Source organism: Muntiacus reevesi, chromosome 21 (assembly GCF_963930625.1).
Source record: "Muntiacus reevesi chromosome 21, mMunRee1.1, whole genome shotgun sequence".
NCBI classification, from domain to species: domain Eukaryota; kingdom Metazoa; phylum Chordata; class Mammalia; order Artiodactyla; family Cervidae; genus Muntiacus; species Muntiacus reevesi.
Window position 1 is genome coordinate 41,431,032 of NC_089269.1, and position 72,089 is coordinate 41,503,120.

Here is a 72,089-nt window from a genome sequence, read left to right on the forward strand (position 1 = left end):
GTTTTATACTAACGAAGCAACTTAGCATGCATGCTAAGCCCCAGGTCAGCAAGACTTAATACCTAAATCATTCCTTCCCAGGAACATGACTTTTAAGTCAGTCTGGAATTTCCTGGCCAGCACTAATGAGTCAATCCACCACATAGAGTCCTGTCTTCTCCCAAAGGAAGGTGACCTTGCCTAAAATAATTCTCTTTTATTTCAGGCTTCCTTGTCCCATCTGCTTTATGCTGTTGAAAATCTCCCATTTTCTATGTCAGTTTCTATTTTTCAGATGGGATGCTACCAAATTCATGAATTAGTGAATAAAGACAATGATATTTACACTTACTCAGTTGAATTTTGTTTTCTCACAGTGTAATAGCTTTAAATTGCTCATTTAAAATAATAAACAAGAACCAGAGTGTTTCTGAGTTGAATTTTAATAATACATTAAAATATATTAGGTCTGCATAGTTCAGTTTAAAAACTGCCTAAGTGAAAATACTTACTATGAAATGTCAACAACAAACATTAACAATTTTCAACACTGCTATTATATCCTCAGTTTTAATTTCACATGATCTCTCTTTAGAAAGAATTTCCTATTTAAATGGTTAGGTGAAATGATAGATTTGTGGAGCTTTTTCAAAGTATTTACAATTACGGCTGTGTTAGCACTTCATGGAGTTTGTAAATCTTTAATGGCATGCTAACTCACATGCAAAAAATCACTAAAATATGTGCATTTTAGTTGACGATTTTTAAAAATGCATTTTAATGCTATTTTAATATAAACTGACTTAGCACATTCTATAAACCCTGTTCCATCAGCCAAAAGTTATTTTTAATACTTGTTCCTTAAGTATATTGATTCCCAGGTATTTGCTTAGTGACATGATTCCATAATGATTTGGTCTGAAAACCACACAAGTTTCAAAAATTCTCTGAGATTTGTTAATCTCTTATTCCTGGACTGATGCACCATTGGCATATGAACATGGCTTAAGGCAATTTATATGCAGGCTAAGTAATGCAGAGAGTGAGGCAATTATCCCAGTTAGTTATCTACATTGATTAGATTCACCTTCAAGCTGCTCTTGTCTTGAATCATTTGATGAACCATGTACACAGGTAAAGGATTCAGTTAAAATTGCAATTCCTTCAATTCCCAAGGTAATACCTTTCTTCTTTCTTAGAAAGATAACTCATCTGAAAGATCATGATTGGAAATGAGTAAAAGCCTTAGGTCAGTGATTCCCAAGTTTTATAAATATCAGAATCATCTAGAGAGCTTCTTAAAAAGGAGATTACTGAACTCTATTCCTACAATTCCTCTTTCTAGGGTTGGGCCTGAGAACTTGTGTTCCCAAGTGATGATAAGTTCCCAAGTGATCATAATGTCCCCAGGTGTCCTAGTGAGAGGGAAATCAGAGTTCTTGTCAGAGGAGCAGAGGAATGGAATCAATGAACACACAAACACTCACAGTCACAAGTAAATAGGATTAAAGAGGGGGAAAGTACAAAGCTCTCAGCATAGACACTGAGAGGGGATAAAGAATCCTCTCAAGGTGGGACTTACAGCAGTTTTTATATCCTTCCTTAAATCACATCATTTCTAACCAATCAATTTAAAGGTCAAGATACTTAACATCTTTATGGCTTCTCTTGATCCTTGGATTAAGTCACCATCCATTGTCATGCCCTCTGGCCATTTTACCGTGGACCAGGTGTATAGGCCTAAGATTAATGATCCGCAGTTGTTTTTCCCTCAAGCATGTGGAATAGAATTTAATTACTGCCCTTCCCTGGACATGAGTGTTGATAATTTATCAGACTAAAGACACATTCCAGGAATTCAGAACAATTTACTGAAAACAAGACCACAGTCTCAGAGCTCCATACTGCCTGCCTAGTAATTTCTACCTCACTAGTCACCACAGTTTAGGAACCATTGACCTATGCTGCTATTACAAACTGATCGTGTATCTGTTAGGTTAGTGATCTACATTCCTATTGTATTTCTCCAGCTGTGTATGATAGAGTATTGACTGAAATAATCACTTGATTAGAGTTCATGATCTACAATTTTTTTAATATTGAATCATTTCTATTCAGAATATTGCCTATTTTTAAAAATGCAACTTAAACCAAAGCTGTTTAAGAAAATCTGTGGGGTAGCTTTTCTGAATCAGTTAGTTATATGGATCAAGATAGTGATGGATTATGGTGTACAGTGTCAATTCATGATCTCCAAAGAAGATTTAACTTCAGGATCAGGGACCAGGCTTGCTCACTCAGAGCTTTTGTGTGGCAGAAGTTTTATTACAGGGAAAAAGGTCAGAGAAATCTTCTGGCATAGACACCAGAAGGGAGCAAAAATTGCCCCCCTCACTGGTCTTATCAAGGCCTTATATACTTCACCAGACTTACTCACACAACATACATCTTAGATTAACAAAATTAGAACTAACAAAAGGTTTTACCAGACCCACTTCCAGGATATAAGATAACAAGATTCGTCAGAAGATTCTTATTAAGAAGAAAAAACATGTCTTCCAACAAGATACATTGTTGTTATATAATCATTAGTACAGAACTTAAGGAAAAACATCCCCTTGAGGAAGGTGAGTTGCTTTGTCCTATAATCATTAGCTCTGGGCTTAAATAAAGTTATTCTTAAAGATTGTTGTCATAACAACTCAAAGTTTAAGAAAAAAATGTCTTATATGACTAAGACAAAGTAATGTAGAAAAAAGCATTTGTCCCTTTCCCCTCCTCGAGAGTCCCAGACCCCTTTATCCTCCTTGAGAGCCCTGGACTCCTTTTCAACCTACCTAAGAACTAGCTTTCTCAATAGTAGCACTCTCATGTGTCCTCTTGACAGAAGTAACTGACCACTGTGGCCTGCCTAAGAAGAGGAAAGCTGATTCTTCTAAACAGGTAATGACACATTTACAAATGTGAAAAGAGGCTGAGAGTGAAGTAAAGGGCCCATCTACCCATGATGAAGAATTCTATGTTGCATCAGAGAATGTTCTAGGTTTCATTTATTCTGGGACTGCTCAGGTTTTTTTTTTTTTTTTTTTTTTTTTTTTTCAATTTCAAGTTGCTACATAAAATACAGAATCCTCAGCTAAGTCAAATTTTTTTTCCATTTATTTTTATTAGTTGCAGGCTAATTACTTTACAATATTGTAGTGATTTTTATCATACATTGACACTTCTAGGCATACACACCAAGGAAACCAGATCTGAAAGATAAGTCAAATTTTAAATAAATGAGCCTTTTTATATAAATATATACCAAATATTATATGAGGCATAATTTCCTAGAAAGCATTAGTTATTTATCTGAACACTAAATTTACTTAGATGTAAATTTACTTTTATTTACTAAATCTGACAATCATATTCTAATTGAACTTCCTAGTATGAAAAGATGGCAGAATCAGTGTGGGTATATATATCTAGTTATGAAAGAAATATTTCCCTTCTACCAAATATGTTATTGCATGATGCAGTGTTTACCAGAGAAATGAAACTCTTTTGAGCATTAACACCTTACACATTTGCTAGAGAAGCTGAGGAAGAAAAGCTCCCAAAGAGTAAAAGTTATTAAACAACCTCATGAGACACTTGTGTGGTTGGAAAAGTCAAAACTAGCAAGAAAATCTGGTAATCCAGGCATGTACACCTGCCAGAGCAGAACTGTGCGAGAACCTTGGTGGAGACGCTTATAGAAAACTCTTGTCTCTACCACTGGAGGTGAACTTTTGGGAAACAATGATGTCATGGTCAATTTGTGGTTAGAAATACAGGATAAGGATCAAGAGGTAAAAGATACATTATAGAATAAGAGATTGAGATAGAAGAAGGGTGCTCCTATCACTGCTCTTATCACTGTTGTAAGTTCTCAAATCGCTAAACTCCAAATAGTAAGGAGACCACCTTGAGTCTTCACATTGTATCTTAGATTATTAATTCAAAACACTGAAGCTTTTTTTTTTTTTTAACACTGAAGCTTTTAACCTTTTTTGTTCAATCAAAAAGTCTCGTCCAACTCTTTGCGATCCCATGGACTGCAGCAAACCAGGTTTCTCTGTCCTCCAGTAGCTCCCAGAGTTTGCTCAATTTCATGTCCATCGAGTCAGTGATGCTATCAATTCATCCCATCCTCTGCCACCCACTTCACCTTTTGCCTTCAAGCTTTCCCAGCATCAGGGTCTTTCCCAATGAGTCAGCTCTTCGCATCAGGTGGCCAAAGTAGTGAAGTTTCAGCTTCAGCAACAATCCTTCCAATGAATTTTCATAATTGATTTCCTTTAGGATAGACTGGTTTGATCTCCTTGCCATCCAAGGGACTCTCAAGAGTCTTCCCCAGCACCACAATTAGAATGCATCGGTCCTTTGGTAGTCAGCATTCATTAAGCTTTGCTCTATAGTAAATTGGTTTGAATCAAAGTCAATAGGAAAAGTAGAAAACAAATATAGGGCCAACTGTTTTTGTTTTGTTTTGCTTTTTGAAGACAGGGGAATACTTAATTTTTTTGTACTATCATAACCTGTAACTTCTTATGGAGACAAGATTCAAACAAAGTGAGGTAAAGACATTTAACCTCTTTATTGGAAGATGTTTGTGCATGAGTGCTAATTCCACTCAGTCATATTCGACTCTTTGCAACCTTATGGACTGTAGCCCGCAAGGCTCCTCTGTCCATGGAATTCTCCAGGTGAGAACACTGGATGGGTTGCCATGCCTTCCTCCAGGGGATCTTCCTGACCCAAGGAATGAACCCTTGTCTCTCATGACTCCTGCACTGACAGGCATATTCTATTGATGAAAGAAAGAGTCTCTGTGCATTTTCCACTTTTAAAAACCTTTCCATTTTAGCATAATGCCAAATGAGTAGTCTACATACATATACATAATTTAAGGCTATAATCTATTGAAAAGTTTCATTAAATTGACTAATCAACCCAAACAACCATTAAATCAGGCAACCAGTCTGTATTTCCCTGCTGTTTGAACAGCCAAAGTGTTTTGTCATAGAAGACTAGCCAAACACAACAATGTTCATGGTCATTTGGAGCTTGCAAATTTAGTCCATTCAATTTACTCTCTCAAGTAGAAAATTCAGTCAAATAATAAATTACTTCATAGTTAAATTGCAATCAAAAAACATCTGCAAACTTAATCCTCTGCATTTTTAAGCTTTTTAATATGTGTATGTGTTTAATTGCCCAGCCATGTTTGACTCTTAGACAGTCAGTGGACTGTAGCCCACCAGGCTCCTCTTTCTGGGGGGATCCTCCAGGCAAGAATACTGGAGTGAGTTGCCATGCCCCGCTCCAGGGGATCATCCCAACCCAGGGATCAAAACCAGGTCTCCCCGATTGCAGGTGGATTCTTTACCAGTTGACTCACCAGGGAAGCCCAAGAACACGGGAATGGGTAGCCTAACCTTTCTCCAAGGGATCTTCTCGATCCAGGAATTTAACCGGGTCTCCTGCATTGCAGGTGGGTTCTTTTATCAACTGAGTTACCAGAGAAGCCCTTTTAATATACAAAATATTTACATTCCCTAACTAAAATGCACAGATTTCACAAAGTTATTAAAACATCTAGTAGTTTTATCTTGTACAAGGGCCCAGGAATAGATATCATTTAAAGAAATATTAAAACTGTTAAGATGATAAGAATAGCAAGTACTTATGTTTATTGAGTTTCACACTCTACTCTTCTAAATAATTATACATTTTTTTAAACAAAAACCAGTTTCTCAGAATAAGGAATGACATTTTAAGGGTAGAGTGATTAGTGGTGCATAATGTGAACCACCTGATACTTCAGTGATCGAGAGCATATCTTCAATTATATTACATCACTTAGAGTAAAAAGAGCATGCTTACAAAATATTCCATTTATTAGTACTGATTCATGACTTTCTATATAATATGAAAAATTCTGTGGAATGAAACATCGGTTCTAAATTGTCTGCATCACTGCTTTCTACCATAATGTGATCAAAGAAATGTCACAGAAAAATTAATTTAAAAGATAATATCAAATTATTAAGTTTTTACATACAACATTTCTGAAATATATTGTCTCTATGTTTGCTCATACAAATAAGTACACTATTGCCCTATGTACTCAGTTCAGTTCAGTTGCTCAGTCGTGTCCGACTCTCTGTGACCCCCTGGACGGCAGCACGCCAAGCCTCCCTGTCCATCACCAACTCCGAGAGTTTACTCAAACTCAAGTCCATTGAGTCAGTGATGCCATCCAACCATCTCATCCTCTGTCATCCCCTTCTCTTCCTACCTTCAATCATTTTGAGCATCGGGGCCTTTTCAAATGAAAGGTGGCTCTTCACATGTCAGCTCTTCACATCAGGTGGCCAAAGTTTCGGAGTTTCAGCTTCAACATCAGTCTTTTGAATGAACATCCAGGACTAATTTCCTTTAGGATGGACTGGTTAGATCTCCTTGCAGTCCAAGGAACTTTTAAGAGTCTTCTCCAACACCACAGTTCAAAAGCATCAATTCTTCTGCGCTCAGCTTTCTTTATAGTCCAACTGTCACATCCATACATGACTACAGGAAAAACCATAGCTTTGACTAGAAGGACCTCTTTTGGCAAAATAATTCCTCTGCTTTGTAATATGCTGACTAGGTTGGTCATAACTTTTCTTCCAAGGAGTAAGCGTCTTTTAATTTCATGGCTGCAGTCACCATCTGCAGTGATCTTGGAGCCCAAGAAAATAGTCTCTCACTGTTTCCACTGTTTCTCCATCTATTTGCATTAAGTGATAGGGCCAGAAGCCATGATCCTCGTTTTCTGAATGTTGAGCTTTAAGCCAACTTTTTCACTCTCCTCTTTCACTTTCATCAAGAGGCTTTTTAATTCTTCTTCACTTTCTGCCATAAAGGTGGTGTCATCTGCATTTCTGAGTTGCTGACATTTCTTCTGGCAGTCTTGACTCCAACTTGTGCTTCATCCAGCCCAGCATTTCTCTTGAAGTACTCTGTATCTAAATTAAATAAGCAGGGTGACAATATACAACCTTGATGTACTCCTTTTCCTATTTGGAACCAGTCTATTTTTCCATGTCCAGTCCTAACTGTTGCTTCCTGACCTGCATACAGATTTCTCAAAAGGCAGGTCAGGTATTCCCATCTCTTGATGAATTTTCCAGTTTATTGTCATCCACACAGTCGAAGGCTTCGGCTTAGTCAATAAAACAGAAGTAGATATTTTTTGGAACTCTCTTCCTTTTTTGATGGTCCAGTGGATGTTGGCAATTTGATCTCTGGTTCCTCTGCCTTTTCTAAATCCAGCTTGAACATCTGGAAATTCATGGTTCACATGCTGTTGAAGCCTGTTTTGGAGAATTTGGAGCATTATTTTACTAGTGTGTGAGATGAGTACAACTGTACGGTAGTTTGAGCATTCTTTGGCATTGCCTTTCTTTGGGATTGGAATGAATACTGACCTTTTTCAGTCCTGTGGCCACTGCTGAGTTTTCCAAATTTGCTGGTGTGTGGAGTGTAGCACTTTCACAGCACCATCTTTCAGGATTTGAAATAACTCAACTGTAATTCCATCACCTCCACTAGCTTTGTTTGTAGTTATGCTTCCTAAGGCCCACTTAACTTCACATTCCATGATTTCTGGCTCTAGGTGAGTGATCACACCATCGTGATTATCTGGGTCATGAAGATCATTTTTTGTATAGCTCTTCTGTGTATTCTTGCCACATCTTCTTAATATCTTCTGCTTCTGTTAGGTCCATACCATGTCTGTCCTTTATTGAGCACATTTTTGCATGTATTGTTCCCTTGGTATCTCCAATTTTCTTGAAGAGCTCTCTAGTCTCTCCCATTCTGTTGTTTTCCTCTATTTCTTTGCACTGATCACTGCAGAAAGCTTTTTTACCTCTCCTTGTTACTCTTTGGAACTCTCCTTTCAAATGGGAATATCTTTCCTTTTCTCCTTTGCTTTTTGCTTCTCTTCTTTTCACAGCTATTGAGAAGGCCTCCTCAGACAGCCATCTTGGTTTTTTTTTCATTTCTTTTTCTTGGGGATGGTCTTGCTCCCTGTCTCCTGTACAATGTCATGAAACTCCATCCAATGTTCTTCAGGCACTCTATCAGATATAATTCCTTGAATCTATTTCTCACTTCCATTTTATAATCATAGGGATTTGATTTAGTTCATACCTGAATGTTCTCATGATTTTCCCTTCTTTCTTCAATTTAAGACTGAAATTGACAATAAGGAATTCATGATCTGAACCACAGGCAGATCCCAGTCTTTTTTTTGCTCACTGTAGAGAGCTTCTCCATTTTTGGCTGCAAAGAATATAATCAATCTGATTTTGGTATTGACCATCTGGTGATGTCCATGTGCAGAGTCTTCTCGTGTTGTTGGAAGAAGGTGTTTGCTATGACCAATGTGTTCCTGGGCAAAACTCTATCAGCCTTTGCCCTGCTTCATTCTGTACTCCAAGGCCAAATTTGCCTGTTACTCCAGGTGTTTCTTGACTTCCTACTTTTGCATTACAGTCCCCTATAATGACAAGTACATCTTTCAGGGGTGTTATTTCTAGAAGGTTTTGCAGATCTTCATAGAACCATTCAACTTCAGCTTCTTCAGCATTACTGGTAGGGCATAGACTTGGATTACTGTGAAATCAAATGATTTGCCTTGGAAAAGAACAGAGATCATTCTGTCATTCTTGAGATTGCATCCAAGTACTGCATTTCAGACTCTTTTGTTGATTATGATGGCTACTCCATTTCTTCTAAGGGATTCTTGCCCACAGTAGTAGATATAATGGCCATCTGAGTTAAATTCACCCATTCCAGTCTATTTTAGTTCACTGATTCCTAAGATGTCAGGGTTTACTCTTAACATCTCCTGTGATGTTTATAAGAATATTCTCAGAGCATTTTTTTCTATAAGATTTATTAAACAATCTATTAGTCTTTAAATCAATATAGAATACAAGGAAAAGGATATATGTACCCTGAAGGCTCAGTTGGTAAAGAGTCTGCCTGCAGTGCAGGAGACCTGTGCTAAATCCCTTTATTGAAACAATCCCTTGGAGAAGGTAATGGCAACCCACTTCAGTAATCTTGCCTGGGAAATTCCATGGACAGAGGAGCCTGCAGGGCCACAGTCCATGGGGTCTCAAGAACTGGACATGACTGAGAAACTAAACCACCATCCTTTGCGTCATACACCATTCCTATAACTATTTCCAGTCTGTTATCTGAGACCGAATAATAACATGTTAAAGTAGCAGCAGTTCATTGAACAAACTACTCTAATCTGTACACATTTGCTATTGATTACCAGGAAAAGAACAACTCATTTTGGAGATAGAAAACTTTGGTTACTTAATAACAAAAGATTAAATTCAAAGATTTGAAATAATGGACAAAAACACAGGTGTATATAACTAAGTTCCATAAAATGCTTGTTTGAAATAGAAAACTGTGAACTGTAGTGAAATCTACTAAGTGTCCTGAAGCTTTTTGTTGGGAGTCACAATTCATCCCCTGCCTTCTCATTACCCCTAATTCATGGATCCCCAGAAGCCCTTCTCTAGGCTGTTAGGTGAGCAAGTGAAGATTTGCCTTCCTATATATGTTTCTTTCTGAAGACCTATGCCTCCCTGAAGTGAGAAAAAGTCAAATGGGTTTCCCTGGTGGCTCAGTGGTAAAGAATTCACCTGTCAATGCAGGAGTCACAAGTTTGACCCCCGGGTCAGGGAGATCCCATGGAGAGCAAGAGAACTCTTACTGCATTTGCTGATTCTCAATTGGCTTCAACTCAAAATATTTCTTATACCAAAGTGGCATATTTTTTCACGACATGTTCTAGACCCCTTAAACAATTTTCTGACACTTACTTTAAATTATGAAGGCTCCTTATTAGGAGAACACAGGATACTGTTCTAAAGTCTAGCATCAAAGTAACTTTCGCTATTTTTGTTATTCCTGGCATATACCTTAATTTCTCTCTTCTTAAATAATCTTTGCCTATTTTCAAGTTTAGCTATATTCTTTTTAATTTTCTTTATTATATGCCTTAGTTCACTGTATGGCAGTATAGTTTTACTACTGCCATATTTTAAAATGTTTTAAATATGCTCTTTCCACTTAGAGATCATCTTAGCCCAGGTACCCTAGAAAACAGATTCTGAGGTGGGGGAAGGAAAATACAGTATGTGTTATACGCTAACATTTTAATGGGACTGCAATCACAGGGAAGCAGGAGAGTGAAAAGGGGAAATGAGGCAGAAGTGAGAAAAGGTTAATTGAAAAAAGAGTTTCACCTATCTGCTCATGACTTTGTAATAAGAATGCATTCCAATTATATCAACTGGCTTTCACAGTGTCCACCATGAAAAATGTTAAGGCAGTGCACTGATTCCCACAGTGCAATGAAATGAGTTGTATATCTAAAGCAAATGAATAAAAACACAGAGGAATTACTGAAGTACAATGTTAATTTTTTTCCTAAACAGAATAATTATCATTACTTCGGCAATTAAAAATATCTCAGAATAAAGATTAGTGAGGAAAACCTTCAAAGTATCTGTACTCTACCATCCTGAAGGAGATAAGTCCTGGGTGTTCATTGGAAGGACTGATGCTAAAGCTGAAACTCTAATACTTTGGCCACCTCATGTGAAGAGTTGACTCATTGGAAAAGACCCTGATGCTGGGAGGGATTGGGGGCAGAAGGAGAAGGGGACAACAGAGGATGAGATGGCTGGATGGCATCACCGACTCAATGGGCATGAGTTTGAGTAAAATCCGTGAGTTGGTGATGGACAGGGAGGCCTGGCGTGCTGCAATTCATGGGGTCGCAAAGAGTTGGTCATGACTTAGCAACTGAACTAAACTAAACCATTTCTAGAAGGTAATATCACAGTGTCTTGAAGCTGAGAGCTACATGTAGAGCTAGAGCTAGAAGTGTGCTTTTTGTGAACAATGCAAGTATACAAAAAGTCAAAAAGAAAACGAAGTCCAATTGACCCTCAGCTTCAAATGAGTGTTCAGATACCTGTGCATATTAAATTGTATTGGCTAATTTCAATCATTTTGGGGGGATGTTTTTTTAACTAATACATTCATAATTTCCTTTTAATTCAGGAACTTTTAAAATAAATCACCAGAACCTTAAGCTGTTGAGAAGTTAAAAAATGTTACACAGGGGATATACTTTCTTAGCAAAGTAACTATAATTCCATAAACATTAGTAGAGATACCAATTTTATCAAACACCAAAATCCAAGAATGCTGCCTTTCAATCAATGTTTTGTTTTGTTTTAATTTATAGTTCATGGAGCACCGTAATTACTATTTTTATGATAGTAGAAATATAAATGAATAAATAATTATCTAAATAAGTAAACATTAGTCATTCAGTCATGTCTGACTCTTTGCAATCCCATGGACTGTAGCTCACCAGACTCCTCTATCCGTGGAATTCTCCAGGCAAGAATACTGGAGTGGGTAGCCATTTCCTTCTCCAGGGGATCTTCCGGACCCAGTGATTGAACCCAAGTTAAGCACTAAAATATAAAGTTATTAACTATAAGCAAGGTAAAAAGACAGCCTTCAGAATGGGAGAAAATAATAGCAAATTAAGCAACAGACAAAGGATTAATCTCAAAAATATGCAAGCAAATCCTGAAGCTCAATTCCAGAAAAATAAATGACCCAAAAAATGGGCCAAAGATCTAAACAGACATTTCTCCAAAGAAGACATACAGATGGCTAACAAACACATCAAAAGATGCTCAAGATCACTCATTATCAGAGAAATGCAAATCAAAAACTCAATGAGGTACCATTACATGCCAGTCAGGATGACTGCTATCCAAACGTCTACAAGCAATAAATGCTGGAGAGGGTGTGGAGAAAAGGGAACCCTCTTACACTGTAGGTGGCAATGCAAACTAGTACAGCTGCTATGGAGAACAATGTGGAGATTTCTTAAAAAACTGGAAATAGAACTGCCATATGACCCAGCAATACCACTTCTGGGCATACACACCGAGGAAACCAGATCTGAAAGAGACATGTGCACCCCAATGTTCATCGCAGCACTGTTTATAATAGCCAGGACATGGAAGCAGCCTAGATGCCCATCAGCAGATGAATGGATAAGGAAGCTGTGGTACATATACACCATGGAATATTACTCAGCCGTTAAAAAGAATTCATTTGAATCAGTTCTAATGAGATGGATGAAACTGGAGCCCATTATACAGAGTGAAGTAAGCCAGAAAGATAAAGACCAAAACAGTATACTAACGCATATACATGGAATTTAAAAATATGTTAACGATAACCCCATATGCAAAACAGAAAAAGAGACACAAATATACAGAATAGACTTTTGGACTCTGTGGGAGAGGGCAAAGGTGGGATGTTCAGAGAGAACAGCACTGAAACAAGTATACTATCAAGGGTGAAACAGATCACCAGCCCAGGTTGGATGCATGAGACAAGTGCTCAGGGCTGGTGCACTGGGAAGACCCAGAGGATGGGATGGAGAGGGAGGTGGGAGGGGGGATTGGGATGGGGAATACATGTAAATCCATGGCTGATTCATGTCAATGTATGGCAAAAGCCATTACAATACTGTAAAGTAATTAGCCTCCAACTAATAAAAAAAAATGTAAACTTAACAATGTATAATTAGGGGAAGAAAACTGACTTCATAAATTATTAATATGATGTGTAATTACAATAGTTATTGTTTCCTAAGTTGTTTACTATTTTAAGGGTATTGAACATCCAGCATAAAATTCTCATATATTATTTATATAATTCTGATTTAGTTTCTTTAATGATAGTGCAAAATTCTAGTCTTATGTCTTTGACTTTTTAATTTTTAAATATATATATTTGAATAAATAAATACATTTTTAAAATATTGTTGATGCCACAATAAGATGTGCAACTCTCAACTCAAAGCAGAAAAGTATAACAGTCAATTGTATCTGGGATTAAAATGTGGAAATTTTTAACTTGAAGGATGAGTTTTCCCACAACCCAAACCTGGCTATAATTGGAAAGTTATTGATAAACTGGGCTTTCCTTGTGGCTCAGATGGTAAAGACTCTGTCTGCAATGATTGCTTTACAGAAATGCTCTGAATATGTGTTCTGATATTAATATATGCTGCCTTGTAGTCTATAACCATGCAGAGGCAAATATACTTGAGATAGCTAACAGATTTTAATAATTCACCTGTTGAAGACATAAGCAAATTAAAGTAGCATTCTATTGACTTGATATTTGAGATAAAAAATATTATGATGTTTCACAATGCACTGACTACAAAGCACGAACACCATGACTGTTGAAGTGTCAGACTGCAGCAAATGCCATTACTATCTTTATTTTTCTTTTCACTCAACTTTTATAATTAAGAAAACACATTCAGCACTTGTTTTTACTTTCTTGACAATATATTTATTAACAAAAAATGCATGATGCGAAAAATATCTACTTCTTAAAAATACTATTTGCTGTCATGGTTAAACATGCTTGACCAAAAATTTTCAGATGGGATATATGTATATGCCTAAATAAGAGACATTAAATTTGGTGGAAGCATTAAAATTGTCCCAGCTTCAGTTGTGTGTGTGTGTGTGTGTAATTATATACTATTATATATATATATAATTATATATATATAATTAATTTAGCATCTTTTATAAAGAATTGATGTTAGAGATGAAGGAAATATTGTTTGAGAAAAGAAAGAATGGACATATTTATTTTCTGCTCAGTTAGCCACTGTTAAATTCGTCTTTGGAAATACTAGAGGAAATGATACAATCTCACATGAAGGCAATAACATAAAATCTATTGTTCTGCTGTATTTTCCAGTTTGTTTAGGGCTGTTTTTAGCATCACCATTTCAAGTACAAAGGTTTAAGAAAGAATTATCTTTATATATGTGTACTGAATTAATTTTAAGAAAGGTGCATTATCCTCGAGGAGCAACATTTTTACCTAAGAATTGTGAAGTTTATTGTATTACTAATTGTTTAATATACTGAAGTTAAAAATGTTACACAGGGAATATACTTTCTTAGCAAAGTTAACAGTATTTTAAAATCCTGTTTCAGGAAGTATATTGTCTGTGTGTTGTGAGGAAGGTGTGTTCCAAATGTGTCTTGCAGTAATGTAATTCAAATATGGGGGGGAATCTTTGGATGGGAAAGGTTTTTTGTTTGTTTGTTTTTAATGTCAGGAAGTAATTTTGTGGAATAACATTAAAATTATAACTTTTGAAAAGTATTAGGTTTCCCTGAAATAAAATCAGATGGTTCAAATCAATGTTTGATTATTTGTTTTTAATTCTTAGAAGAATTTAGAAAAAATAAACCTAGTTAAGCAAGTTTTTTAAAAAAAAATTGTTTCTTAATCCTCAGAAGATTAAACATTGCTTATGGGGAAAAAGATAGTCAAAATAGTCAATAGTCATTATTGAATAGTCAATCTTGAGAGAGAAGAATAAAGCTGTAAGTATTATGCTCCCTGTTTTCAAACTATACTACAGAAGCCACAGTCATCAGAAGAATATTATATTGTCACGAAAACAGACACATGGATCAGTGGAACAGAACAGAAAACCTAGAAATGAGCCCACACTTATATAAGCAATTAGTCTATAAAAAAGGAGGCAAAAATATACAATGCAGAAAACACCACCTCTTTAACAAATGGTGCTGGGAAAACTAAATACCCACATGCCAAAGAATTAAATAGGCTTACTTTTTCACACCATGCATGAAAATAAATTCAAATGGATGAAAGGATTAAATGTAAGATCTGAAACCATAAAACTTCTAGAAGAAAATAAAGGGAGTGATATTTTTGACATTGGTCTTAGTAGTATTATTTTTTGGGTCGGTCGTCTCAGATAAGCAAAAATAAATTAGTGGGACTACATCTAATTAAAAAGCTTTTGTAAAGTGAAGGGAACTGTCAACAAAATGAAAAGGCAAGCACTGAATGGGATAATATATTTGTAAATAAATATCCAACAAAAGGTTAATGCCCAAAATGTTCAAAGAATTCATACAATTCAACATCAAAAAAATTTAAAAACCTTGATTTAAAAATGGATAGAAGATCTGAATAGACATTTCTCCAAAGTAGACATATGGATGGCCATCAGGCCCATGAAGACATTCAACATCATTAATGATCAGAGAGATGCAAATCAAAACCACAATCAGATATCACCTCACGTCTGTCGGAGTGGTTATTATTAAAATGATAACAAATAATAAGTGTTGTTCAAGAATGTGGAGAAAAGCAAATCCTTGTGCACTGTTTGTGGGAATGTAAATGAATTCAGCCACTATAGAAAATATTATGGACGTTTCTCAAACAATTACAAATAGAACTATGATTCAGCAACTCCTTCCCTGGGTATTTACCTGAAGAAAAAAGAAAACACCAATTATACATGACATATACACCAGTTCCTTGGAGCCTCTGTTTATTATTTATTATGGAGAAAAAAGTGAAAGTGTTATTAGTCTCTCAGTCATATCTGACTCTTTGTGTAGCCCATCAGGCTCCTTTGTCCATGGAATTCTCCAGCCAAGAAGACCAGAGTGGTTTGCCATTCCCTTCTCCAGGGGATCTTCCTGACCCAGGGATTGAAACCAGGTCTCCTGCATTTCAGGCAGATTCTTTTTACCATCTGAGCCACCAGGGAAACACCAATAATCATTATATACCATATGAAAGAAAATAACAAGGCATTGAAGTTCAGAATAATGTGATGTGACAGTGCCTATTTAAGAAAATGATTGGAGAGGTCCTCTCTGTGGAGGTAAACTTGAATGAGAGATTTAAAAACTGGGAAGGACATAGTCATAGAAACCGTGAGAAAGCAAAGCAGAGCAGTATCCTTTAACCTATGTGAGGAAGTTAACAGAAATTTGGTTTAGATGGATACTAGGGTAGGATTAGATGGCATTAGACATAGATATGAGTTTGTATTTTACATCAGGTAGGATACGGAAACGGAACAGTTATATATGCATGAAAGATAAATGATGCAATTTACAGTTTTTTTAAAGCCAATCATGTTGCTTTGTTGCTATTGGAAAGTTGTAGAAATGTAGAAACACATTACAAGGCTGTTTGAGGAGACTTGGCAGTGGGTTTGACTAGGGTAGCAGAGAAGTTTATGAAAAATAATCAATAATAATAAATGTGATGGCAATATTAATGATAATACTTCATAGTGGTTGAGGAGATTTGAAAGAGGGATGATGATGTTAAATATAGAATCTAAGTTAGATTCTATAAACAAATAAGAAAACGATGCCAGAAGATGCTTTGTATAATGAAATTATTGTGAGAATAATGCCCTAGAATTCCAGTGACATTGGATGATTGTGGGATTAAGCTTCTTGAGCAAATGAGATGGAGGCTAAGATATTTGTGACTGGGAAGCAATTTTTAATTAGAAAACTTCAAAAGTGACCCAAAATTGAGATGAAAATCTGAAGAGTGATCAGAGCAGTAGACAGGTGAACTGGAGGGGGAAAAAGGACATCTGAAGACAAGATAAACCGAGAGACCTGAGTGTTAGATGGCTAATCCCTGTGGAAGTTGAATTCACAATGATTAATGCCAGGTAAGGGGAGGGAGGAGGACAGAGTCTTCAATGAAATAAGTGAAGCTGTTGTTGTTCTGTCTCCAGGTCATGTCTGCTCTTCACGACCCCATGGATTGCAGCACTCCAGGTTTCCCTATTCTTCGCCATCACCCAGAGTTTGCACAGGCTCAGGTCCATTGAATCAGTGATGCCATCCAGCCATCTCATCCTCTGTCACCCTCTTAGCCAAAGTACTGCAGCTTCAGCTTCAGCATCAGTCCTTCCAAAGATTATTCAGGGTTGATATCCTTTAAGATTGACTGGTTTGATCTCCTTGCTTTTCAAGGGATTCTTGAGAGTCTGTTCCAGCATCACAAAAGTATCAATTCTTTAGTGCTCCACTGTGTCCAGCTCTCACATCCGTACATGACTACTGGAAAGATGATACCTTGACGACACAGACCCTTGTTGGCAAAATGATGCCCTTGATCTTTAACACACTGTCTAGGTTTGTCATAGCTTCCCTGCCAAGAAGCCGTCATCTAACTTCATCACTGCTGTCACCATCCACACTGGTTTTAGTGAAGTTACCATGAAGTTAAAAGTATGAGGCTGTTGGACTTTTAAACTGAATTATTCAGCTTTAAAAACAATCTAGAAAAAGAAGTTGTAAGGAAAAACTACAGCTGCTCAGTGAATGACTCTAAAACGAAACAATCTCATATCTAACATAGAGGTTCTTTTTATTTGAGATTCTATAAACGAAAGCATAATTACTTCAATCTTAGCGTGATAAAACTCTTCTAAAGCCTTAGAAAGAAAATGATGATAATGTGGAAACTATCTCCATTATAGATGCCAGCTTGACCCCAGAATCTCTATTTGGAATGCATTTTATTCTTCTAGCTTTGTTATTTTGAGCAATTGTACCACAACACATAATTCCATTTAAATAGATATATGGCACTTAATAAGAGTTCAGAATTGTTTGCTATGCCTTATTGATCTAAACAAAAGGAAAACAAAACAATGTTATCCCTAACAAAGTGATAAATAAAAGATTGTACAAAGGAAAATACTGTTTCAATACGGGTTCCTTGCCAAATCAGGTAATTAAAACATACAAGCAAATTGCTAAATGTTTTTCACGATAATACAAATACTGAGATAGAAGACATACAACTTTGGAAAGACCACCGTGTATCAAGAGTTGGGCTTAACGAGAAAATGCCACCTGGTGTCTCTAGTTTTTTTGTTTAATTTTTTGGCAGCCAGGCGGGGGCCTTTATTGGCTGATACACATCTACCTGCTGAGGCCATCACAGGCGCATGTGGGAGCAGGCGGCCCCTCCTCCAGGCCCCCGGGGGGGACAGAGGATTCAGCGGTCAGAACTGACACAGGAGCCCTGAACACCCAGTCAGATCAGGTAGCTTGACCTCAGGGTCAGGAACCCAGGACCGGAAAACAAGGAGAGGAGGGGTGCAGATGGGCTCCCAGGTTTGGCTGGGGAGCAGGGAGGCCGAGATTGCCCGCCCTCGTCATCCCGGGATGTGTGGAGGGCCGGGCAGTTGATGAGACGACAGAAGCTCCAAACCTGCCGTCCCTGCCGCAGACCTGCATCACCGCTTTTCACAGAGGGAAACTGAGGCCCAGGGCCCGGAGCCCTCTCACCTGGGCCACGCCCTGCTCGGCCTCATAGAAGGCAGACGCGCACCGGCTACCGGGACGAAGACCCCCTCCCAAAGGCCTAGGTGGCGGAAGGGACCCTGAGGATATTAATAAGTATGGACGGGCAGACCCCAGAGGCAGTCGGCCCAGTCCAGCCTGGGAAGGGAAGCCTGGCCTGGCCCTCCCCATGGGGCCACCAGCACCCTCAGTCTGTCTCCGCTCCGCTCCCGGGGGCCAGGATCGGGTAGCTGGCCGTGTGTCCTCCCTTTTGCCCTTCAGGAGGCTCGGGGTGCCCCTGGGGGTGGCAAGGCTTGTCCCCGACCCCTCTGGTTCCCGTGGGTTCTTCTCACCAAGGTCTCCTTTGCAGCCAGGTTCTCCCCACTGCCCCCACGGAGCCTTGGGGGCCAGGCTCCCCTTGCAGTCCTCTTTCGCTCTTCTCTCCAGGATGGCCTGAGGCTTCTTTGGGTACAGTGGGACCTGGGGGGTCCCAGGACTCCCAGGAATGCCCATGGGACCAGGAAGTCCAGGAGGACCCATGGGGCCTGGGGGGCCTGGGGACCCAGCCGGTCCTGGGGGCCGGTGGCTGCTGGTCTCAGTGAAAGTGTTGGACAGAAACGGGTCCTCAGGCTGGGAGATCCAGATGCAGGGTGGTCCAACAGGATCTGGGGGGCCAGGGGGGCCAGGGGGGCCAAGAGGGTCTAGGGGCCCTGGAGGTCTCCTCTTTCCAAGGGTACCCACAGCTCCGGCCTGACCAGGGCTTCCTGGGGGCATGAAGCTGATGACCTGCTGGACCTCTCATTCCCATTGGGCCCCCGCTGCCAGGGTCTCCCTTGGGGGCAGTGGGCCCAGGAAGCCCCCGGGCACCAACTCCATCATCTCAAGGGAGCAGAGGGGGCCTCTGGTTTTCTCTAGCTCCCGGCAGCCCTCAAAGACCACCATCCCCAGGGCTGCCCTGGGCAACTGGGGAGCCCCAAGGCAGGGCAGGGTCCTCAGAGGGGCACCTGGAGTCGGGGGCAGTCAGCCCTGCCACCTTGGCCTCCAGCACCTTCAGGCGCTCGGTCAGTTCCAACACTTCGCGGCAGTTGAGACAACCAGAGAAGCCTGTGGGCCCGAGGGTCCATCCGGCAGGTGGCGCTGCCCGATCACCCGGGCGCCAGGAAACCAGAGGAGTCTGCCACTTCCTTGCAGCTCGGCGGCGAGGGCCCGGAGGCCGCATCTCCACTGGCAGGCGGTCACCGTCTGGTAGATCACCTTGTACGTGGGTCTCACCCCGTCTTGTAGCTCTCACTCAGTCGTGTCCGACTCCCGTGACCCCATGGACTGTAGCATGCAAGACTCCACTGTCCATGGGATTCTCCAGGCAAGAATACTGGAGTGGGTAGCCATTCCCTTCTGCAGGGGACCCTCCCTATCCAGGGATCAAACCGGGTCTGCTCTATCACGGGCAGACTCTTTACTAACTGAGCCACCAGAGAAGCCCCTGTCGCTGTTCCCAGGGCCGCTCATCGGCCAGGGGCAATTCTGCACCACCCTCTGCAGGTCAGTGCCGTTCTGCACGTGGCAGGAGAGGGGGCGGGTCACCGCCTAGGAGCAACAGTTAGTTCCTGCGCGCAGAGAACCGAGCTCCTCCCGCCATCCCCCACCCCGACGCTCCAAGCGGTGCTGCCTCGCAGGTGGCCGGAGCCCGCAGCAAAGCAGCGCCCAGGCCTGCGGGCACCCATGCTGCTCCCGGAGCCCTCCCACGCAGGCCCCTCGCATTAGCTCCCAGCCTGGCGTGCTGGCTCGCCTGCCTGCCCACCCCGCCAGCCACCCCAGATGCGCAGATCCTGGTTCCCAGCACAGCAGCGAGTGACCTCTAATTTGTTATATAACTTAAATATGATTGAATTTATCACAGACAAATCCATGAAGCATAGGATTTTTAGAAAGGTCAAATTATGAGTGATCATAGAGCATTTGATGCTTTCGAATTGTAGTGCTGGAGAAGACTCTTGAGAGTCCCTTGGACTTCAAGGAGATCAAATCAGTCAATCCTAAAGGGAATCAACTATGAATATTCATTGGAAGGACTGATGCTGAAGCTCCAATCATTTAACCACCTTTTGCAAAGAGCTGACTCATTGGAAAAGACCCTGATGCTGGGAAAGGTTGAAGGCACAAGGTGAAGGAGGCGGCAGAGGAGGAGATGGTTGCATGGCTTCACCAACTCAATGGACATGAATTTGAGCAAACTCTGGGAGACAGCAGAGGACAGAAGCGCCTGGGGTGCTGCAGTCCATGGGATCACAGAGTCCGCCGTGACTCAGCAACTGAACAGTAGCAACAGCAAAGAGGTTTAGTATCACCTGTAAGAGAGTAAGAGAGGCGTCTGATCTAAGAGCCTCCTGTTTCAGAAATGCTCTGATTTTTGTGTATTCTGTTTCTCCCTTCTCACAGTTTATATCAGTCCAGCACAAGTCATCATTTGCTTGAAGGACAAAAGAGCAGGACGAAGAAATCCTGAGTACAGAATCTAAAATAAATGAATGAGTTACCCATAATTGAAAATTTTGTTCATTTTCTTTGGGTTCCTGTTAAAATACTGGCCGGTGTTAGGTAATAATGTAACACGAAATATATAGTGAAAAATATGTTCTCATTGCCTAATATACATTCTTGGAATCCTAGGCTGAAAGACAGTGATATATATCATATATATGTATATATATACACCCCTTTCCTTTCCATATGACAGTAGACAGATTTCAATCTAGCAAAAGAGGGTATCTCCCACTTTTATTGTTTAGATTACAACAATGAAACTTAACTCAGAAATTTATCAGAGGAAGGAAATACAATCTGAAAATGTGTGATGAAGTTAGACTGGTTCAAATTTTAATTAAAATAAGATTGATATCATATAACTCTAGCCACAGTGTTATATTAGAAATCATCAGATAAGATTGTTGCTTTAAATCAGAAGCATGAGTATGAGGGAGAGCTGTCTAACAAATGTGCATCTGTCAACCTTAATGCTTTATGATTGCTACAAATACATAATTAAGTGAAAAACTGCTAGTTTTCAGTTGTGGTTAGTAGATAGATCATAAAATTAAAAGTATGGAATCAACTTGACAGAGTCTGGAAGAGAAGAATGCCATATTAAAGAGGTCTCATACTGAAAAAGGTAAAATTAAACTTTTCTAATTTTCCCACTTATAAGGTATATAATTTTGAGAAATTCAGTTAATTTATCTAAATCTCAGATTCTTTCTTTCTAGAAATATTATCAAACCTATAGATTTGTAAAAATTAAATATGTCTCATATATAAAACAGAACTTGACTTGAAAGAAGTAAACCTCAATAAATTGTTTGCATAATAGTATATGTATTTATATGTATATATATGTATATTTGTAAATGTTTTCATATGACTAGATGGATATTCAAAATAGGTTTTCTCATTCAATATCCATTGCCAAATAATATCCTACAAAATAGCTTACTCCAATAAAAGGACACATGCACAACTCAAAATAAGAGAGTTGTTTCTCAAGTAGCATGCTAAGTATATGCAGGAAAATTATCACTCACACTAGATTCTATCTTACAAATTTCAGAAAACCACTTAAGATCAAAAAGTAAGTTGGCAAAAGGAATTGAACTTACCAGGTCAACACATTGTGAATCCAGTCTTTTACATTTTGTATCTACTTTGCTGCATGTTTTTTTGGATTATACATTTGTATGTTCCTCGGTCACTACAAAATAAAGAAGTGCCTGCTAAACTACATTAAATTGCTCTGAATATAGCTTTAAAATACGCTGTAATATTGCCTTAATCAGACTGCCTCAATAACCTTAGCAGCTCACTGTAGAGCTGCTGGATAAAAGAATCTTAGTCAACTGCTTCAAAATTTAGTTGATTTCAGACTTTGCACACCTAGGTGACTGATCATTTTCTAGAAATGGTGTCTGTAAATTTGGAAGCTCACAGACTCACCAGGCCTGTAAATTACTTATGTGATTAAAATAAGTAGCTGCTTTCTTTAATATGCAGTTTTATGAGGAAGTAACTATTAATACTATATTAATGCAGATCTGTGTAAGAAATGTTTAATGTCACTGTGAGCACACCTTGTCTTATTTTTTTTTATAGAAGAGTTGCACCAGGTCTTAAACAGCAAACCAAATTAAAAATTTCCTCTAATATCACATTTCACATAATAAAATGAGACATACACATGACTTTTATTATGGGAAACAGTGGAAATAGTGGCTGACTTTATTTTTTGGGCTCCAAAGTCACTGCAGATGGTGATTGCAGCCATGAAATTAAAAGACGCTTACTCCTTGGAAGGGAAGTTATGACTAACCTAGACAGCATATTAAAAAGCAGAGACATTACTTTGTCAACAAAGGTCCATCTAGTCAAGGCTATGGTTTTTCCAGCAGTCATGTATGGATGTGAAAGCTGAGCACCGAAGAGTTTATGCTTTTGAACTGTGGGGTTGGAGGAGACTCTTGAGAGTCCCTTGGACTGCAAGGAGATCCAACCAGGCCATCCTAAAGGAAATCAGTCCTGGGTGTTCATTGGAAGGACTGATGTTGAAGCTGAAACTCCAATACTTTGGCTACCTGATGCGAAGAGCTGACTCATTGGAAAAGACCCTGATGCTGGGAAAGATTGAGGGCAGGAGGAGAAGGGGACAACAGAGAATGAGATGGTTGGATGGCATCACCGACTCAATGGACATGAGTTTGGGTAGACTCCAACAGTTGGTAATGGACAGGGAGACCTGGCGTGCTGTGGTTCATGGGGTCGCAAAGAGTCAGACACGACTGAACGACTGAACTGAACTGAGGAGATAAATTATTTTCTTCTGCACAGTGATATGCTTTTAGAATACTTTATACATCACAATCAGTTTCACATTCTACAGTTTTCTTCTGTTGTATAGTAGTAGTTTTCAACTCTGGTGAGGCAACGTCCTACCTAATAACAATCAGAAAAGTATAAATTAAAAGAAAACTGTACCATCAAAGTGCTTCCCAGGTAGCTCAGTAGTAAAGAATCCACTTGCTAATGCAGGAGACACAGGAGATGCAGGTTCAGTTCCTGGGCTGGGAAGATCGCCTGGAGGAGGAAATAGCAATCCACACCAGTATTGTTGTCTGGGAACTCCCATCGTCAGAGGATCCTGGCAAGCTACAGTCCATGGGGTCACAAAAGAGTCAGACCTAACTTATTGACTGAGCATACATACACATACCATCAAAAATTGAGAATACCAAGTGTTCCTGAGAAAGTATTGATATAGACATTTAATAATTTTCCCCTTAATATTTTTCTGAGATTGTTTTCATAGGAGGCATTCTCAAGTTTCTAAGCACTGGAATTCTAGCGTTTGGTAGCAGAAGAAAAAAGCAAAAAACAAAACAGGTTTTGGAAGCTTCAGCTTCCAATATTGCAAAAGAAAACTACAGACAGAATTAACAAGTAAAATGTGGAACAATGTCAAATTTTTATTGCACCACTTGCAGACTCATAAATTTATTAATAATTTATTGACAGATAAAGTATTTATCTCTTGTTTTTCAGATTTTGTGTTCTATCTAAACCATAATAGGCATTACTCATGTTCAGGATCTAGGGAAAAATATTTGCCATATACCCTTTTATGGCTATAGAATATGCAACATTTTCTAAGCATCCACTAAAGACAAATGCTATAATTCTCAGTGTTACTAAAGTAGCAAGTGTTTATGTCTTTATCCTTTAATTTCTTTAAAGGCTACCAGCTCTTGAAAGTAGGACTCAGTTTCAGTATGGTAAAATTTGAAGACTTAATTTCGGCAATTGGATTTGAAAACTATTAATAAGCCATACATGCACATGATAATTATTGCCAATAAGTTAACATATTCCTTTTGCTGGTTAAAATAAAGCCCATTCATGCAGTTATATAAAATAGTTATCCTGAAGTCACTATCCCAGTGATCTTATCATTAAATTGCCCAATGATTACTGAATTTTCCTATAATGTTAATTAGGAACTTGGTCTCTCTAGCAGAGCTAGAAATTTTATAATGTGGGACCATTGTGGTTCTTCACGTCATGGATGATATGTCTCTTTCCCTAAGGGAATGTTGGGAGATAGTTCATGGTGGAGATGCCATTATCCATCATCTATGAGTTAGACAAATTGCCTTGGAACCATGGAAAAACCCAACTTCTACAAATTAAAAACAAACTTTTCAAATTATTATAATTTATATATGACATGTAATATCATTATGCTCTGAGAAACTTGAATTTTTAGTACAGTGTCAGTTTTATTAATAAATCTGGTTACCCAGAAACACAGCAAAATCTTGGTAAAGTAATCCAAGGACAGAGACTACTAAAGGGAAGACATTTTTAACTGAGTAGGGCAAAGTAGAAATTACCACTTTTGCAAACTAGAGGTAGTTGATTGATGATCATTTTAAAGAATATTTTCAACTCCAGCTGTCTCATTGAAATACCTCTCATACCGGGAACTGTCATCTCTACTGGTAATTTCTTCCTCAATACAATTGGCAGTGAGAGAAAATTTGATAATGAGACATTTAATATTTATCTGTATGTTAATAAAAGAAATTATGAATTAACATTGTATCTTCGTGGGGTTTTTTATGCAATATGACAGTAGCAATAACTTGGCAATGTCTATCAATTTCATTGAGGTAGTAGTATTTATTATTCCTCTGAACTAGGAGTCGAGAACAAAAATTCCAGCTCAAACAGTGAAGTAACTAGCATTTCCCAAGATACTTGCTTTTAGACATAACTGTTGACAGTGATCATCAGGTGATTTTCTTCAAGGGAGTAGAGGGGATTAGCAGTCTTGCCCAATTCTTGCACTGTTTCAAGTAGGGAGACTTTCATACTGAAAAGTCAGCTTTGTGCTCTGACTAGTGAATAAAGTAAATAAGATCTATACATAATCTATGGGAGGTGAGAGGAAAGTGAGAAAGAAAAGAAATTACTGTCTCCTATCTGGAGAAGGAAATGACAACCCACTTCAATACTCATGCCTGGAGAATCCCGTGGATGGAGCAGCCAGGTGGGCTACAGTCATGGGGTCGCAAAGAGTTGGACACGACTGAGCGACTTCACTTTCACTTATTGATAGGCAGGAACGTTGCCCCACTGGAGACTGTGTTAACCACATGCTACAGAATAGAACTTATTAACAGCAGGTTTGAATAATGTAGGAAGGAATTTGTTTAAAATTTCATTTTACTGGTCAGCAGGAAGAGATTAAATTTGAGGGTCGACCAACTGCTAACCTGGTCTTCTTATCTGTCATCACCGCCAGAGTGAATTTCAAGAAGTGGGTTACTGGTCATTTCTAATGATTAAAATAAATTAATATTGCAAAATTGGTTAATAGGTGCCACTGACATTTTCTAATATTTACAGCATAGATCAAAGATGGTAGATCTTGGCACTTGACAACCAATTAATAGATAGCAGACCATAATAAGGCTTTTCCAATGAAGATTTAGTGATGTTTTTAGTTGAAAGTCCTTAATAAGAATCAGATTCCCAGACATTTACCATGACATTGCTTGTCCAAGTCAACCTGTGAAAAGAATTCTGTTGACTCATTCTGATACTTTGGAGATATAGTGGCAATGCTTATCAAACCAAGATGAGAGTGGAACGCTGTGAACAGAAACCAAATTGACATGTTTACAGTAGTGAATAGAGACAGCTTTCCTGATAGGGATATGGAAAGAATGATGTGAATTTCATTGGTATTTAGGTATTAGGTATTTAGGATCCAATTTAGGTAAATTGGATCAGAGTTTATAATGGACTCTATAAAAAAAGAAAAAATATAAAATGAATCATGACTATGAATATTCTGACTTGTAGGTATTTACCAAAACAAGACACACTGTGAAAAGATCAGGGTGGCTATTTTATTTGTTCACTCTTTTTCCTCCATTGGGATGGAATTAATGAAATTATGAATTTCAATTTGGGTATGTTGAGCCTGAAATGACTTGGAGATATCCAAGTCAACATCTTATAAAATCTGTTGAATGCTCTGACCTGAAGTTCAAAAGGATAGAAAGGAGAGGAGAATGTGGGTGGCAGAAGTACAGCATGGTGGAAGGGTTTTTTGGGTTTTTTTGTTTGTTTGTTTGTTTTAAGGCAATGAGAAAGGCTCACTTGAGAAGAAGGTAAATATCAAGCAAGAACATAAATAATTATTAGATGAGAAGACAGGATGTGATGGGAAAAAAGACCTATACTCAGAAAACTGTAAGATGCTGATGAAAGAAATTAAAGATGATACAAACAGATGGGAAGATAGACTGTGTTCTTGGATTGGAAAAATAAGCATTATTAAAATGATCATACTACCCAAGGCAATGTACATATTAAATGCAATCACTACCAAATTATCAAAGGCATTTTTCACATAACTGGAATAAAATTTGTATGGAAACATGAAAAACCCTTAATTATTCATAACAATCTTGAGAAAGAAGATTGGAATTGGAGAAATCATGCTTTCTGACTGACCTTTACTGAAAATCTACATTAATCACAATATGGTGCTGGCACAGGAACATATTTAGATGGAATAGGATACAGAACCCAGAAATACACCCACATGCTTATGGTCACTAATCTATGACGAAGGAAACACGAATATACAACGGAGAAAGACAGTCTCTTCAGTAAGTGATGCTGAGAAAACTGGACAGTTTCATGGAAAAGAACAAAATTAGGATACGCTCTAAAACTATGTTAAAAATTAAGCTCAAAATAGATGAAAAACCTAAAAGTAAGTTTGGAGGCTTTAAATTCCTAGAGTAAAACATAGGTGCTTGTGCATGCACACGTGTGTGTGGGGGAAGCGGGGTGTATGTGTGCTGAGTCATGTCCAACTCGTTGTGGCCTCCTGGACTGTAACCCACCAGGCTCCTCTGTCCATGGAATTTTCCATATAAGAATACTGGATTGGGTAGTCACTTCCTACTCAGGGGATCTCCCCCACTCAGGGGTCAAATCCACATCTCCTGTATCTCCTGCATTGGCAGGGAGTTTCTTTACCACTGAGACACCTGGAAAGTCCAAAAACATATATGCTCTTTGATATAAATGCAGCAATATTTTTTTCAGATTCCTCTCCTGACCTAGGGTAATGTAAATAAAAATAGACAAATGGGGCTTAATAAAACTTAAAAGCTTTTGCACAGCAAAGAAAACTGTAAACAAAATGAAAAAACAACTTATGGACCAGGAGAAAATATTTGCAAATGATGTTACCAACAAAGGATTAATTCCCAAAGTATAAAAATAGCTCATACAGCTCAATATAAAAAAACAACAACAACAACAACAAAAAACCCAATCAAAAGATTGGCAAAATACCTAAACAAAAATTTCTCCAAAGACATAAGGATGGCCAACAGGCACATGAAAAGATGCTCAATAAAGCTAATAATTAGAGCAATGTAAATCAAAACTGCAAGGAGGTATCACCTTCAACAGTCAGAATTTCATCATTCAAATGTCTACAAATGATAAATATTGGAGATGGTGTAGAGGAAAATGAACCCTCCTACAGCCTTAGTGGGAATATAATTCATGAAGCCCCTATGGAATACGATATAGAAATTACTTTTAAAAATTTAAGATAGAACTACCAAATGATCCAGAAATTCTACTCCTGGGCATATATATGGAGAAATCTCTAATTTAAGAAGTTAAGTACACCCCACTGTTCGTAGCAACACTATTTACAAAAGCCAAAACATGGAAACAATCTAAATGTCCATCAACAGAAGATTGGATAAAGAAGATGTGGTATATGCATCCAATGGAAAGTTAACTCAGCAAAAAAAAATGAAATAATGCCATTTGTAGCAACATGAATGGATCTAAAATTATCATATTAAGTGAAATAAGTCAGACAAAGATAAATATCATATAATATCACTTATATGTGGGAATTATAAAAATAATACAAGTGAACTTATTTGCAAGGTCAATAAAGACTCACAAACACAGAAAGCAAACCCGTGGTTACCATATTGGATAGTGGCAGTGGTGTGTAAGATAAATTAGGAGTTTGTAACTAGCAAACACATTATACTATATATAAAATAGATAAACAACAAGGACCTACTATATAGCACAGAGAACTATGTTCATTATCTTTTAATAACCTAAAAATGGAAAAGAATCTGAAAAAGAATAGCTATAGAACTGAATCACTTTTTTATACATCTGAAACTAACACAACATTATAAATTAACTACACTTCAACTTAGTTATAAAAAAAAATAAAAAGGATGAAAAAGCTGCTTTTGATGGAACCAGTACATAACAGCCTTAAAAGCAGGCATTGAATTTGGTTTAGTTATGATTGTTAGTCAGTTTAAACTGTCTTGATTTCTTGAGCACAGGGACTTGATGTTGTTCAACTTGAACCCAGTGAAAAGTTAGTGTGGTAGAAATTGGAAAAAAAAAATTAAAAACATGAAAGTTGGGAGTTATGTAGAACATCTAGATGTCTATTATAGAATTTCATGTAAAAAGGAACAAAGTCATGAAATAGAATGGAAAAGGGTAGGCAGGAGATAGATAGCAACAGTTGTAACCAGACATGGAACAATAGACTGGTTCCAGATTGAGAAAGGAGTACGTCAAGGCTGTATATTGTCACCCTACTTATTTAACTTATATGCAAAGTGCTGCTGCTGCTGCTGCTGAGTCATTTCAGTCACGTCCAACTCTGTATGAACCCAGAGACGACAGCCCACCAGCCTCCCCCATCCCTGGAATTCTCCAGGCAAGAACACTGGAGTGGGTTGCCATTTCCTCCTCCAATGCATGAAAGTGAAAAGTGAAAGTGAAGCCACTCAGTCATGTCTGACCCTTAGCGACCCCATGGACTGCAGCCTACCTGGCACCTCCATCCATGGGATTTTCCAGGCAAGAGCACTGGAGTGGGGTGCCATTGCCTTCTCCGTATATGCAGAGTACAACATGAAAAATACCAGGCTTAATGAAGCACAAGATGGAAACAAGATTGCTGGGAGAAATAACAATAACCTCAGATATGCAGATAACACCAATCTTATGGCAGAAAGTGAAGAGGAACTAAAGAGCCTCTTGATGAAAGTGAAAGAGGAGAGTGAAAAACCTATCTTAAAGCTCAACATTCGGAAAACTAAGATCATGGCATCTGGTCCCAGCGGTTCATAGCAAATAGATGGGGAAACAATGGAAACATTGAGAGACTTTATTTTCTTGGGCTCTAAAATCACTGCACATGGTGACTGCAGCCACAAAATTAAAAGATGTTTGCTCTTGAAAGAAAAGCTACACAAACCTAGACAGCATATTAAAAACCAGAGATACCACTTTGCTGACAAAGGTCTGTATAGTCAAAGCTATAGTTTTTCCAGTTGTCAAGTATGGATGTGAGAGTTGAACTATAAAGTAAACTGAGCACTGAAGAATTGAATGTTTTGAACTGTGGTGTTGGAGAAGACTCTTGAGAGTCCCTTGGACTGCAAGGAGATTCAACCAGTCAATCCTAAAGGAAATTGGTCCTGAATATTCATTTCAAGGACTAATGCTGAAACTGAAACTCCAGTACTTTGGCCACCTGATGAGAAGAACTGACTGAAAGATTGAAGGCAGGAGGTGAAGGGGACAACAGAGGATGAGATGGCTGGATGGCATCACCTACTCAATGGACATGAGCTTGAGTAAGCTCCAGTAGTTGGTGATGGACAGGGAGGCCTGGCGTGCTGCAGTCCATGGGGTCGCAAAGAGTCTGACAGGACTGAGCGACTGAACTGAACTGAGGCAGGAGATGATTATGAACTTCATTCTAAAGTATTTTCTGTTGTTTTTGCATAATTTATTTAAAAATTTTCTATTCAGGCTTTTGGAATCAGATATCCTAGGGTTATTGTTTTGTTTTCCTGTTGAGTCTGCCTGCAGAGGGATCCAGATGGGAAGATACTCTCATTAAGAAGCTTGTTGAACCATTTGTCTAACTGGAAGGCTATTTTCTGTGTCTCTAAGTAATGGTAATTACTTTGAACTTTATTTCTGAAAGAAGGAGTGAAAAAATTAATTCTTCTGTCTGAAAGAAGAATATTTGCAGTGGTAGGATAGCTTTGCTTTGCTTTGTTTTTGGTCCCTCTCCATCAATTAAGTAACACTAACCAATTAAAAAATTATTAAGGTGTTTTTCTTACAAAAATGAAAATAATGAAAAAAAAAAAGAAAATAATGGAAGCGTTCATCAGCATTCCCTCCTTCTACCTAAATGTGTTTTTTTGTTTGCTTTTAATCCATTCAGTTTTTTCTCATGCATTATGTATTATAAACAAATTGGAACAGAAAAACAATATTATTTTAAAACAACTTGTATTTTAAAAATTAATCTAAAAACAATTTTTATTCTACTTTGTGCCATGTTGAGCTTTCTTTTTGTTTCTCTCTTAAATGTTTGGCTTTAGAACTTTCATATAAGAAAATTAGACTATACTATACTATGTTACTTGAAATTATACTCACAATTTTCCACAGCTGTGGAAAATTCTTCAAGAGATGTTAATACCATAACACCTTACCTGCCTCCTGAGAAACCTGTGTGCAGGTCAAGAAGCAACAGTTAGAACCGGACAGGGAACAACAGACTGGTTCCAAATTGGAAAGTAGTACTTCAAGACTGTGTATTGTCTGCTTGTTTAACTTATAAGCAGAGTTATTGCGACTCAGTTGCTCAGTCACATCCAACTCTGTGACTCCGTGGACTGCAGCATGCCAGGCTTCCCTGTTCTTCTGTTGACTCAGGTGATAAAGAATCTTCCTGAAATTCAGGAGACCTGGGTTCAGTCCCTGAGTTGGGAAGATCCCCGGGAGAAGGAAGTGGAAACCCACCCCAGTATTCTTGCCAGGAGAATCTCATGGACTCAGAGCCTGGGGGGCTACAGTCCATGGGGTCTCAGAGACTCAGACAAAACTAGCACTTTCACTTTTTTTCAAATCAGAATTTGCAAGATTAAATGATAAATTTAAATTCAGTTTTTTCTCATATCATTTAAACAAAGGAGTCAATTCAGTGAAATATTAAAAACCAATGAATCAAAGAGTGGCATAAAATACTAATTAGACATTTATTAGCTAATAAAGTAAGATGGCAATGGATAAGTCATCAAATGACAGTATCAGAACCAGAACATTAATGAGAACTGACATTGAAGGATAGAAATGCCAAATACAGCAGCAGCTATGATTGAGTGCATATTCCAAAGACTGATTCCAGTGACAATATCTCCAGAGTTCAAGGAATTTTCCCAGTGCTGACTTAGTATAATTAGAGGAGAAAAATAAGTATCTTTAAAATTGTGCTACTCTAGAGATGATTTCCTAGTAAATCAGCTTATATTTAGAAAATGATTAATTTGAGCTTCTTCAGTTTTAGTTATCTGTTGTTTAAAAATGATCATAATTTAGTTTTCTAAACAGAAATTATTAAGATACTTATACTCCATGCATTAGAAGTTTCATGTGCCTCTTCACAGCTTAAAGCAAGAGAAAAATCTAGGATGTTGTTAAGATTAGGTCAAATATGACATGCCAAGAGTAAAACAAATAGCTAATATGATTCCTGTATCTATCAGACAAACACAGAATCGGTAGAATGTGTGTATGTGTGGTGTGCCTAAAGACATTTGTTTCAAGGACTGATCTTGGCTTACACAAATGTAGGGTCTGGTTAAGGAAGTCTGAAATCGACAGGGCAGGTTGCAGGCTATTTACCCTCAGATAAGAGTTTATGTTGGGGTCCACAGTTGGGATTTCTTCTTCCTCAGGGGAAAGCTATTTTTCTCTTAAGTTCTTTTGACTGATTATACAAAGTCCATTCAAAGTATGGAGGCTAATGTCCTTTAATGGAAATCAACTAATGACAGATATCAATCACATCAACAAAATACCTTCACAGCAACACCTAGGTTAACATCAATTTTGTTAGTGTTGCATAATTGAATGCTTTAGTCCTAGCCAAGTGGAGACATAATAATTAAAATTCCCAACACTCATCTGTTTCCAGAAGCATTTCTTCTTAATAGTGAAAACTTTTTAAATCAAACCTTTTCGGGAAGTGTTGTCTAAGTCTTAGCGGTTAGCTTCTCCTCTATGAATAGTCCTTGTGCAAACGGAAATATGAAATAAAACAGAGTAAAAGAGAAAAAAAGATTAGACTGCTGCTATTTGACTTCTAGACTTGCTATAAATAAAGACAGTGTTGTACTGGTGAAAGAATATACAACTACATCAATGCTACTGAATAGAGAATCTAGAAATAAACTTCTATAAATACAGTCAACTAATCTTTGACAAGAAGCAAAGACAATACAAAGATAATCTCTTTAATAAATAGTGCTGAAACAACTGGGCATCCACCTGCAGAAAAATGAATGACTTTACATGCTTCAAAAAATGAACACATGATCCTAGATATAAATGTAAAAATGCAAAACTATAAACTCCTAGAAGACAGCACAGGAGAAATTGCAGATGACCTTGAGCATGACAATGTCTTTTTAAATACCAAAGATGGGAACCATGACATAAATAATTGATAAGCTGAAATTTATTAATATTAAAATTTCTTCTTTGCAAAGCTCAATGTCACAGACTGGGAGAAAAATATTTGCAAAAAACACACTGATGAAGGACTGTTACCCAAAATAAAGAAACCTTAAAACCCAAAAGTAAGAAAGAAAAAAAAATTCATTAAAATATGAAGCAAAAACCTTAACAAATATGTAACCAAAAAAAGATACGCAGATGGAAAACAAGCATCTGAAAAGATGTTCCACATCATAAGTTCTCAGGGAAATGAAAATTAAAATCCCAATAAGATACAACTGTGTAACTGCTGCTACTGCTGCTGCTGCTAAGGCGCTTCAGTCGTGTCCGACTCTGTGCGACCCCATAGACGGCAGCCCACCAGGCTCCGCTGTCCCTGGGATTCTCCAGGCAAGAACACTGGAGTGGGTTGCCGTTTCCTTCTCCAGTAGAATGGCACAAATCTGAACATTGACACCATCAGATGCGGGGAGAATAGAGAGCATGAGACGCTCACACTTATTGCTGGTGGGAAAGTAAAATGGCATGGTCACATTGGAGAATAGTTTGATGTTTTATTACAGAACTAAATGTACCCTTACTGTATGATCTAGCAATCATACTCTCTGGTATTTATGTACAACGTCAGAAACTTACACCCCCATATTGATTTTTATAGCAGTTTTATTCATGACTGCCAAAACTTGAAAGCAACTAAGATGTCCTTCAGTTAGGTGAATGGTAAACTCGACTGTGGAATATCCAAACAATGGAACATTATTCAATACAAAAAATAAATAAGCTATCAAGCCATGGAAATATATGAAAGAGCCTTAAATGTGTTAATATGTTGCTGAGTGAAAGAAGCTAATCTGAAATGTCTACATATTGTATGATTCCAACTATGTGCCATTCTGGAAAATGAAAAACAAATTATGAACAAAATGAAAAGTTCAGTGGTTGCCAAAAGTGATTTTGGCAGGGAGCAGGGAGGAAAGAAGGATAGACAGAACATAAAGGATTTTTGAGGGCAGTGAAAATACTCTGTATGATACTATAATGATGGGTATAAGTCATTATACATTTTTCCAACTCCAAGAGTTGTACCCTAAGGTTAACTGTAGACTGGATGATTATGATTCATTTATACAGTTTCATCTTTAAGGCAAATGTACCATTCTGGTGAGTGATTTTTTTTTCAATTGATAAAAAATTGACATAAACATTATGTAAGTTTAAGATGTACTTCATATTAATTTGGTATATTTACATACTGCACTATAATTTCCACCATAGAGTTAGCTAACATCTCTGTGCAACCCCATAGACGGCAGCCCACCAGGCTCCCCCATCCCTGGGATTCTCCAGGCAAGAACACTGGAGTGGGCTGCCATTTCCTTCTCCAATGCATGCATTCATGCTAAGTCGCTTCAGTCGTGTCCGACTCTGTGTGACCCTATGGATTGCAGCCCACCAGGCTTCTCTGTCCCCAGGATTCTCTAGGCAAGAATACTGGAGTGGGTTGCCATTTCCTTCTCCAAGCTAACATCTCTAGCATGTCACATAATTATATTTTTTTGTGTGTGGTGAGAACAATTAAAATCTAGTCTCTTAGCAACTTGGAAAATTATAATACTGTATCATTGGCTATAATCAGTATGCTGTACATAGGCTTGCACTGTAAACATTTCCCCAATTTCACTATTTTTGTGCCCTGATAACCACCATTTTACTCTCTCTCTCCATATGTATATATGCACACACACACACACACACACATATGTATGTATAGGTTCACAACATAAATATATATAAATTTATCTATATAGGTTGACAACAAAACTGAGAGGAAAGTACAATTTCCCACAAAGCCCCTATGCCCATACATGTATATCCTTCCTGTATTATCCCCTTCTATTTCATAGTCACAAATATTTTCATGATGTAACACTGTGCTGTTGTTCAATCACTAAGTTGTGTCCAACTCTTTGCGAGCCCATGAACTCCAGCATGCCAGGCTTTCCTGTCCTTCACTGTCTGCCGGAATCTGCTTAAGTTCATGTCCATTGAGTCAGTGAGGCCATCATGTAGCATCATGAAATCACCAAATGTTATGATTTTTGATGGCATACATTTCTTTCAGTTTTGTTGTTGTTGTTGTTATTGTTTTTATTCCACGCTATGGTATGGAGCTAAGGTCTGTAGTCTGTGTTCTATGAAGTCTTGAAATTTCCTGCTGCCTCTGCATTCTGCCCAGGTGGCAGAACTGGCATCTCTCTTGGAGAATGTACACTCACATATTAAAAAGCATCAGCTAGCATCCTTTTCATGATGCTCTTGGGTACCTCTTGGCTGAGAAAAATTGTGAAAGTAATGAGTTTTTTCTTACTTCTGGAGAAGCTAAACTTTTAATGGTACTTATGTTACCTTCTACTCAGCCTGTTAAAAAAAATACTTTTTCTGCCTAATAACACAGCTGAAACTGTGGTCATTCCTCATTCTCAGACTACTCTCACACTCTACTTCACCAGCAGAGCAATTTCCCTTGGTAACTCTTTCAGATATTGCCTTTTTCTAAATTAATTAAAAACAAATAAACAAAAGAGGGAAGGAAAGGCAAAGAAACTTTGATGTAAAGACATTCAGTATTTTTTTATTTTCCACATAGATCATCACTGATGCTCCCCAGATAGTCAGTCAATATATAAAAGTATTTACTCCTTATTTCCATAATGACACCCCTTCCCTGGCACATGTTACAAACAGGTGATGCTAAGAAGAACTGAACATGATCGATACATCCAAAGTTTCCACAGCAAGACTAGTAATGTAAGAACTGCTTTATTGTCAACTACACAACTGTTTAAGGGGTGGACACTCAAGACAAATAAAGTGGCTCACTTCCCTCCTCACCACATTTTGGAGATAATATGGAGACCATAGGATCAGGATCCATTATTCACCTGAAAAATCTTGAGAGTTTTTATGATATTCAGAATGTTTCAAGTATAAACATGAGCAAAAATGTGAGTGACCATTGGCAAGATTCTTCTAAAATATTTTGAAGTATTAGTCAGTTCCGTTCAGTTCAGTTGGTTAGTCATGACTGACTCTTTTGCAACCCCATGGACTGCAGCACACCACATCTCCCTGTCCATCACCAACTCCCGGAGTCCACTCAAATTTACGTCCATTAACTCGGTGATACCATTCATTCAACCATCTCATCCTCTGTCATCGCCTTCTCCTCCTGCTTTCAATCCTTCCCAGCATCAGGGTCTTTTCCAATGAGTCAGTTCTTCACATCAGGTGGCCAAACTATTGGAGTTTCAGCTTCAGCCTCAGTCCTTCCAATGAATATTCAAGAATGATTTCCTTTAGTCCTTGCTGTCCAAGGGACTCTCAAGTGTCTTCTCCAACAACACAGTTCAAAACCATCAACTCTTTAGCACTCAGCCCTTATGGTTTAAATATCACATCCATACATGACTACTGGAAAAACCATAGCTTTGATTGTACAGACCTTTGTGGGCAAAGTGATGTCTCTGTTTTTTTGTTTTTTTTTAATTTAATTTTTTTTTTTTTTTTATTAGTTGGAGGCTAATTACTTCACAACATTTCAGTGGGTTTTGTCATACATTGACATGAATCAGCCATAGAATTACACGTATTCCCCATCCCGATCCCCCCTCCCACCTCCCTCTCCACCCGATTCCTCTGGGTCCTCCCAGTGCACCAGGCCCGAGCACTTGACTCATGCATCCCACCTGGGCTGGTGATCTGTTTCACCATAGATAATATACATGCTGTTCTTTCAAAACATCCCACCCTCACCTTCTCCCACAGAGTTCAAAAGTCTGTTCTGTACTTCTGTGTCTCTTTTTCTGTTTTGCATATAGAGTTATCGTTACCATCTTTCTAAATTCCATATATATGTGTGTTAGTATGCTGTAATGTTCTTTATCTTTCTGGCTTACTTCACTCTGTATGATGGGCTCCAGTTTCATCCATCTCATTAGAACTGATTCAAATGAATTCTTTTTAACAGCTGAGTAATATTCCATGGTGTATATGTACCACAGCTTCCTTATCCATTCATCTGCTGATGGGCATCTAGGTTGCTTCCATGTCCTGGCTATTATAAACAGTGCTGTGATGAACATTGGGGTGCACGTGTCTCTTTCAGATCTGGTTTCCTCAGTGTGTATGCCCAGAAGTGGGATTGCTGGGTCATATGGCAGTTCTGTTTCCAGTTTTTAAAGAAATCTCCACATTTTTTTCCATAGTGGCTGTACTAGTTTGCATTCCCACCAACAGTGTAAGAGGGTTCCCTTTTCTCCACACCCTCTCCAGCATTTATTGTTTGTAGACTTTTGGATAGCAGCCATCCTGACTGGCGTGTAATGGTACCTCATTGTGGTTTTGATTTGCATTTCTCTAATAATGAGTGATGTTGAGCATATTTCCATGTGTTTGTTAGCCTTCTGTATGTCTTCTTTGGAGAAATGTCTGTTTAGTTCTTTGGCCCATTTTTTGATTGGGTCATTTATTTTTCTGGAATTGAGCTTCAGGAGTTGCTTATATATTTTTGAGATTAATCCTTTATCTGTTTCTTCATTTGCTATTATTTTCTCCCAATCTGAGGGCTGTCTTTTCACCTTACTTATAGTTTCCTTTGTAGTGCAGAAGCTTTTAAGTTTCGTTAGGTCTCATTTGTTTAGTTTTGCTTTTATTTCCAATATTCTGGGAGGTGGGTCATAGAGGATCTTGCTGAGATTTATGTCAGAGAGTGTTTTGCCTATGTTCTCCTCTAGGAGTTTTATAGTTTCTGGTCTTACATTTAGATCTTTGATCCATTTTGAGTTTATTTTTGTGTATGATGTTTTAGAAAGTGTTCTAGTTTCATTCTTTTACAAGTGGTTGACCAGTTTTCCCAGCACCACTTGTTAAAGAGGCTGTCTTTTTTCCATTGTATATCCTTGCCTACTTTGTCAAAGATAAGGTGTCCTTAGGTTCGTGGATTTATCTCTGGGCTTTCTATTCTGTTCCATTGATCTATATTTCTGTCTTTGTGCCAGTACCATACTGTCTTGATGACTGTGGCTTTGTAGTAGAGTCTGAAGTCAGGCAGGTTGATTCCTCCAGTTCCATTCTTCTTTCTCAAGATTACTTTGGCTATTCGAGGTTTTTTGTATTTCCATACAAATTGTGAAATTATTTGTTCTAGTTCTGTGAAAAATACCGTTGGTAGCTTGATAGGGATTGCATTGAATCTATAGGTTGCTTTGGGTAGAATAGCCATTTTGACAATCTGATTCATCTGTTTTTTTAATATTATACTGTCTAGGTTTGTCATAGCTTTTCTTCCAAGGATCAAGCATTTTTTAATTTCATGGCTGCATTCACCATTCATTCTGATTTTGGAGCCCAGAAAAATAAAGTATTTTACTGTTTACATGGTTTCCCCATCTATTTACCATGAAGTGAAGGGATGGGAGGCCATGATATTAGTTTTTTGAAGGGTGAGTTTTAAGCCAGCTTTTTTACTCTCCTCTTTCACCTTCATCAAGAGGTTCTTTAGTTCTTCTTTGCTTTCTGCCATTAGAGTGGTGTCATCTGCATGTCTGAGATTATTGCTATATCTCCTGGAAATCTTGATTCCACCTTGAGCTTCATCCAGCCTGGTATTTCACATGATATACTCTGCATATAGTTTAAATAAGCAAGGTGACAATATACAGCCTTGATGTAGTTCTTTCCCAATTTTGAACCAGTCCGTTGTTCCATGTCCGGTTCTAACTGTCAGTTCTTGTCCTGCATTCAGGTTTCTCAGGAGGCAGGCAAGGTGGTCTGGTATTCACATTCTTTAAGCATTTTGCGCAGTTTGTTGTGATCCACACAAGCAAAGGCTCTAGCATAATCAATGAAGGAAAAGTAGGTATTTTTCTGGAATTCTTTTGCTTTTTCTATGATCCAACAGATGCTGACAATTTCTTCTCTGAATCTTCTGCCTTTCCTAATTCCAGCCTGTAAATCTGGAAGTTCTTGGTTCATGTACTGTTGAAGTCTAGCTTAGAGGATTTTGAGCATGACCTTGCTGGCACGTGAAGTGAATGCAATTGTGTGGCAGTTTGAACATTCTTTGTCATTTCCCTTCTTTAGGATTGGAATGAAAATTGACCTTTTCCAGTCTTGTGGCTGCTGCTGAGTTTTGCTCGCATATTGAATGCGGCACTTTAACAGCATCACCTTATAAGATTTGAAATTGCTTAGCTGGAATTCATCACCTCTACTAGCTTTGTTTGTCGTAATGCTTCCTAAGATTCACCGGACTTCACACTCCAGGAAAAAGCACAGTAAAAATATTGTTTTCTAATTTTAACAAAATTCAGTTGTCAATTTGTGAAAATTAAGTGATATGAATGAAAGTGAAGAAAAAAGACCTGAAAACAGAATGACCAGCCAGAAGCAGTTTTCTGCAATGAGAAAGGCATTGGTTAATTTCCCCACTACCTATTAGTTAAGGTGTGTAAGCTCTCAGGGATTTAATTTTTCTGTATATAATGGGGAATATTCTCTTACAGAGATTCTGCAAGTATTAGGATCAATATATGTGAAGTGCTTGGCATATAACTCCTAGCTTCTCTGATATGAATATTAAGGTTTCTTTTTTAATATTTTTAATAATTTTTTGCTCTTGGGCAGAATTAGTTTCTCTCTTGGGTAAGCTACTGCTATAGAAAAGCTAATAGAAAAAAAGTAATAACCTATAAAGCACTTATGAGACTGAAGATGTAAAATAGAGAGGTTTAAGCTCTATATTTTAACATGGTTTTCATATTATTTCAAATTCTTGAACTATTATATTGGTGCAAAAGTAATTGTTGTCTGTCACTGTTGAAATTAACCATTTGATATTGGGATATATGCAGAAGGCAATGGGGCCCCACTTCAGTACTCTTGCCTGGAAAATCCCATGGACGGAGGAGCCTGGTAGACTGCAGTCCATGGGGTCGCTAAGAGTCGGACATGACTGAGCGACTTCACTTTCATTTTTCACTTTCATGCATTGGAGAAGGAAATGGCAACTCACTCCAGTGTTCTTGCCTGGAGAATCCCAGGGACAGGGAAGCCTGGTGGGCTGCCATCTATTGGGTCGCACAGAGTTGGACACGACTGACGTGACTTAGCAGCATTGGCATATATTCTTAAATGTGATCATATTATACACCACTTTAATGCACATTTCTTGTTTTATGTTATTTGCTAATGACTTGTTACTTACTGCATTTTATTTTTAAATTTTTTAGTTCAGTTCAGTTCAGTTGCTCAGTTGTGTCCAACTCTTTGCGACCCCATGGACTGCAGCATGTCAGGCCTCCCTGTCCATTATCAACTTCTTTTGCAAAGGAGGCAAGAGCCTTGATGAAGGGGATTGTAGTGGTTGGCCATCAGAAGTGGCAATGGCGGATTGAGAGCCATCATTGAAGTTGAGCCTCTTCCAGCTACATAAGAAGCTGCCAAAAAACTCAGTGTTGACCATCCTGTGGTCATTCAGCATTTGCAGTAAACTGGACAGGTGAAAAAGCTAAGTAGGTGCCTCAAGAGCTGAACGAAAATTTTAAAAAGTCATCATTTTAAAGCGTCATCTTCTCTTATTCTGTGCCCCAACAATGATCTATTTCTTGATCAGGTTGTGATGACAAGTGAACTTTATATGACAGACAGCTGGTGATGATCAACTCAGTGGCTGGACTGAGAAAAGGCTCCAAAGCCCTTCCCGAAGCCAAACTTGTACCAAAAAAGGTCATGATCACTGGTGGTCTGCTGCCAGTCTGATCCACTATAGCTTTCTGAATCTTTGCAAAACCATTACATCTGAGAAGCCTGCTCAGCAAATCTGTGAGATGCACTGAAAACTGCAATGCCTGCAGCTGGCATTGGTCAACAGTTCTTCTCCATGACACCACCAGACCTCAGGTCACACAACAAATGCTTCAAAGCTGAATGAATTGGGCTACGAACTTTTGCCTCATTTGCCACACTCACCTGGCCCCTAGCCAACTAACTGCCACTTCAAGCATCTGGACAACTTTTACAAGGAAAACACTTCCACAACCAGCAGGAGGCAGAGGTTGCTTTCCAAGAGTTCATAAAATCCTGAAACATGGATTTGTATGCTACAGGAATAAATAAATTTATTTCTCATTGGCAAAAATGTGTTGATTGCAAAGGTTCCTATTTTGATTAACAAGGATGTGGTTGAGCCTAGTTATAATGATTTAAAATTCACGGTTTGAAACTTCAATGTTATGTGTTGGATAATGTTGAAGTTTTCTAAGAATATTTAAAGCAACTTGTGCAAAGCAATCCTTATGAATGGTATAGCAAAGAATAAGTTTAATGGAATAATTTCATACAATTATTACTATTTTTAAAAATAAGCCGGGATTATTTTAAAGGAGAATAATATCATATTAGTTTACACACACATATAGATAGATTGATATTTAGGTAGAAGATAGATAGATGGATAGATCAATAACAAACTTTGTGTATCTGTGTGTTTTCCGTAGTGATTAACTATAAGTTATACAAAATATGCAAACTAGGTCAGATTGGATTTGCTATGTACAAAGCTATTCTTCCCTACTTACATGGTTGCAAACCTTTTTATATGACCAAATTTTAATCTGTGTTTTTAAATTAGATATTGCTAGGAATTATACAAGTTTCCCGGTCAAATGTCTAAGAGTTACAGATGTAATGAAAAAAAGTTTAAAAATTAAAAATGGTGGTTTTTGTGTTGTTTTATCAGATAGTTTGCAACAAACACTTAGGATTTATCTAGATTCAAATTTTAGTTATATCAATAACCTTTCTTATTGTTATGTGGAGTCATAATATTACAGGGTATTTGAGGTTTTAAGAAAAGAAAATTCCAACAAATAATGCATGGCCATTATAGTAAGTCCTTATTTTATACATAAATTAATTTTAAGAACAATACATTTTGTATTTCAATTGAGGATAAAATAAGATTTGGAGTCTCCTTACCAATGCAATGCAGGAGACCCGGGTTCAATTCCTGGGTTGTAAAGATCCCTTGAATAAGGGAATTGATACTCTAGTATTCTTTCCTGGAGAAGTCCATGGACAGAGAAGCCTGGAAAGAAGCTACAGTCCCTGGGGTTGCAAAGAGTCAGACATGACTGAGCAACTAACACTTTCATTAACAATTTACCAATAAGAAATAAAACACTTGGGGGCTCTCAAGTCAATAAAATAATGTCATAGAAAAAGTTATAAAATGACATCATTAGGTAAAACTTCTAAAACCAATAATCATAAAGTGGTATTTTATGTTTCTGTTCAGTTTAATTCAACAACAATTTATTGAGAGGGTAATATGTACCTAGCTTTGTACTATACTATCCCACAAGTGCAGAGTAAGAAGATGGCGAATTTTACCTCTGTTAACAATTGAGTTAGTAGAAATACAATATTTGAGCATTGAATCAATAATCTCCCCAGAGGTGAGAATATAACTTAATTTGAGAGCAAAAACTGAGAAAGGCCTTTCACAATGCTTGATTCCAAATATACATGCCCTGAGTAGTCATTAAGATGAAAGGATAATATCTGTTACAAACATGTGGGTAGGTCTTATGATGAAGCTGGGACCCATCCTAATTTTGAAGAGTCATCAGCTTAGGAAAAACAAAAAATACATCATTTAAAGAACAAACACAAATTCATGAGCAAATCTAGAGATGAGAAAATGGAGACTGTATACAGATTGATACAAAGAAATAGACAACTGAATAAGAGAAAACAGGCTTTCGAAATTACTGTCATAGAAGATGAGATAAAGTTATACAGCTGTGAATGATCACATGCACTGTGAATATTATTTGGACTTTTCTGAAGGGCAGTGTAAATCTTTATGAGTTTTTGAGCAAAGGTATATCTGTTTCTGCACTCTACTGTAAGTTTGAGTCAAATATGTAGTAAACATATGTAGTAAAAATATGTAGTAAAAAATTCACGTTACATTGGCTAACATGCTGAAACATTGCCTTAAATTCATTGTATACTTCTGAAGATAAGGGGACTCTCTGAATTCCCATAGACCACTGTCCCCCAGGTGACTGTCTAAGGCCACATGGGACAGTAGTTGGCAGTGAGTCACCTGTACCTTGCCTCACTAAAATAATGTTCTGTAGAAATTGTTTCAAAGACTATCACAAAGATTTGGCCATTATCCTAGTCATACTTCCATTAATCTGAAATCAGCGCATGTTTATTTTGTGGGTTTAATTATGAAAGCCTATGGTAACACAGACTTTTTACTATAAAAATTTTTTTTCTTTAAAGTCTACGGTAACACGTGTTGGCTAAATTAGGTTAGTATCTTAAAGAGTAATTTCTCTAACTCAATAAACTCAGAAACACAAGTATTGATGAATCACTTATAATGCAAGGAACATTTTTTGAACTTTCATATATTGTCATCCCTAAAGTTATTATATGCTAATTAAAACCCAACCTCTCTTGTTGTTGTATTAACTGAAGATCAATTTGCTAATCACTAAACATCACAAGAGCATTACAGGAATAATACAGATCAGCTCTGCCTTCTACAGTCAGACTTGGTTTATGTCTTAGACTCTGTCAGGACTTCTGCATTGAGACTCAAGGACAATGAATGCAGTAGCCCTCTTCAATATGGCAGGAAAACTGCCATCAGGAAAGACAGAATGGTGAGCATCATTTGCTGTCACATGCAGTCGCTTCTTGGGAAGTAACACCAGACCCTTTAGATTGCTTTGAATTTCTTTTTTCTCCCATGAGATATCTCTATACAGCTGGTGCTGGGACTCACACATCTCTTACTTTCTGCTAAATATCCTGAAATATGTATCTTTTTTTCCCCCTCTATGCTGACTTAGGAAAGGAAAACATGTTGCATGAATGTTTACTCTAGACATCAATTTACTTTGAAAAAGTGCAGCAATACAAAATTCTCATATTTCCAAAATGCAGAAGTTACAGCAAGAAAGTAAAAATCCCAATAAAATATCCATGTGAATACCATGAGCTAAACTTATTCCTGCTCATGGAAACCATATCTCAAGTGAATACATATTTGTTTGTTGATACTGTTACTATTTCAATATCAAACAAAAGGTCAAGGGTTTTTAACTTCATGAAATATCCACCCATATTATTAGATCATTAAGTCAAATATGTTATTCATTTATTCCTAATACAGATGAGAAAAATAAGGCACAGGGGACGTATGTACCATCTTCCATAAGTGATAAATTTCTTCGATGCCTATTTCATACTAAGTAGATTTAATTTATTTCAAAATAATTCTGACCTGAACCTATTCGGTCCATTAAAGCTATCTAGTACTTATTCACTTATGAAATATTCATGACCTTTCAGGTGCTATTTTCTAAAATTATTTTAGTTTGAGTTTGTCAAGACTGATACAGTTGTTTTTCCTGAATGTAATCTACAAGGATTTTTTTTTTTCTTGGATAATAGTTTATGAAAATAGAGTTATAGTGAAAAAATAAGGTTTAAGGGAATGTTGAGAAGTTAATTTTCTCAAATTACTATTAAATGTAATAAGAGAAATATGATTTTAAAGGATTATGGTAGTCATTGATGACGACTGGAAGTATTGCTCCTTAGAACTTTATTGACAGCATATGCATTGAAAGGTAAAAAAATATATATATGTGAAGTGACTGATGTGTTAATTAATTGATGATGAGAATTCATTCAATGTGTGCTTAGTCACTCAGACTTGTCCTGACTCTTTGTGGCCCCATGGACTGTAGCCTTCTAAGCTCCTCTCTTCGTGGCATTTTCCAGGCAAGAATATTGGAGTGCGTTGTCATTTCCCGCTCTAGGGGTCTTCCTGACCCAGGGACTGAACTGTGTCTCTTGCATCTCCTGTATTGGATGTAGACTGATTACCACTAGGGCCACCTGGGAAGTCCTCTTACAATAAAAAAGTGCATAAATTATCACATTGTCTGCTTTATATTTATTTAAATTTTATTCATCAATAATACTTTAGCAGAAGGAAACATTGAAATTTAAAGGAACAAGACAACAACATGAGCAAACATAGGAAGCCTCTCATGCTGTCTCCTTTCTTAATGATTCTAGATCTTCAACCTGTGTCACATTTTTTATTACATAAGTGGAAAACTTTGGGAGTATCTTAGTCACAGTTATCCAGAGAAACAGGGGCAGTGGAGGAGATAAAGAGACAGAGACAGGGAGAGATGATGGAAACCGAGAATTCCCTCCATCTCCTGTCTCTAGCAAAGCCAGCTGATGTTCAGTCGCTCAGTCATGTCTGACTCTCTGTGACCCCATGGACTGCAGCTCGCCAGGCTTCCCTGTCCTTCACCATCTCCTGGACTTTGCTCAAACTCAAATCCAGTGAGTCGGTGATGCCAGCCAACCATCTTGTCTGTCATCTTCTTCTCCCCCTGCCTTCAATCTTTCCCAGCATCAGAGTCTTTTCTAATGAGCCCACTCTTCACAACAGGTGGTCAAAGTATTGGAGCTTCAGCTTCAGCATCAGTCCTTCCAATGAATATTCAGGACTGATTTCCTTTACAATTGACTGATTTGATCTCCCTACTGTCCAAGGGATTCTCAAGAGTCTTCTCCAACACCACAGTTCAAAAGCATCAATTTTTTTGGTGCTCAGCCTACTTTATGGTCCAACTCTCACATTCATACATGACTAATGGAAAAAAGAACATAACTTTAACTAGAAAGATCTTTGTTGCCTAAGTAATGCCTCTGCATTTTAATACACTGTCTAGTCTTGTCATAGTTTTTCTTCCAAGGGGCAAGCATCTTTTAATTTTATGACTGCAGTCACCATGTGCAGTGACTTTGGAGCCCAACAAAATAAAATTTCTTACTGTTTCCATTGTTTCCCCATCTATTTGCCATGAAATGATGGGGTTGGATGCACGATCTTAGTTTTTTAATGTTGTTTTAAGTCAACATTTCAGTATTGTAATTGAAAAGGTCAAAGAGCCAGAGATCTAATGGTTAAATCCCAGCCTGAGTGTGAGGTCCTAAGAACCAAGAGAACCAAAGCCAGGTGTAAGTTGATATTCCAGCTCAACAGTCAATCAGAGAACAGATTTAAACTTCACCTGCCTTTTGGTTTGATTCAGGCCCTCAACTGAAATAGATGATGCCCCCACCACATTAAGGGAGTGCAATCTGCTTTACTCAATTCTATACATCCAAAGTCAAATCTCTTCCAAAAACATACTCAAGACTCCCTTGGAAATAATGTTTCACCAGCTGTTTGGGCACCCCATGGCTCAGTCAAGTTGATACATAAAGTAAACCATCACAAGGAGAGATTGGGAAAATAATATAACCATCAGCAGAAGGTTATCTATATTAATTTTAGGGAATGTTTCTTCTCAGTATCAAATTCTGCACTGCTCTCTGTGTACTATTGCATTATATCTATGTCCCTTGCCCTCTTACTCTGCTTGATTTTTCCATTAGTTCATATCACTCTCTGACAGATCATGAATGTATATGTTAATGTCTTTCCCTCCCCCCAGAGAATGTAAAACCTAAAAACAGAGAGTTTCGTTTTTCACCAGTGTCTCAAGAATCTGAAATAGTCACGGTGCACAGTACAGGCTCAGTAAATATCTGTTGAATGAGTGAATGTTTGTTTATCAAATCAATTAATAAATTATTCTAAAATTATCATTTGTATCACATTCTTCTGTTATTGAAATTTTAGTTTCCTAATTTTTCGTAGAAAATAAATCTGTTTATATTTTGGCACTGTTCTGCTTTTTTTGTCCACACATTAAATGGAAAATTTAAAGAACAAAGAATAAAGTGACTCAGTAGAGGCTCATGGCCAATCATTAGTGGAGAATGTAACAGCATTAGATTTTGTGAGATAATCTAGGTGTTTGGCAGCTTCCATCTTACTATTTACACATCGAGTGTCCTCTAGATCAGGAAGTAATTTGCTTGTGGCAGCTCGAGGTTGTACTTTCTGAAGGCATACACTCTTTTGCTCTCCCTCGCTGACTTAAAAAAATGAAAAGCACAAAGTGAAAGTTGTAAATTAAATTTCATTTGGGGCAAAATAAGGACTGCAGCCCAGGAGACAGCATTTCAGATAGCTCTAAAAAAACTGCTCAAAGGAGCTGATGGGCATGCCAGGATATATAGGAGTTTTTCAACAAAGGGCAGGGAGTTGAAACATCAAAAATTTGATGTTAATTAAAGAAAACCAAGTATCTCAAGGAATTTAGTGCCTTTCTATATATGGGAAGATGCAAGAGTATGGGCTCATGAAACCATTTCTTTGATACAGACCTCAGCTGTCTGAGGCTAGTATCCTGTGTTTTCACATCCTGAGTTTCCTCAGGGCTCACCGTAGGGAGTATCTGCAGTCTGATGGTTGCTAGATGGCAGGTACAATTTTCTTTCTAAGTTTCCTCGGGGTTCACTGGCTCATGTGGAGGCCTATAATTGCTGATAACTGTGACATTCATATTTACTTATATAGAAGGAGACAGTCCATTCCTCATCTTTCTGCACTTGATGTTGTATGCAAAAGATACAGGGGAGAAAAGTGTTATTGTTGCCTCACAACTTCAGTCATCCAGCACATCCTCTGTAGAATTTCGAAGACAAGGGGGAAAAGGAAAATTCAACTCTTTTCTATCTTCACTAGTTGTACCAAGCAGTAGTTATCAGAAGGAAGACATGTCCTGATTCAGAATTAAACAGAGGATACATACCTGATGTGAAGAGCCGACTCACTGGAAAAGACCCTGATGCTGGGAAAGACTGAAGGCCAAAGGAGAAGAGGGTGACAGGGTGAGATGGTTGGATACCATCATGGACTCAAAGGACATGAGTTTGAGTAAACTCCAGGAGATAGTGAAGGGTAGGGAAGCCTGTCATGCTGCAGTCCAAGGGGTTGCAAAGAGTTGGACACAATTTAGTGACTCAACAACAACAACAATACACTGGTGGTCCATGGGGCAGCAAAGAGTCAGACATGACCGAGCAACAGATCATGCTTGCACACACTAGCCTAAATGGGCATTAGGCTTCTATACCATAAGCTGAGCAATTAAGGGCTATGTAAAATGTAAGAACTGAAAGCCTTACAAAGGCAAACTAATTTTAGGGCACATCTTCTAAAGTTATTAGGTTCATTCTCCACATGTGCTACCGATCAGCAATGTCTATAATTGCTAAAAGGTCTCTCTATGGATATTTAATTTCAACTTGCTAAAACACAATAGATGGTGTCCAGAAGTGTATACAAACTAGTTGTGAAAGTCAAGGTGGTGAGATCAGATGAATAGAGTGGGTGGGCAAAGACAACATTCTTCCAGTCGGGATGCTGAAAAGAGTTATCTCTGTCTAAGCTCCCTTTGTTTGGAAAGGACTGAAAAGCTGTGTTCCTACTTTATTACTATTGCAGCCTTTGCCTCTGCTTCCAGAGTTGGCAGATTCTGCTAGTTTCAAGTGTGATTCAGCCAAAGTTGCTTCTATTCCTTTTATTGTGCTTTGGCTTACTGAAAACTCTGTGGGAAACAGCCCAAAAATGCACATACACCTGACCAGTGGTGCCAAGTTCCTCCTAAATGCCCATCCCTGAATGTTTTTACCCTGCTCTAGTATGTGCAACTGAGCTTTTAGGTACAGTTCCAAGAAAACCCAGTTCCAATCTAAAAGGCTGATTCATTTAATTGGATGATGAGTATCCTTATCTTAATTTTTTGTTTGCAATGTTTGATTGGAGTTTTATTTCTACTACCATGTTCTCTATATATAGATATGTGCTTAGAAGTTGCTGGATAATTGACTTCAAAATTACACAATGACAGACTATAGAAGTAGATCGTGTTGACAAGCAAAAAGCCTAATTCCACCTCCCAGACTTTATACAAGGCTCCACAGATACATTTACCTTATGTTTGCTTTATTAAAACATCTTGCTTCAGGATAAAATGGTTTAATGTGATTTTAATTTCCATTATCTTTCGAAGTCTCTGCTGTTTGGAAATTCACCTACGTCTTTCCAGTGACCTGATCATTAGCTTCATGTTTAAACCCCTAACCCCGCTGTAAGATTTCTGCAATTTTCTTTTATTCATTCTCTCTCTAAATATGACCTACCAAAATAACATTTCCTCAGTAGCAAAGTGTGCCCTAAGCTTTTTTTTTTTACTATTAAAAATTTCTTGTTTTTGTGATTTCCATGATTTCAAATATAACCTAAAATAGCTTTAAACTTATTTTTACACAATAGTCATTTCAGTCACAGAAGTACTCCTGTGCATTCTTAATAGTGAGGCAAAGGATTTTAGTTGCAGTTGGAATGTAGATAGATTGGATTTCATCATCTCTGTTGGAGCTTCCAGTTAGTTCTCAATGCTTATCAGTTTTTTACCTTTTATAATTTATTTTCTCAGGTACAGTTGTGGTTCAGTCCTTAAGTCAGGTCACTAATGGTTTCCCCATGAAACTTGCAGGATCTTCTGTCCTCCAGTATATCATGGAGTTTGCTTAAATTCATTTTTAATGAGTCAGTGATACTATCTAGATATCTTATCCTCTGCAACCTCCTTTTTCTTTTGCCTTCAATCTTTCAGGATTTTTTATTTTTTTCCCCCTAATAAGTTAGCTCTTCATTTCAGGTGGCCAAAGTATTGGAGCTTCAGTGGCAGTCCATCCAATGAATATTCAGGGTTGATTTCCTTTAGAATTGACTGGCTTGATCTCCTTGCAGACTCTCAAGTCTTCTCCAGCACCATAATTCAAAGGCACCAATTCTTCATGGATCAGCCTTCTTTATGGTGCAACTCTCACATCCATACATGACGACTGGAAAAACCATAGCTTTGACTGTATGAACCTGTGTCAACAAATTGTTGCCTCTGCTTTTTAATACACTGTCCAGTTTTGTCATAGCTTTCCTTCCAAGAAGCAAGCATCTTTTAATTTTATGGCTGCTAGTCACCGTCCACAGTGATTTTGGAGCCCAAGAAAATAAAATCTGTCACTGTTTCCACTTTTTCTCCTTCTATTTGCCATAAAGTGGTGGGACCAGATGCCAGAGTTTCAACCCAGCTTTTTCACTCTCCTCTTTCACCCTCATCAAGAGGCTCTTTAGTTCCTCTTCACTTTCTGATACTAAAATAGTACCATCTTCCAATATGAGGTTATCTACATTTCTCCCACCAATCTTGATTCCAGCTTGTGCTTCATCCAGCCTGGCATTTCGCATGATGCACTCTGCACCAAAATTAAATAAGCAGGGAGACATTATACAGTTTTGATTTACACCTTTCCCAATTCTGAGCCAGTCAGTTGTTTCATGTCCAGTTCTAACTGTTGCTTTTTGACTCACATACAAGTTTCTCAGGAGGTAGGTAAGGTGGTCTGGTATTCCCATCTCTTGAAGAATATTCCACAGTTTGTTATTATCCATGCTGTCAAAGGCTTTAGCATAGTCAATGAAGCAGAAGTAGATGTTTTCCTAGAATTTCCTTGCTTTTTCTTTGATCCAATGAATGTTGGCAATTTGATCTCTGGTTGCTCTGCCTTTTCTAAATACAGCCTATACATCTGGAAGTTCTCAGTTCATGTACTGCTGAAGTCTAGCTTGAAGGCTTTTGAACATTACATTACTAGCATGTGAAATGAGTGCAACTGTGCAGTAGTTTAAACATTCTTTGGTATTACCTTTCTTTGGGATTGGAATGAAAACTGACCTTTCCAGTCCTGTGGCCACTGCTGAGTTTTCCAAATTTGCTGGCATATTGAGTGCAGCACTTCAACAGTGTCACTTTTGAGAATTTTATATAGTTCAGTTGGAATTCCATCACCTCCAGTAGTTTTGTTCATAGTAGTGTTTCCTAAGCGTTACTTGACTTCACACTCCAGAATATCTGTGTTTAAGTGAGTGACCACACCATCAGAGTAATCCAGTTCATTAAGACCTTTCTCATATAGTTTTGTGTATTCTTGCTGCCTCTTCACTATCTCATCTGTTTCTCTTAGGTCCTTACCATTTCTGTCCTTTATTGTGCCCACACTTGCATGAAATGTTCCCTTGATATATTCAATCTTCTTGAACAGATCTCTAGTCTTTCCCATTCTGTCATTTTCCTCTATTTCTTTTAAGAAGGCTTTATTACCTCTGCTGTCTATTCTCTGCAACTCTTCACTCAGTTCAGTATACATTTCCCCTTCTCCCCTGCCTTTCACTTCATGTTTTTCTTCAGCTATTTGTAAACCCTCCTCAGACAACTACTTTGTCTTCTTTCATTTTCTTTTTCTTTGAGACGATTTTGATCACTGTCTCCTGTGCAATGTTATAAACATTCATCCTTAGTTTTTCAGGCACTCTTTATACCAGGTCTAATCCCTTGAATATGTTTATCATATCCACTGTATACTCATAAGAGATTTGAGTTAGGTCATACTTGAATGGCTTAGTGGTTTTCTCTGCTTTCTTCAACTTAAGTCTGAATTTAACAAGAAGGTGCTCATGATCTGAGCCACAGTCAGCTCCAGGTCTTTTTTATGCTGTTTCTATAGAGTTTCTCCATCTTTGGCTGCAAAGAACATAAATAATCTGATTTCAGTATTGATCATCTGATGATATCCATTTGCGAAGTAGTCTCTTGTGTTTTGGAAGAGGGTGTTTTCTATGAGCAGTGTCATCTTCACAAAATGTTAACCTTTGCCCTGCTTCCTTTTGCACACTAATACAAACTTGCCTGTTATTCTCGGGATGTTTGACCTCCTAATCCCCTGTGATGAAAATGGCATCCTCTTTGCTATTAATCCTAGCAGGTGTTGTAGATCTTCATAGAACCGTTCAACTTCAGCTTCTTCAGCATCAGTATTTGCGACTTAAACTTGTATTACTCTGATGTTGAATGGTTTACCTTGGAAAAGTGAAGTCACTCATTCATGTCCGACTTTTTGCGACCCCATGGACTGTGGCTACCAGGCTCCTCCGTCCATGGGATTTTCCAGGCAAGAGTACCAGAGTGGGTTGCCATTTCCTTCTCCAGGGGATCTTCCCAACCCAGGGATCGAACCCAGGTCTCCTGCATTGCAGGCAGATGCTTTACCCGCTGAGCCGCCTGGTGGCTCAGAAACAAACACAGCTTATTCTGTCGTTTTTGAGACTGCACACAAGTACTGAATTTTGGACTCTTTTGTTGACTATGAGAGCTACTCCCTTTCTTCCCAGGAATTCTTGCCTACAGTAGTAGATATAATGGTCATCTGAATTAAATTCGCCCATTCCCATCCATTTTAGTTCACTGATTCCCAAGATGTAGATGTTCATCTTGCCATGTCCTGTTTTACCACATGCAATTTACCTTGATTCATGGACCTAACATTCCAGATTCCTATGCAATATTGGTTTTTACAGCATCGGGCTTTACTTTCACCACCAGGCACATCCACGAGTTAGCCCACTTTCACTCACCCAGTCACTTCATTCATTCTGAAGCTATTAGCGATTGACCTCCACACTTCCCCAGTAGCATATTGGACACCTTCCAACCTGGGGACGGGGGTCATCTTTCAGTGTCATATCTTCTTGCCTTTTCACAGTGTCCATGGGGTTCTCTAGACAAGAATACTGGAGTGGATTGCCATTTCCTCTTCCAGGGTACCACATTTTGTCAGAATTCTTAACTGTGACCTATCTATCTTCGGTGGTCCTACACAGCGTGGCTCATAGATTCACCAAATTATGCAAACCCCTTGGCCATGACAAGTCTGTGATCCACAAAGGCAATCGAGCTCATATCTCCTGCACTGGCAGGCAAATTCCTTATCATTGAGCCACCTGAGAAGTCCTCTTCCCAGTATGCAATTGGATAGATATATTTACTTCTCTCCATTCAAAATAAATCAACTACCCCCCATTATGTCTCAGTATTTATTCTAGGCATTAAGATAAATAAATAAATGAGATATACTAGTGCACCTGATGGAACCTAAAATCTAATGTGAAAATATAAAAACAGAACAAGAGAGATCCAGGGCTTGGAAAAAGTAAGAGTGAAATCTTGAAGTGGGAATTAACATGGAATTCTCGAGGAATATTAAAATCAACATCAGTGATTTTGATGGAGAGAAAAGTAGATTTTTATATTTTTCTTTACTAGTTAACATTGTATTTATGTTGAGGACATCAGTTACTGAATTCTTTTATCTTTCTCAGGGAAATTTTTTTCTAAATTAATATTTCAGCCTTAGAATTTATCTAAGGCTTACCCTTTTAATAAACAAGTTTCGGGGGAAATAGGATCAAATGAGAAAGTTGCTGTGAAAGGGTTTTAAAACCATGTTGTGGTATGAAAAAAAAATAAAAGTAGGATTTCCAGAACCCAACAATCTCTGGGAGTACCAGACAGTTACAATGCTGGCTTTCCCTCACTCAAGCTACCTGGGCATTCAACCTTCATTTCCACAATGTTAGCAACTACAAATGCATACAGATTTCTCAGGAGGCAGGTCAGGTGCTTGGGTATTCCCATCTCGTTAAGAATTTTCCACATTTGTTGTGATCCACAGAGTCAAAGGCTTTGGCATAGTCAATAAAGCAGAGGTAGATGTTTTTCTGGAACTCCCTTGTTTTTTTTTTTTTTTTTTTTGATGATTCTGCAGATGTTGGCAATTTGATCTCTGGTTCCTCTGCCTTTTCTAAAGCCAGCTTGAACATCTGGAAGTTCACAGTTCACGTATTGTTGAAGCCTGGCTTGGGAAATTTTGAGCATTACTTCCCTAGCATGTGAGATAAGTGCAATTGTGTAGTAGTTTGAGCATTCTTTGGCATTGTCTTTCTTTTGGATTGAAATGAAAATTGACCTTTTCCTGTCCTTTGGCCACTGCCGAGGTTTCCAAATTTGCTGGCATATTGAGTGTGACACTCTCAAAGCATCATCTTTTAGGTTTTGAGATAGCTCAACTGGAATCCCATCATCTCCACTAGCTTTGTTTGTAGTGATGCTTCCTAAGGCCCACTTGACTTTGCATTCCAGGGTGCCTGGCTCTAGGTGAGTGATCACACCATTTTGATTATCTGGGTCGTGAAGATCTTTTTTGTATAGATCTTCTATGTATTCTTGCTACCTCTTCTTAATATCTTCTGCTTCTGTTAGGGCCATACCATTTCTGTCCTTTATTGTGCCCATCTTTGCATGAAATTTTCCTTTGGTATCTCAAATTTTCTTGAAGATATCTCTAGTCTTTCCCATTCTATTGTTTTTCTCTGTTTCTTTGCATTGATCACTGATGAAGGCTTTCTTATCTAAGGCAAATAGATGAGGAAACAGTGAAAGACTTTATTTTGGGGGGCTCCAACATCACTGCAGATGGCGACTGCAGCCTTGAAATTAAAGACCTTTGCTCCTAGGAAGAAAAGTTATGACCAACCCAGACAGCATATTGAAAAACAAAGACATTACTTTGCCTACAAAGGTCCACCTAATCACAGCTATGGTTTTTCCAGTAGTCATGTACGGATGCGAGATTTGGACCATAAAGAAAGCCGAATGCAAAGAATTGATGCTTTTGAACTGTGTTGTTGGAGAAGACTCTTGAGTCTCTTGGACTACAAGGAGATCCAACCAGTCCATCCTAAAGGAAATCAGTCCTGAATATTCATTGGAAGGACTGATGCTGAAGCTGAAACTCCAATACTTTGGCCACCTGATGCAAAAGACTGACTCATTGGAAAAGACCCTGATGCTGGGAAAGATTGAGAGCAGGAGAAGGGGACGACAGAGGATGAGATGGTTGGATGACATCACTGACTCAATGGACACGAGTTTGAGTAAACTCCGGGAGTTGTTGCTGGACAGGGAGCCTGGCATGCTACAGTCCATGGGATTGCAAAGAGTCAGACACGACTGAGTGACTGAACTGAACTGAGCAACTACACCTCAAAAATTTCATGTAGAATTACACTTAAATAGCTTCAGATATTAGTAGGTACTTTTATATTATAGGCCAAGGATTATACAGTTCGATTAATACTCTGTAATTTATTTCCAAGAGAAGCTCATGGCGCAGTGGTAAAGAGTCTACCTACCAATGAAAGCTAACCACTCCAGTACTCTGGCCTGGAGAATTCCATGGACTGTATAGTTCATGGGGTCGCAAAGAGTCAGACACCACTGAGCAACTTTCACACACACACACACACACACACCAATGCTGGAGATGTGGGTTTGATTCCTGGGTCAGGACGATCCCCTGGAGAAGGAAACAGCAACCCACTCCAGTATTCTTGCCTGGGAAATCCCATGGACAGAGGATCCTGACAGGTTCATGGGGTGGCAAAAGAGTTGGACACCACTGAGTGACTAAGCAACACAATTACTTCCAATTTATTTTTATTTATTTATTTGAGTCATATAGAAATATTATGTCTTTTTATTTAAAAAAAATGTTTCATTACTTATTTTGATCTTACCCATATGGCAAAAAGTTTTTCCACAATTTTGGATAATTTTTGCTATATTTTAAATGAACTGTCAAAATGATAAGAGTTTTGATAGCACTTTTATAAATAGCATTATCACATATTATACTTGAGGTTGTATTTTCATTTAAAATAAATGGTGTACTTTAAAAGCCATACTTTCTCTTTTAAAGCAATTCATTTTTACATTTAGTTTGGGATCTTTTCAATTAATAATTCTTCTGTATTTAAGCTTTTTTTTTGGTTTTAAAGTATTTTTATTTGTAATTTGAGAACTAATAAACTTGAAGCTTGATATTTTTATTTGAGTCAATGTCACTGGTATTGCTTAGCTTTCTAGTTTATTTTAATAATAAAGAATTAATACTTACTCTGCATGATTATTTAAAATTTTCATTAAGAAATACTAGTTTGCAAAAACTTTATTAAATGTTTAGCAGGTTAGTTTTCTACACATATTCATTTGTATATTTATTATAATTTATTGTTAGGCATTTCTTTAGCCACATATTTAAAATTACTTTACCCAGACTTTAAAGGTCAGCTTTATTGAGACATAATTTTAATACATTAAAATTTACTATAAATTTTCAGTAAGTTTTCACTGTAAATGTCAGTATATGCATTCATTTGTTAGCAACTGGCAGAAAATTTCCATCACTCCCCAAATTTCTTTTCCTTCCCTTTTAACTGGCAATCCTTATAATTTTTCCTCCATTTTTAAAATAAGTTATTTTAGTATTTTAATATAAAGTGTCTCACAAATCTTTTGCTACTGTTTTTTAATTCATCATATACATAACCCTTAAGCTATTAATAAATAATATATACACATAACCTCAATGAATCTCTAGGATAACCCTATGGGATAAATGCTATAGATAGATAGCTACACTCTGCAACAGTAGAGAGTGAGGTTTAAAAATGTTAAATTTCTCCAAGGTCCTACAGCTGTTTCACAAACAGTGGATACAAAGTCTGTTCTCTGTGATTCTAGAAACTGATCTGGTAGCAGCTACATGATACTACCTTTATTAAAAGTAATATAAGTAGAGTAAACATAAGCCCTGTTTTGCTTCATATCTGTTATTGTGGATTAATTTTTACAGTGCCCATTTATGGATACTTGCAAAAAATTGCTGCTTGTTTGGTAAATTGTATGATCACCCTATTTATAATAGGCATTATTGACTGACATGATTTATACTGAGTATGTGAAACCTAGGGAGAGATTTATAGAGTTGAAGGAGATGAAGTCTGTAATGTCATTTACTGATGCTTCACTGATTTTTATAACTTTGACTTTTAGAGAAAAATGACATAATGCTGACACTTATCAGAGATTTGTTAGAATTCAGCAATTTGTTACCTAGCAATTCCAACTCTTCTGCTTGGTGCCAGATGAGACAGATACTTGAGTACAGAGATTAAATGAAGGAGCAAACTTTGTTGAACACTCAACACTCCTTTGCTTCCTCTGCTTTGACTTAGAAATACAATCATTAAAATTTTTCACAGGAACCTATAATAGAGTGGCTTTTGGGGGGATGGGAATATGGATCAAAAAATATGATGACAGCAGAAGAAAATAAATAGAAGTAGTATGAAAGAGAGGTAAATAGCCAACAAAGTTTTTAGTCATGCCAGATCTATACTTTAAAAAAGAGAGATAAAGAGTGTTAGACATAAAAACAATCCATTCCTTCATTTCAGTCATTCTGAACAGATACAATGGAATACTGAGTATTATTCTATGCAAATGTGAAAAAGAAGGTGAAAACAAAGTAGAAAATATTCCCGGCATAAAGGTCACTCTGTTATTAAAGGATGTCTAAATTACTTTATATGTGATGTGAAGAAAAACACTGGAGTTTTCAACAGAAGAAGGTACTGAATGACATGTTAAGCTAAAATGACATGCTAGTAACTGATAAATAGTTCAGAGAGAGTCATGGAGTAAATTGGATAAAACTACCTACTTTGAGGTCTCTGTAACCGTTTCTTTTGCTTGAAAATCTTCCTCCAGTTATACATATGGTTTTCCTTATCTCAATCACTGAAAAGTCACCTGCTTAGTGAGGACTTCCACAGTCACCATATTTAAGTCGCTAAATCCTGTACGCATACACACACATGCAACACTTTCTAGCCTCCTCTCTGTATTTGCCCACTTACCACACCATTCCACCTGTTACAATATATATTTTTTCTTATTTTTCATGTTCATGATCTCGAGTCTACTAAAATCTGAAGGTCATGAAAGCGGGGATTTATATTTATTTTGTTCACTACTAACCACCAAAACACAGATCAGTACCTGGTAGGTTTAGTAGATTTCAGTCTCATGCATAAAGAATGAAAGAAGAAGTAATTCTACTTCAGTCCAGATAGTTTTACAAAGTCATGGGGAATAAACTGGAGGGTAGCATGTTAGTTCAGTTCAGTCACTCAGTCGTGTCCAACTCGTTGCGACCCCATAGACAGCAGCAAGTCAGGCCTCCCTGTCCATCACCAATTCCCAGAGCCTGCCCAAACTCAGGTCCATTGGGTAGGTGATGACATCCATCCATCTTATACGCTGTCGTCCCCTTCTCTGCCTGCGCTCAATCTTTCACAGCATCAGGGTCTTTTCAAATGAGTCAGCTCTTCGCTTCAGGTGGCCAAATATTGGAGTTTCAGCTTCAGCATCAGTCCTTCCAATGAACACCCAGGACTGATCTCCTTTAGGATGGACTGGTTGGATCTCCTTGCAGTCCAAGGGACTCTCAAGAGTCCTCTCCAACACAGTTCAAAAGCATCATTTCTTTGGCACTCAGCTTTCTTTATAGTCCAATTTTCACATTCATACATGACTACAGGAAAAACCATAACCTTGACTAGAGGGACCTTTGTTGGCAAAGTACCATGTTAGGTTCATCACATAAAATATTGGCATGACAATCTGTCTTTTTATGAGTTAGTAGTTCCTCAGACCATGACTACAACATTCCTGAAGTGACTAGATTGACTGATCATAATACTTTTAAGACTCACAGATTGGATGAGAGGTTGAATTTGAATTTTGTTTTCTTTAATATAGAGAAACTCTGATGATGTAGGGAAGGTATAAAAAGCACTACAAATTACAATAATAAAATAAAGATGTCTATCCCATTTGATCTTAGGGCTTGCTAGTTTTCTGTTATTGTATCTAACCTGAAAGATTTGTTTCTGTGAAATCTGAAAGACAATGATTGAACCAACAGAAAGGGTAGAGAATGTCTGGACTCTGGGAGTGAGGGTGGAGGACACTAATTACGTAGGAGGAGCAGTAATGCATGGAGCCTGCTGTGTGTTTTTTAGTAAAACAGGTACAGTTTAGAACACAAACATTTGTACCAAGTGCGGGGAAAAAAAACTATTGTTTTATATGTCTATTTCTTTAACAGTTTTATAGATACAAAACCATTTTTTTGGTTTTTAAATATGACTCTAAAATTTAACTGATTCGGTGAAAGGCTTTGAGAAAATGAAATAATTAGAGCTCAACATCACAACTTGAAACAGCAAAGACCTGCCCGTATTGTTATGTCAAATTCACTTGATAAAATCAGTCAGTCATTTCAGTCTCTCAGTCCGGTCTGACTCATTGCAACCCCATGGACTGCACCATCCCAGGCTTCCCTGTCCAATACCATCTCCTGCAGCTTGCTCAAACACATGCCCATTGAGTCTATGATGCCATCCCCCTTCTTTTCCTGCCTTCAAGTTTTTCCAGCATCAGGGTCTTTTTCAGTGGCTTAGTTCTTTTCATCAGGTGGCCAAAGTATTGGAATTTCAGCATCAGCACTTCCAATGAATATTCAGGACTGATTTCCTTAAAGTTTGATCTACTTGTAGGCAAAGGGACTCTCAAGAGTCTTCTCCAACATCACAGTACAAAAGCATCAATTCTATGGTGCTCATTTTTCTTTATATTACAACCTTCACATCCATACATGACTACTGGAAAAACCATAGCTTAGACAAAATGTATCTTTGTTGGCAAAAAAAAATGCCTCTTCGTTTTAATAAGCTATCTAGGTTTGTCATAGCTTGTCTTCCAAAAAGCAAGTGACTTTTAATATCATGGCTGCATTCACCATCTGCAGTGACTCTGGAGTCCAAGAAAATAAAGTCTTGACTGTTTCCATTGTTTCCCCATATATTTACCATGAAGTGATGGGACTGGATGCCATGATCTTAGTTTTTTCAATGTCGAGTGTTAACTCAACATTTTTCACTGTCCTCTTTCACTTTCCTCCAGAGGCTCTTTAGTCCCTCTTAAATTTCTGCCATACAGATGGTGTCATCTGCATATGTGAGGTTATTGGTATTTCTCTCAGCAGTCTTGATTCCAGCTTGTGTTTCATCCAGCCTGGCATTTTGCATGATGTACTCTGTATATAAGTTAAATAAGCAGGGTGACAACATACAGCCTTGACGTACTCCTTTCCCAATTTAGAGCCAGTCCATGTTCCATTTCTGGTTCTAACTGTTGCTTCTGGACCTACATACAGATTTCTCAGGACACAGGTCAGGTGGCCTGGTATTCCCATCTCTTGAATTTTCCACAGTTTCTTGTGATCCACAAAAGGCTTTGATGTAATCAATAAAGCAGAATTAGATGCTTTTCTGGAATTATCTTGCTTTTTTTAATGATCAAATGGATGTTGACAATTTGATCTCTGGTTTCTCTGCCTTCTCTAAATACAGCTTGAACATCTGGAAGTTCATGGTTCACTTACTGTTAAAGCCCGACTTGGAGAATTTTCAGCATTACTTTGCTAGCCTGTGAGATGAGTGCAATTGTGTGGCAGTTTGAACATTCTGTTGCATTGTCTATCTTTGGGATTGGAATGAAAACTGTCCAGTCCTCTGGCCATTGTTGAGTTTTCCAAATTTGCTGGCATATTGAGAGCAGCACTTTCACAGCATCATCTTTTAGGATTTGAAATAGCTCAACTGGAATTCCATCACCTCCTCTAGCTTTGTTCATAGTGATGCTTCCTAAGGCCCACCTGACTTCACATTCCAGGATGTTTGACTCTAAGTGAGTAATCACACCATCATGGTTATCTGAGTCATGAGGACATTTTTTGTTTAGTTCTTCTGTGTATTCTTGCCACCTCTTCTTAATATCTTCTGCTACTGTTAGGTCCATACCATTTCTGTCCTTTATTGTGCCCATCTTTGCAGGAAATGTTCCCTTGGTATCTCTAATTTTCTTGAAGAAGTTTCTAGCCTTTCCCATTCTATTTTTTCCTCTATGTCTTTGCATTGATCACTAAGGAAGGCTTTCTTATCTCTCCTTGCTATGCTTTGGAACTCTGCAATCAAATGGGTATATCTTTCCTTTTCTTCCTTGATTTTCACTTCTCTTCATTTCTCAGTATTTGTAAGGCCTCCTCAGACAGCCATTTTGCCTTTTTTTCATTTGTTTTTCTTGGGGATGGTTTTAATCACCACTCCCTGTACAATGTCACGAACCTCCATCCACAGTTCATCAGGCACTCTGTCTATCAGATCAAATCCTTTATATCTGTCACTTCCACTATATAATCATAAGGGATTTCATTTAGGTCATACCTGAATGGTCTAGTGGTTTCCCCTACTTTCTTCAATTTAAGTCTTAATTTGGCAATAAGGAGTTCATGATCTGAGCCACAGTCAGCTCCTGGTCTTGTTTTTGCTGACTGTTTATAGCTTCTCCATCTTTGGCTGCAAAGAATATAACCAATCTGATTTCAGTACTGACCATCTGGTGATGTCCATGTGTAGAGTCTTCTCTTGTGTTTTGGAAGAGGGCGTTCATTATCCAGTGTGTTCTCTTGGCAAAACCCTGCCAGCCTTTGACCCGCTTGGTTTTGTACTCCAAGGCCAACTTTGTGTGTTACTCTAGGTATCTCTTGACTTCCTACATTTGCATTCCAGTACCCTATGATGAAAAGGACATCTCTTTGGGGTGTTAGTTCTAGGAGGTCTTGTAGAATAATCTGATACAATAGCTTTGCCAATTTACTTGGATAATATGCAGGTGTGGACTTCCAGTCCATCTTAAGAGAGAACTTTGGGATGTCGCTTCTTACAAATCTTCCAGACCAGTATTTCTCCTACTTCTGCTTCACCTATAAAGATGTTTTGCTCTATGCTTTTCTAAAACACGCAGCAGCAAAATGAGTTATATGTCTAACATCTTAAACATTCAGGAAAATGAAGCATTAATTGGTTTTCCCATAGAACTATTTTATGTTAGGCTCCATTCTTTTTATCTAATAGACAGTATCTGAAGGATTATAGGCATGTCTATCATTTTCCAACCAGGCCAAGAGCAAAACACTTGGTGATTCACTACAGGAATGTGGGTCTCCTACCCTACATATTTTTAAGTGGGGAAGAACAGCCCTTTCACAATAAAACAACATTTATCATTGCCCTGAGGTGAATTTTGCTTCCATTTTATTAAATTGAACAAAGAAATATTGTATGTCAGACATGGTAAGTTCTTTAAGAGGAAAACAAACATTTAATTTTAAGGTGAACTTTTTGACTTGAGTTTTTATTTCTGACATTTAATAGTCTTGGAGGATAACAGTTTCATGATGTACATAAAATGTACATGTTCAATAATGTGTTGTCACTGCCCTTCATTTAATTTTTAACAACATGGCATGTACTGTGGAGAGTGAAACTTGCATACATAATTTTTAATTCTCACAGCAACTAAGCCAAAGAGATATTGCAATCTTTGTTTTATGCAATAAGGTTAACTTGGAGGAGATCAGATAATTAAAGGAAAAATGATCAGCACTGAAATTGTGTCTGACTGATTTCATCAGTTAAGACATTTTTATGAGTATAAGTAGTACTCTTATATTATATTTAGAGTGAAAATTAGAGACAGCAAAGAAAGAAGAAGTATTATAATAAAGAACCCAGAAGTATAAACATATGTATATGTATACATTTAACTAATTGCTATGTTGTTATTAATTAAATGCATAAATTAAAATATATATCTGTAAATTATGTAGAAATTAAAGGGGAAATTTTCCTAGAAAGAAAATCACTCTTCTGATAAAAGCCACTCATAAAGCCATAAATATTTCACAACTCAGCTCAAATATTTAATTTTGCTTCCAAGTTGAAGTTGCTAGCTGAAATTTCTCTAAATATCTAAATTAGAAAAAAATGAACATTACTAGAAATATGCTGAAGTAATTTACTAATTTATACTACATTTAAAATGCCAACTTAGAAGTATAAATCAAAAATATATATGAGAACTGCCACAGGAATATAGGCACAAATAAGTTTATTATAGATGATTTAAAGGTGAAGAAGGGGTGGTACCTGCTGCCACATGTAAAGAGCTTTGAAGCCATCACTTCTGTTCTCACTGCAGATAAAGACTCAAAAAACTGAAAATCTACAATCCTTCTTAGATCCACTAGAATATTGAGGTCACGGGTAAACTGCCAACATGAAAAAGTGAAGAAAGAGACAAATACAGAGAATCACAGCGTACTGTAAGCAGAAGGCTTTGGAACTAACTGATTGGAAGATTTACATAGTAATCAACAAATTGCTGGAGATTCAGTGTGAACTAGAGTTTAAACTTTTGAGGCCCTTTTGTGAGTTTTACCTCCAGGAGCAGTATCAGATTATCACAGATAAAACCAGAAAAATATCCCCTTATGCCCAGGCTGGCAGAGGTGAAAAGTAGTCTTTTTTTAACAAGTTAAGGGGAAGAGTAACCATTTTAATATAAGCTTAGAGTGTTCTGTTTTCCTTAGAAAAAGCTCACACACCTAACTGTCCATATCCTGAGAGATAGTCCCATTAGTAGAATTCCTGTTTTTCAGTTTAAAAAGCCAAAATAAATTTATCTACTTATTTATCTATGTGTGTTTTCAAATCCCTTGGAAAAAAGTCATATCTTGAATCACATTTTTTTCCTTTTTTTCTAAAACATGATTCTGATATTCAACATAAATGCTATGTAATCTGTAGTTTAAGCAAGCAGTGAAAGAAGTTTGTGAGCAAAAATTGCAGTCAAATTGCCTTCTTCCTTCCAAATCAAATTCTTCCTTTTCCTAGTTGTATGACCTTGGTCAACCTACTTGACTTGTCTGTGTCTTATTTTCCTCATCTGTACAATATGATGTACAGTGCACATCAGTTCAGTTCAGTTCAGTCGCTCAGTCGTGTCCGACTCTTTGCGACCCCATGAATCGCAGCAGGACAGGCCTCCCTGTCCATCACCAACTCCCGGATCTTACTCAAATTCATGTCCATCGATTGGTGATGCCATCCAGTCATTTCATCCTCTGTTGTCCCCTTGTCCTCCCACCATCAATCTTTCCCAGCATCAGGATCTTTTCCAATGAGTCAACCCTTTGCATGAGGTGGCCAAAGTATTGAAGTTTCAGCTTCAGCATCAGTTCTTCCAATGAACATCCAGGACTGATATCCTTCAGGATGGACTGGTTGGATCTCCTTGCAGTCCAAGGGACTCTCAAGAATCTTCTCCAACATCACAGTTCAAAGCATCAATTTTTTGGCTCTCAGCTTTCTTCACAGTCCAACTCTCACATCCATACATGACCACCAGAAAAACCACAGCCTTGACTAGATGGACCTTTGTTGGCAAAGTAATGTCTCTGCTTTTTAATATGTTATCTAATGTTAGTCATTTTGGGTTTAATTGAGTATGAATATTATGTGTACTCATACTCAATTAAACCCAAAATGACTGACACAGCCCATCAGCTTGTCATATTTTTCCAAATAGTATAGCATAGGTGTCCTGTAAGCTTTATGACAAGTTTGTGGCAATTATGCATCCTCTGGGAAGTTTGCTATAACTGTTTAAATCCCTTACACATAAAATCCTAAGAAGTTCTCCAAAAGAAAAAGAAAAACAAAAACAAAATCTTTCTGCCTTCTATTCTCTGCTTTATCTTCAAGTTTTTGTGAATCTTGATTTAATAAATGTGTCATTAATCTTTAGCATAACAACTCAAGAACACAATTAATGTCAAATAGAATAATGAGTGTCATTAAAGGAATACAGAGGAGCACAGGCAAGAATGCTTTCAACCGCTCCATATGCTGCACAGCTACACACACCCACTAATTTGCGCAGATCCAAAACTTTCAATTCCTTTTTCTAAAGCAAGATTTGGCAAATCCTTTCTGCAACAGGCCGTAAAGTAAACAGGTTATGCTTTATGGGCACAGTAATCTCTGTTATAACTACCAAACTTGTGACATGAAGGTAATCACAGATAGTGCTAGAGTGAATAACAATGAATTTCCTAATAAAACTTTATTCTCAGACACTGAATTTTCATTACATATAATTTTCATATGTACCATATATTCTTCCTAAAACTTTTGTCCATTATTAAAAAATACATATTTATTCTTCCTAAAAATCTTGTCCACAGTAGCAACTCATAGCTCACAGGCCATGCAAAATGTGAGACAGCCTCAATTTGGCCCATAGGTTATTATTTCTTGATGCTTGATACACAAGAATCAGAATGCTTTAAGGTGAATTATTTAATCTAATGGGGATGGAAATGGCAACTCAATCCAGTGTCCTTGCCTGGGAAATCCCATGGACAGAGGAGCCTGGTGAATGACAGTCCATAGGGTCGCAAGAGTCAGACACGACTAAGTGACTAAACAACAACATTTAATCTAAATTTTGCAACCCAGAGCTAAATCAACTAGCAATATAAATGTCTCAAAGCATGGATTATAATATCAGCTTTATTTTCATGATTTATTTTGTCAGATTTCACACTTTGACATCAGAGATAACAGATTATAATTTCACAACTACCACCTACTAGTTTGAAAGCCTTGAATGAAGACATAACCTCTGGAAATCTCTGTTTCCAAAAATTCAGAGTAGGGCAGGTTAATTATATCAGTAGTGCCAAACTATCACCAATGATCAGAATCATCTATGGAGAAATCTAGGCCTACCACTGAGAGATGTGTCTTCACAGGGTGATTTCATCCTACAGACAGGGTTGAAAACTATTTGTTATGATATTCAGATCTCTTCTTGCTCCATAATTTTAAGCATTTACCTTCTATATATTTTACATTAGCACAGTATTCAACAGTGATGTAGTATTACTTCAGAGAATATTGATGTAAATAATGAGTAGAAACCCTCTGCAAAACATGTAAAACTATTTAATTCCTCTTTCTTTATGGTGACATAAAAGAAAAACATATTTCATTACTGTTCACTTATTAGTGAAATGAATAGAAAAGAAAGATTGAATAGATTCAAGCAGTACAGTTCATTTCAGTTGCTCGGCCATGTCCAACTCTATGTAACACCATGGACTGCAGCATGCTGGGCCTCCCTGTCCAACACAAACTCCTGGAATTTACTCAAACTCATGTCCATTGAGTCACCGATGCCATCCAACCATCTCATCCTCTGTCGTCCCCTTCTCCTGCTGTCTTCAATCATTCTCAGCCTCAGGGTCTTTCCTAATGAGTCAGTTCTTTGCATCCGGTGGCCAAAGTATTGGAGTTTCAGCTTCAGCATCAGTCCTTCCAATGAACATTCAGGACTGATTTTCTTTAGGATGGACTGGTTGGGACTCTCAAGAGTCTTCTCCAACACCACAGTTCAAAAGAATCAGTTCTTCACCACTCAGCTTTCTTTATAGTCCAACTCTCACATCCATACATGACTACTGGAAAAACCATACCTTTGACTAGATGGACCTTTGTTGGCAAGGTAATGTCTCTGTTTTTTAATATGGTGTCTAATTTTGTCATAATTTTTCTTCCAAGGAGCAAGCATCTTTTAATTTCATGTCTGCAGTCACCATCTACAGTGATTTTGGAGCCCTCCCAAAATAAAGTCTGTCACTGTTTCCACTGTTTCCCCATCTATTTGCCATGAAGTGATGGGACCAGACGCCATGATCTTAGTTTCAATAGAGACATTGAATATTCTAAGAATAGATTCAATAGAAAATGAATAAGCAAAGCAAAGCAACAACCATACATATTTTAATCTCAATAAGTAAACCACAGAAATCTTAGAGGAGAAAAAAGCAACAGCCATCTAAAAATCTGTGTTTTTCTTAATGTTTCTCTGAAACCCGTATTTCTGCACTTTAGAGTTCTTTGTAACTGAATGATTGCAACATCACTTTCTGCTTCCATTATCCCTATTCTAAAGATAGTTTATTCTAAAGATATGACAAAAGGTAACGTACAACATCACAATATGGATTGATTCCTTTTAACTTTCAAGCTTTCCACTGTAAATATCTTGTCTCTGCTTACCTTCCTGAGTCATTGTCAATTGTCAAATTTCAAAAAAAAATGATCATCATGAAAATCAGATGATAAAGCAGAGCTTAGCCTTTAGACTTCTTATAGTAATGGAGAAAAACAGGCATACAAAACACCCACATGCACATACACACACACTCCTTAACAGAGCTTCAGTAATGTCTCAAGTTCTGGATATTTGGGAAAGAAATGTTCAGGATTTTTATTGTATGAACTGAGTGACCTTGAGATGTATCTTCCAAAGCAGGAAATTAGTTGAATTAGGGGAGAAATTGTAAATTAATGGCTTTGAACAGTGAGAAATGAGTCTTGAAAGGAGTTTTAATAAGCATGCTATCACTCTTGACTAGTTATTGAATTAGGTTCACAGTCTTGGCTTAAAAATAAATATGAATAAATACCTAAAGTTTGCTTTGCTTGCTTTCAGTATTCTTTTTAACACATAAGCATGTAAATACTCTTAGCACCTGTATTACACAAAGACAGAAAATTATGCCTGGTTTGAAACAAGAAGAGAAAAGTATGCTCATATTAATTCCCATTGACTGTGTTCGTGATGTTTTAGGCTAAACTGGAATATAAATCATTATATTATGGGGATATAGTTAATAGAGTCCAATGCCACTGTTTGCCATGACTCTGCAGTAGATAGAAACACTCCCCATTCCCCCAAAGATGTCTACTTCTTAAACTCCAGAACCTGTGACTATGTTACATTACATAGAAACATGTAGTTTAAGGTTACATATAAATTCAAATTTGCTAAATAGTTGATCTTAAAAATAGTATGATTATTCTGGGTTATCTAAGTGGGCACAATATAAACTTCAGAATAGAAGAGAGAGAAGACTTCCATGATGACAGTGTGAGGAGTTCCAGCACCCTTGCCTCAATGAAACTAGTGACAATTATTTAAAGAAAAAACTTCTTGATGAGTAACACCATAGATATAGCAACGCTGAGTGAGGGATACAGACATCACTAATATAATTCAGCCCTAAAGTGGGGGAGATCAGTAGTATCCGAAGTTCTTATAATACATTATTTATAATGTCCACTTTGCAAGAACAAAGTATAAGGCATGCAAAAAATCTGGGAAACAGAGTACATACATTGGAACAAAAGCAGGCTGTGTCTATGAGCAATCAAATATCACATTTAACAGGAAAAGACTTCAAGGTGATCATTATAAATATGTTCTCATAAATAACGGGAATGATGAAATAAAAAGTAAAGGAAGATATGATGACAATGTCACACCAAGAATAGAATATCAATAAAGAGATAGAAATTATATAATGGGAAAAAACTGAGATTTTAAAGCTGAGAAGTGCCCTAGCTGAAGTGAAGTATACATCAGATGAGCTCAATTATTTATACTTGAATTGACAGAAGAAAGAATCAGCAAATTTGAAGATAGATTGATATGGATTGTGCTATCTAAAGAAGAAAGAGAAAAAAATAAATAAAAATGAACTGCCCCCCACCTCAGGGAAATGTGGCACACCCATTAAGTGTATCAACATACATGTTATGGAAACCATAGAAAACTAATACAGACCAACTATGATGGTTATTTAGTATGCCAGCATGGATAAGCTATAGTGTAAAGTTAAACTAGGTGTTGCTGTGAAGATATTTTGTAGAAGTAATTATAGTCAATAATCAAGTGACTTTAAGGACAGAAAATTATTCTGGATCATCCGAGTGGGACTGGTTCAGTTCATTACAAAGCATTTAGGACAGAACTGTGCCTGCCTTCTCTGAAGAAGAATTTCAGTCTATGCCTGAAAGTTTCAGCCTATCCTTTGTGGAAATCTGACTACAGATTTAGGACTTGCCTAATCAACTCCCACAAGCACATTAGCCAATTTCCTATGACCCAACTCTCAATATACATCTACTGATTCTACTTTTCTTAATCAGCTCTAATGAATATAGCCATATATGAAGTGTTCATGGTAGCTCTTCTAACATTTATTTGGGAAAAAAATGTTGACTAATCATTTGTTAGAAATTCTCATGGGATAACAGCTGCATAGCAATTTTGACAATGACTGAGAAATGCCAGTTGACTACAGTGGCCAATTCATTCTTAATGACAGTGAAAGATTTCATTTTTTTTTTATTTGAGATTCTCTGGTGCCAACAACTGGCCATCCTGAAAGTGCCAAGAGTTATTCTCTTTTAATTTGTGAAGATTCTTTTTCCAGTATCCCTTTATCTATCTTAGTGAACAATGAAATCTGACCTGGGCAGATTTTTACATGGTAAGGAGTCATGTTCTAGGGGTAAGTCAAGATCTGTTGAGGTATATCTGACCTGATGGTCTCTTTTATCAATCTTAAACTATGACCCACCAACAAGTGATATTAAATCTGGATTTCTTTTTATAAGAGTTTCTAATAAATCTGTTCAGAGCCAGGAAGTTTTTCAGATAAGTGCTAGAAAGTTATGCGTTTTTCATTGTTTAGGAAATGGGGAAAGACTTGAAGATTTAAAGTATCATGAATGAAATTTATGAAGAGAAAAATAATAGGATTTTATAGGATAAGCGTGTCATATTTTTGAGAAAAAAATGTGTATTTTCGGTGACTAAAATAGATTGTAAATCACTGAGAGCCATGTAGTTTAGCAAAAGCTTTAAAATAAGGCAGCATTGGGTTTCACTAATTTAGATTTAGCTGCTATTTCATTGAGGCAAGTTGGGGAAATTTCTGGCACTAGTCCAAATGAAAAGCTGTAGTAAGTTATTGATTATTGATAATTTCCATAAAGTTGTCATTGCATCAAGTGCTTCTCCAGACCACTCTACCAAAAGCTAGACAGATCTGTAATTATAAGGCAGACTTGAATCTAAGAGTTTCTGGACATGCTAATTTGAAATTGCATAATCTTTAATGCTCTTTTAGTTCCTAAGGAAGAATGTTAACTTTACTATATTTGACTGTGCTAAGTCACTTCAGTCATGTCCAACTCTGTGCAACCTTATAGACTATAGTCTTCCAGACTCCTCTGTCCATCAGATTCTCCAGGCAAGAATAGTAGAGTGGGTTGCCAGGCTCTACTCCAGGGGATCTTCTCAACCCACAACTCTTACATCTCCTGCATTAGTAGGCAGGTTCTTTGCCACTAGCACCACCTAAGTCAAACATTGCCATTATAATTGCAGAAAAGTTGGGAACCCATTTTCTACAGGAACCAGTGGGGTTCAAAAATTGTCTTAATTATCTTTAAGAGATCAGGAGTGTTTGAATTGTTTGTAATCTGTCAGAAGTGAGGTGACTCTCTCCTTTGGCTATACCAAGTCCTTTCATATAAAAATGTAGTTTCCTTTGAAAATTTTAAATCCTCTGAAGCTCAAACAATAAGATGATAAATATAATCAATGTGCTCATTCCACCATTAGAACATAACAATTAGACATACACGTAAGTATACTTATTCTTGAATAATTCTGTATCTTGGATAAAGAATTGTGTGAGGAAATGCCTTAGTAATCCAGATATGTTGATGCTCCCTGGAAAAAGCAAACAAGTATTATGTATTTACCTGAAGGAGACTAAAGAAGGCAGAACATAGGTTGACAATTATAATGCACCCAAAAGGATAAAGAACAATTTACATCCAACACCACAAGAAAGTGTAGTATGACTATTTCAATATGGCCCTGGGGTGATTACTATTACAAGTCTCTTCAGATGAGTTTCTTTGCTGAGAGAATATAATTACATAGATAAGTGCAAAGGATGACCTTCAAATCTGCAAGGCTTTCAAATATTGGTTTTCATTTCAGTCAGCTCAGTTGCTCAGTCAAGTCCGACTCTGCAACTCATGGACTGCAGCACGCCAAGCCTCCCTGTTCATCACCAACTTCCAGAGCTTACTCAAACTCATGTCTACTGAGTCAGTGATGCCATCCAACAGTCTCATCCTCTGTCGTCTCCTTTTCCTCCTGCCTTCAATCTTTCCCAGCTTCAGGGCGTTTTCAAATGAGTCAGTTCTCCACATCAGATGGCCAAAGTATTGGAGTTTCAGCTTCAGCTTCAGTCCCTCCAATGAATACTCAGGACTGATTTTCTTTAGGATGGACTTGTTGGATCTCCGTGCAGTCCAAAGAACTCTCAAGAGTCTTCTCCAACACAATAGTTCAAAAGCATCAATTCTTTGGTGCTCAGCTTTCTTTATAGACCAACTCTCACATCCATACAAGACTACTGGAAAAGCCATAGCTCTGACTAGATGGACCTTTGTTGGCAAATTAATGTCTCTTCTTCTTAATATGCTATCTAGGTTGGTCATAACTTTTCTTCCAAAGAGCAAGCGTCCTTTAATTTCATGGCTGCAGTCACCATTTGCAATGATTTTGGAGCCCAAAAAATTAGTCTTTCACTGTTTCCACTGTTTTCCCATCTACTTGTCATGAAGTGATGGGACCGGATGCCATGATCTTAGTTTTCTGAATGTTGAGTTTTAAGCTAATTTTTTCACTCTCGTCTTTCACTTTCATCAAGAGGCTCCTTAGTTCTTCTTCACTTTCTTCCATGGGGGTGGTGTCATCTGCATATCTGAGGTTTTTGATATTTCTCTCATCAGTCTTAATTCCAGGTTGTGCTTCATCCAGCCCAGCGTCTCTCATGATGTACTCTGCATATAAGTTAAATAAGCAGGGTGACAATATACAGCCTTGATGTACTCCTTTCCCTATTCAGAACCAGTCTTTTAGTTTTTCTTTAATTTCTAGTTTTAAGGGGTGCTGTGCAAGCTTACTTCTGCAGTTATTGATGTATCAATTGGTACCTTTGTGGGTTTAGCCCCAATAATGATGTGATTCAGTAGAAATTTGGCTTGCAAAGAGAGATCTTCAATTTGGGCTTGACTTACACACATGGATATTGTTAAGGCAATGTTCAAAATAGCTATGGACTGATTATAAATTGAGCTATCCTTGGAGTTAAAAAAAAAAACCTACATTAGAAAGCATTTGATCTGAGATTTCTATTTGGATAGGAAACCTCTTCTTAAATTAGCAGATGTGCTATCACAAAAGAAGAAAGACTATCCCTCAATTTTAAGGTCTGAAGATGATTACAGGATGAGAGGGGAGGGAAACCTGAGGAGTATGAGAGATCCCTGCCCTGTAATTAATTTTTTGACCCTGAGGAAGAAGCTGCGCTTGGTTAAAGGGTGCACATTAAATA

General features: G+C 37.7%; 1 pseudogene; it reads right to left on the reverse strand.

Annotated features, from left to right (window-relative positions):
• Positions 1 to 18,516: 18,516 nt before the first annotated feature.
• Positions 18,517 to 53,581, reverse strand: LOC136152342 (EMI domain-containing protein 1-like; annotated as a pseudogene).
• Positions 53,582 to 72,089: the final 18,508 nt, after the last annotated feature.